Source organism: Taudactylus pleione, unplaced genomic scaffold (genome assembly GCF_031769625.1).
Source record: "Taudactylus pleione unplaced genomic scaffold, aTauple2 ptg000524l, whole genome shotgun sequence".
NCBI lineage: Eukaryota > Metazoa > Chordata > Amphibia > Anura > Myobatrachidae > Taudactylus > Taudactylus pleione.
In genome coordinates this window covers 887,291-959,379 of record NW_028284926.1, presented here as the reverse complement: position 1 = coordinate 959,379, position 72,089 = coordinate 887,291, and the positions used below count along the sequence as shown (strand labels likewise).

General features: G+C 47.4%; 1 protein-coding gene across 1 annotated transcript; it reads right to left on the bottom strand.

Annotated features, from left to right (window-relative positions):
* Nucleotides 1-15,579: 15,579 nt before the first annotated feature.
* TMEM74 (transmembrane protein 74) lies at nt 15,580-66,063 on the bottom strand. Its single transcript, XM_088450782.1, has 2 exons — nt 65,929-66,063; nt 15,580-19,363 (listed from the first exon to the last, which is right to left on the bottom strand). Exon 2 carries the CDS (start codon nt 19,312-19,314, stop codon nt 18,499-18,501), a length of 816 nt encoding a protein of 271 aa, XP_088306908.1. The 5' UTR covers nt 19,315-19,363; nt 65,929-66,063; the 3' UTR covers nt 15,580-18,498.
* Between the last annotated feature and the right edge of the window lie 6,026 nt (nt 66,064-72,089).

The window sequence follows — 72,089 nt, the reverse complement described above, 5'->3', positions numbered from 1 at the left end:
TTCTGCCTCAGTAGTAGATAGTGCCACTGTGTGTTGTTTCCTACTGGCCCAGCATTGGCCACTCTACTTCTTTGAACATTCTTTCAAGATAGTGCTCTGGTGGTTCCATATATATCTCCTTCATCAGTTCACCATTCAGAAAGACTGAATCAAAATTCAGCTGGTACAATAACATATTATGAAAAGCTGATATAGCCATAGCCAACCATAGTGTACTTTTTTTTTTGCTATCAAAGAATAGGTGTCACCATAATCAATTCCCGGCATCTGGGTGTAACCTTTTGCAACAAACCGGTTGCAAAGGTTACATTTCATTTATTTTAAGACCTTGCTTCAATAGGGGTTTTGTCTTTCAAAGCAACGGTGGGAGAGCGATTTTCTGGTAAACTGCTGTGGACATGGCATCCACCCAAAACTGTGTAGTTTGCTCATTCACTTACACTATTTTGTTGGTATAAATGGATCCAGCCAGGACCAGGGACCCGGGGATCCAACTCAGGTAATTTGCAGGGTTGACCACAGGTCATTCCCATGTCACCCTGCAGTGTAACTACCGCAATCTGGGTTACAGTGACCCAGATCGTGCCACAAGCCGCCTGATTGGCCGGCTTCAGTGGTGCTTGGAGATGACATCATCTCCAAGCATCCACTGCAACCAGCGCCGGCTGAGCAGCATACCCCAGCCACCCTCCTTGCCTCTGGACTGCAGCGGAGTGAGGTAAGAGGTTTGGAGAGGGGGAGGGAAGGGAAAAAGTGCTGCTCACCTGCGCCGGAAGATCCGGGACTTTTGCTATAAAAGGGGAATCACAGGTCCTGATTCAGAGGTATATGCACTGCCGATGTTGGACGCAGAGGAATAATTTCAGATGCACACAGGGAGAAGTGTATGACAAATGTAGTGGGCGGTGACACGAAGATGGTCTGTCTTATGGGTGTGTTATGGGAGCATCGCAGGGGTGAAAGTGGTTGTGTAGACAGATGCTCCATTGCTCCCATAGGGGGCCATGCACGCACGGAGAAACAGTGCCTGTCATAAATATGGTGCAAGATTATGGATGCACCCAGGGCAGTTTCTAGGGTCTGAGGCTCCCAGTGCAAGCAGTCAAAATGCGCCCCCCCACCTCCTTCAAGAAGCAGTAATATTGTGGAGTGGGCGTGGCCTCATTGTAAGGGGGTGTGGTACCACAGTAAGGGAGCGTGGTCTAGAAAGACCACAGAATGTCAGCCGCTGTGACTACTGAGCCCAGGGGTGGCTAACCTGTCAGAGGAAAAGCGCTGAAAAATATATGCAGCTAAATCAAAGACAGACAGCATGCGCGCGGCGAAGGCGCGCGCTCAAAAATTGGGTTGTGGCCTAGCTGTCACAAGCCCACGCCGAATTTCTGTGTGCATGCCTATGGTGTGACATTTGCAGAAGTATGACCTTGTATCACACCCGTTTTTAGTCAGGTTGGGGGTCGAGCCCAGCACATTGAAGATACAAGCCATAGCCACATAAAATACACTGAAATAAGCCATAGCCACATGAAATACACTGTAATAAGCCAGGTCCACATAAAATACACTGAAATAAGCCATAGCCACATAAAATACACTGAAAAAAGCCATAGCCACATAAAATACACTGTAATAAGCCAGGTCCACATAAAATACACTGAAATAAGCCATAGCCACATAAAATACACTGAAATAAGCCATAGCCACATGAAATACACTGTAATAAGCCAGGTCCACATAAAATACACTGAAATAAGCCATAGCCACATAAAATACACTGAAATAAGTCATAGCCACATAAAATACACTGAAATAAGCCATAGCCACATAAAATACACTGAAATAAGCCAGGTCCACATAAAATACACTGAAATAAGCCAGGTCCACATAAAATACACTGAAATAAGCCAGGTCCACATAAAATACACTGAAATAAGCCAGGTCCACATAAAATACACTGAAATAAGCCAGGTCCACATAAAATACAATGAAATAAGCCAGGTCCACATAAAATACACTGAAAAAGCCACTGCAGGATTACACTGCAACAAACCACTTCCACATAAAATATATTGGAAAAGCTAGAGGCACATAAACTATGTTTTAAAATCACATCCACCTCAAATACATTATTAAATCCAGAACTACATAAAACCAGGCTTGCCTACCCTCCCGATTTGGCCGGGAGCCTCCCGATTTTCGGGTGCCGCTCCCGGCCCCCCGGAAAGGCAGGCAAGCCTCCCGGAAGTCTCACACCCTCCCCACCTCCCCCCTGAAAAAAAACAAAAATCTCCGCAGCAGGGGGCCCGGTGACGCGATTCGCGCAGAATCGCGTCAATGTGGCCCCGCCCCGTGCTTCACAATGCCGAAAATCACTGCATTGTGAAGAGGGGGCGGAGTCACGATGACGCAATCGTGCGGCTCCGCCCCCAGTGTGACCCAAAATGGCCGCTCCGCCCCCAATGGCTGGCCCCGCCCCCACTATTAGCCGACAATCAGCTCCCTCCCGGAAGGCTGGAGCTGATTGTTGGCAAGTATGCATAAAACACATAGAAAAAACAAGATTCACATAATACACACTTCATTCCAGTCCCCTCCCTTACCATTCAAAGCCCCCTCCCTTACCATTCCAGCCCCCTCCCTTACCATGCCAGCCCCCTCCCTTACCATGCCAGCCCCCTCCCTTACCATTCCAGCCCCCTTCCTTACCATTCCAGCTCCCTCCCTTACCATGCCAGCCCCCTCCCTTGCCATTTCAGCCCGACAGGTCTTAGGCTCCCCCCCACGGGCTCTCAGGCAAAAGTGCCCATTATGCAGTGCCCCTTGTAGTTGTCCCCATATGAAGTGTCCCCTGTATTTATGCCCCTTATGCAGTGCCCACAGACTATACAGATATTACACACACATACTGCACCCTGCACCCCCTCCCCCCTTCGCGGAGGTGCAGTTACCTGGTGAAGCTGCAGCACATGCTTGTCCCAGTCCGGAGCCCGGCAGATGGGAGCGGACAGCCAGGGCCCCTACGTGACTGTGAGAGCAGACGGCTGAGACGGGAGTCTCAAGCGGCATACGGAGGCATAGAGGGCAGAGAAGCGGACCCTCCTTCAGGAGTCCTGCCACATGACACCCGGGGGGAGTGAAGGACGGAGGTCTCACTCTCAGCCGGTGCCCGGAGTGTCAGTGCGGCTGATGTGAGCGCCGAGCGGGTAGAGCGGCATCCTGTCATGTGACACCCATGAGGACAGTAGGGAGGCGGCGATTGGATGCTGACAGCGCGGTGCGTATTTTGTGATCATTGATAGGGTGGAGCGCCCATGCACATTCGGACGCAAGGGAAGGACTTTGTAGTGGCATTTGCATAAAGCTGCAGGCGGGTGACCGCCAATAGACATGGGTGCAGGTGCTTCTGCGTCCGCCTCTGAATCAACCCCACAATGAGCTTCAAGAGTCTAAGTTATCGCCAACAGTCTTGCAAATGTCTTTAAGACCAAGGACCTCATTCAGAGCCGCTCGCAAGCGCTGTGCGCTCATAAGCAGCCCGATGGTTTGCGTACGCTTCGTTCTGAGCGTGCGCGAACTACTCTGTGAGATCGCAGTCTGCTCGCTCACCCAGCAAAGACAGCCCAGTGTCATGAGTGACAGGAGAGGCCATTTGTGGGTGGTAACAGGGACAGGACACTAATAACAGGGGTGTGGAGGTGCGTGCCTGGGTGTTTCAACGCTGTTTTTAAGGCGTGCATAATTAACAGGTAGCATCATAGTACACGTCACATGCCTGTTTTTTACACTAAAGTCCTCGCAGTGCTTGCGGAAGACTAAGGCAACCACAAGCGCTGCGATCGCTACCGATGGTGCTCGATGTACCAATGTCTTAATACACTTCCTGGAGATGACGTGCGCTAGTGGGCGTCTCTACATACACTAGTGGGTGTCTGTATACACAGAGCGATTGCTCGCACAGCCAAAGTGGGTGTCTGCATACACAGAGCGATCGCTCGCACAGCCAAAGTGGGTGTGCTTATGCCTTGGCGAGCGTCGCTTCCCATGACGTCACTTTGACAAATTTGCATACGCTGGATGCGAGTGATGGCATCTAGCTAGTGGCTCTGAATGAGGTCCTAATTGCGGGGCATGGGGGTGGGGCAGAGAGATGCCCTGCACCTAACGTATGATCTGGCTGCATCTGTGCAAACGTGCTGCATTGCTGCCTAGTTAGTTGTTGGAATGATTTAAGGGCCTGATTCAAACCCGCTCGCGAGCGCTGAGCGCTCGCAAGCGGGTCGATGTTGGCCCAGTGCACATGCGCACGACAGACCCGGCTCCGTCGTTCGCATGCGCGAGACCCTGATAGCGACGCTTTGGTGGGCTTGCCAGGGGCGTGGCTGGCCAGACGGAGGCCTACCGTCTGGGGCCGGCTCCACTGACATCACAAGTGTCTCGTCGCAAGCCCGATGGTCGCGATGGTCTTGACCATCGCGACCATCTTCCTGGCCGCTCGCTGTAGCTGTGGGTGGTCGCCCACAGCTATACAAGCGGCTAGGAGGCCGCTCTACAAATGAAGAAGGACGGCCCTGATTCAGAGCGAGTGCTCTGTCAGAGCGTACGGCTCTGAATCAGGGCCTAAGAGAGGAAGGAGCCGATGGGCAAATCCGTATGGGCCCTCTCCTCTCTGCCGTTTACCAGGTGACGTCTGCTTCTGCTGCTGCTACATCGACGTGAGACTCCAGAAAACTGGATATAATTATAATGTAGAATAGATAGGCCAATGGTTTGCTGCTGTCAGATAACCATAAGATTCTCAGATGGAGCTGCATTTGGTGAAATAAATCTCTGGCCGACCAAGCTGGAGACCTCATTTCAGCGAGACGGATGCCGCTCGTGAGTAGCAAAACATTTCTGCAGAAGAATCACCAAATCCACAGCGTTCTATAAGCAGAGAGTACGGCAGCATCGTACAGATGTCAAAATAAATGTTCGTGTTGAACAAAGAGCTGCTCTGCGGTTCTAAGAGCCATCTTATCTCATTACGTGTGGCAATAAGTGATGCTTCTCACTCACACACACTGTGTGGAGAGTCTGCCGTCCGGGTCCTCGGACATCTTTAGAGAGATAAAGGAAGTGAAGATACATCCATTCCTATTACTGCACTTCTCCCACGTACTGAAGGTTTAGACAGCTGGAAGTTACTGTGTGTCTGTGCCAGTGCTATTCTGCGGGGGTAGGAAGCCATTGTCACAGGCTTCACAAGAGAGACAGGAAAGCTCAGAGAGCTGTGTAGATTTTATATAAAACTTTCTCCAATTAGCGTCTTACTAATATCAGGAGCAGGGGTGCACTGCTTGGTCGGCCGTTAATCATAAGTATTAAAATTGTATTTCTATTTTCCTCACAAAATTCTGCAATTTTTTCAGACTTTTATATATTCAGAGACCGCTGTTATAGGTAGAGACTTGCATACAGGGCTGATGCAGGTATCCGTATAACCTGAGATAGCAATAGGGAAAATCTGAAACAGACTTAAGATGAACGGAAGTCGAGCGCCGGTAGCACGACTGAGGGCCTGGTTCAGAGAAGGACGCAGGAGTGATTGCTGCTGCGACATCAGCTGCAGCGGGTATAAGTAGTACATAAATATATATAGGATCTCAGTCCAGCGCTGTCAAAGATGGTATAAAGGAAAGACTCTTACATCAAAAGCTCTGATGGGGTGTTCAAAATGAAGTAATCCCAAATATGGGCCCTGATTCAGAGCCGGACGCTCTGACCAGAGCGCTCGCTCTGAATCAGGGCCCACCTCCATTAATATGGAGCGTCCTCCTGGACGCTCGTATAGCTGTGGGTCACCACCCACAGCATATACGAGCGCGCAGGATGATGGTCGCGATGGTCTTGACCATCGCGACCATTGAAACTGCGAGCAAAAGCCTGCGGTTGGGTTTTTCAACCGCAAGGCCAGGAGTGATTTTGGCTCTATCAGAGCCAAAATCACTCCCACTGACATCACTAGTGATGTCAGTGGGGCCGGCTTCAGACGGTAGGCGTTCCCTTGGGAATGCCTCCGTCTGGCAGGCACGCCCCCGGCACGCCCACCAAAGGGGGCGTGCTGTCAGTCACCATCGACAGCACGCCCCCTTTGATGAGACACTCCGAGCGAAGGAAAGTCCTTCGCTCGTCGGGTCCCGCGCATGCGCACGATGGAGCTCCCTCCGTCGTGCGCATGCGCAGTGGGGACCATCGACCCACTTGCGAGCGGACAGCCGCTCACGAGTGGGTCTGAATGAGGGCCATAGTTCAATCTTTTTTTCCTCTCATCACTTGCAAAATGTCCTTAAACCAGATTCGGTGGATCCTGGATGGAATAGAATGCAGTGTTGAAGGTTACGGATACCAAACACCGCTATACAGGATACACCGCTCTCCCTATGCCAAAGTCCCTGTAGTCACTGTCCCACTTGCTTGCAAGACCATCGGATATCTGCGCAACCCTAAGGTTGCTCAGAATATCCAACAGCCGAGGCCAGTGACGCTGCATACGATGATGCAGTCACTCGCTTCGGCACGCCCCTAAATTGCAGCTGACACGCCTATGTTTTGGGCACCCCTCCCTGTCGCCGCCCCCCAAATAACTGCAGCCTGTCATTCAGGCCGTGCCTTACCCCACACTGCGGCCGGAGTCACAGCATCACTGCGACTCATTCACACTGCGACTCCAGAACAAGCAGAGCCCTGAAAACCTAGGTCAATTGCAACTGAATCATGACTGTATGATGGGCAGGATTGCTGGACTTAGACGCTGCTGCCGGTGGTGCCGGGACAGAGTCTGGGAATCAATTACTGTGCACGCATTAACCCAAATGTCCAATGCCGTCTGCAATTGCGTATGAAATCGCTAACACTTGAGAAGGGGTTTGCGATCCCTGGGGGTATCAGGGTGGAGACTGCGCGGTGACCTAAAGTGATCTAAAAAAGCGGCTGTTTCATGGGCGTGTTATGCGAGTATCATAGGTGTGTCTGGGAACGCTGCTGTGTTCCCGCTCGCAAATCTGCAGCTTCAGAGGCCATGTTTAGTTGGATTAGAGGAGAGTAGTTACAGCAGACCCTCGGCTACCGCAAATATCGATGGTGTGGCCGATGTTGGAGTGTTTACAATCTCCATTGCAAATGCACAGACCACGCAGCCTGAAAAGTCAGCGTTTCGCCGCTCGTACCCTGCATAGCACCGTGGAGCACAGAGAAGGCTGAGATTACCATTTGCATATTCTCGCAACCGCGATTGCGAGAGCGGCTGGAACAGCGGCTGCATTACCAACCCTCTCTGAAACAGAACCAATGTACGTACAGGGATGAATGTCTGTTTAACAGTCATCTCTATACATGAACTACGCCCTGAGGACTGAGCTTGACCTGGGTGGCGAAAATGACAGTCTTTGGAAGTAGGTGCCAGAGCGTGTACCCAAACCATCCCACAGACTGAAAGAGGGGTGCACAATGAATACAGGCTGATCTCAATGACCTGCAAACAAAAAGTATGGGGGTCGCTCACATCAGCTTAATGATATTGCACAGGTGCCTGTAAAGGGCGGGGGTTTATACTGAACCACAGAGAAAAAAAAAGATTCCCTCCAGCACACTGCAGCAATATCACCAAAAATACTTGAATCCTACATGATAATAGAAATTCAGAGGTATTAGTTACATACATTTGCAAACGTATGAATAAGCGCCAGGCCAGCGTCAAGGCTCCTCTATACTGGCGTCCCTAACATTAAGGGGTTCACGTCCGAGGTGCAAGGTCCCCCAAAAAATTCCAGCCATGGACCATCCCCAGGGCGTCACACGAAAAGGGGAAAGAAGGTGATAGTGAAGTGTAAAGGATAGATGTGTAAGGATAAATCAATAAGTGTTAATAAAATGAGAAAGAATTAAAATGACATAAATAATAAACAAACAAATAGAGAGGTGATAAAAAAAGTATCTATGAGGCCTATTCATCAACACTAAAATAAAGTTTTTAAGGACATTTTCCTTCATTAACGTTATTTTAGTATTCATGAAGATACTTAACACAGGAGATATCACTGATATCTCCTGGTTAAGTGCCCCTGCGTTAATTTCCACACTCCCCATACATTAGTACATTAGTACATTAGTATGGGGATATGGAAATTAGGCTATTCATCAAATTCCGAAAATTATGTATTTTTGGAATTTGATGGTGATACCATACGCCACTGTGAGGTGGCGTATAGTAGGTAACACTTACCTGCTTACAGCTGGTGAGGTCCCCCGTTGTCCTCCGCCAGCGCTCTGGACTCTGCTCTGGCTCCGTCTGCTATGCTGTCATGTGTAAAAAAAACGTGGTTTTTTTTTCTAAACTACCGAGTTCTGCTGGGGAGAACACATGACAGCATAGCAGACGGAGCCAGAGGCTGCTGTGCGAGCAGGTAAGTCGGGGACGGGGGGCGGGGTGAGCGGAGGGGGGAGGGGGGGCAGGTGAGTGGAGGGGGGAGGGGACACACACAAAATTACCGCAGCTGTAGGCAGTGCTGTGCATGCGCTGGGTTAATGAATGTAACAGCGCATGCGCAGCACAGATTCCAGCTGCGGCAAGTTAGAGTAGAGAGGGAAAAGTATCTATTTCCTGAAAAGCTGTCATCGCAAAAATGACAGCTTTTCGGAATAGATAGTTATAGGGAGGAGGAATGATGGATTCCTCCAGTAATTAATTAACTAGCGTCTTTTCTCAATACCCCAATACTTACACACTGCACACTTACATAAAAAGGTTCCCTAGCGTTAAGGTTAATATTTAAGGTTTTATTCATTATTAGTAATGTTGTGAAATACATGTTATTTGATATCTAAGGTTTAGTACAAAGCAGACCGTGTTTGGTGTCATTCTAAACCACTGTGTCTTTGCAGATTTCCGGCTTCATCGGTGAGAAGATCGCAACATGTGTCTGCAAATTATGGATCATAGAGAGTTAGGCATTAAAATGTATCCTGTAATGCAGCCAGTCTAGATTTATTATGCAGTGGGAAAATGGACACAAAGAGCTGTTGGAGGCTGGAATGTGACCATACGAATTGACCTATGAACTGTACTGTAACAGAAGAACCAGGAAGAAGAACCAATGGAATCATGCCAAACTGTTCTAATGTATTGCCTATCCCTGTAAGAGTATATATGCAGGCTCTCTGAAACTAGTTGCTAGTCTTCTTGCTTTGATGTTGACGGAGGTTTCATCTTTGATGCCGGGATCTGGATCCAGAGCACGTGCGTATGTAACGACTGTACCTTGTGTCTGTATAATTTTTTTGCGCTAATTATATTTAGATCACAGCGTGTAACTATCTGTTTTTATAGTGTATAATAACTTTTGTGCTTTGGAACCACAATCAAAGTCTGAAAGCAATTATTTCTTGTGCAACTCATTACGCTAAACAGCAACAATTTTAGAGTGTATAGATAGGTAGGAATCGATACTAAGGTGAGTTGGGGCCAGTGCTGGGCGACTGCGGGGTGGCGGCAAAGTGTCGGGAGCATGATGCGGTAAGAAGCCTACTGGCTTCTATAGGGTAACGTCAGGTTTTTATGGCGTTACCCTCCGCACTGAAAATAGGGCGGACAGTACATATGAAAATGCCGTAAAACCCAGATTTCAAAAGGAAAGTGATTACTTACCTGGATATTGCAGGGAATTACCGGATCTCTTCTAGATTCCTTTGCTGTTGAAATGCAGATATCTAAAATCCTTCCAGAAGATACTGTAGCCCCCTGCTATAGTGTCATCTTCCCTGGCTGGTTCATGCTTTTGCTGGTTATTGAAAAATATGAGGGACCCCATGCAGATCTTTACAACTAAATTATTATTTTGCTACTTTTAAAGGTTATTAATAAAAATAAAGCATGCACAGATCATAGATTTGTGCAGAGCTTTAAATCCGCTGCAGATTGATGGCGGATACTTATAGAGGGTCTTACTCAAGTGCACTGCTGAACGTAGATTCTCAATGGTCGGGAATCTGCGCAGGTGCAGTACAGGTCTGGTGTATCAACATGCAAAGCCACAGCAGACTGTCAGTCTGCTGCCGATTGGGGGCAGGGAGGCAGCAATGGCCTCTGTCTCACAAAACGGAGGCTTGCCGCTGCCGTTGGGGGGAAAGAAAGAGGACAGGATCTCCGTTGGCTGACAGATTTCCTGGCCTCTTCCATTCATTTATGATGGCCGGTCTGAGTGACCCCATGGTCACTCAGCCGGCCAGGGATCATGCAGATGTTTTGATGCTGCGTACATGGACGCAGTTCAGGAGACGTGATGCCTCCTGTAGCATTAACATAATGGCAATTCTCTCCACTACTGGATCACCCCCAGAAAGCAATAATCCAACTAGTTTCAGACAGAAAGTGTACGATGGGCATCTACTGACGTTCAAATCAGATGGTTAGTAAATACTGGATTTTCAGACAGCAATCTGACGCCGATGTCCATTGGATTGTAACAGTTGGCAAAAGCGATTCCTTAGTAAATTTATTTCATAGTCTATTACTAGAGCTGGGGCGATGACAGGTAATTAATTCTGCTTTCTGGTGTACTTGGGGCGGGACTGGTAAACCTCCTACAGTGACAAGTTTTGCAGCCAAGGGCCGTATTCAATTAGTTTCGCATTGGCAAGAGTGTTGCGCCTGCCTGACTTTTCACCACCTTCACCTGTTTAGGACGCGAAAAATTTTCGTGCGCCCTCCCGATTTACTCCGTATTCAATTGCCAAACGGGCGAAAACGGGACCCGGCCATTGTGAAACAGGCGAAAGTGCAGGATGAATTGGGGGAATCACTCTGTACCCCAGAAAAAGATGGTCTGACTTCGGAAATCATTATGGTAGTTTAGTATTAGCCCTAATTGAACTAGTTATGGTACTTAAGTGGTGGTAATTGCTTGCTATTAGCTTCTAGGTAAAAGTGGTGAAGAATGGCATAGAGCAGTGTTTTTTTGAGCAAATAAGTTGTCCCATCAAATTTGGGGTGCTTGAAAATGGGTGCTAGCATATTTTAATGTCTGTAAAGTGAAGTTTTCCAAAAAGTTAAATTCCTCCATCATACAAGCACCTGCAAACCCCAAAACACTTGGCCCCTTCTTAGAACACCCCCAGAAGCTTATTTCGCTAGTTTTTGAAGTTGTCCCCCCACTTTTTTAATTTTCACCCCAAATTTCTAAGGCCTTTTTTGGGGTTTTCCTGTAAATTTTTTACTTTTTTGGGGTGAATTGTCCTTTGGGGGGGTGTACAAGGGTTCTGAGAGGTTTCCCAACATCTGCACCCCAAAATATAGGATTGTATACTTTTTTTCTCTTGTTATCCTGTGGAGAAAAAGTTTCACCTATTTCAGTGCACTAACTTTTCGCATAGGCGAAAACGGACAGGAATTGAATACGGAGATACATTTTCAGGCAAAATTTTTGCCAAAAAACGGGCAAAAACTACTTTTCGCACCTAATTGAATACGGCCCCAAATGTTTTTATTTCAGCTCTAATTGCAATAAGGACAGCTTCCGCCAGAGGGAAATGGCAGATGCTAATACACAAAATGACAGCCAGAATAACCGCATGTTTATACATAATGGGCTGGATTCAGAGATAGATTCTATTCCAATTTTCCCACAGTTGAACGATGTTTTACTAGTGCGCATGCAGTAAAAGTCCAGGGATCCCGTACTGCGCAGTGCGCACACATGAACCCAAGTGTCCTATGCCATTTGCAATTGCATATGGAATCGCTAACGCTTGAGAAGGAGTTTGCGATACCTGGGCGTATCAGAGTGGAGACTGGGAGGTGACCTAAAGTGACGGCAAAAAGGGTCCATGTGGGCGTGCTTTGGGAGTGTCTGAGAACACTGCGGAAATACCAATAGCAGATCCATGCTTCAGAGGCCATGTTTAGTTGGATTAGAGGACAGTAGCTATGTCGATGGTGTGACCGATGTTGTGTTGATGTTGGAGTGGTTACAATCTCCATCACAAATGACAAGATCACGGAGCCTGGAAGTGGGCGGCTCACTGCTCGTACGCCCCATCGCACAGTGAAGCACAAAGGGAATGCTGAGATTAGTATTTGCATATTCCCGCAATGGGCTGGGTATAAAATGCCCACGCCGGAAGCCGACAGAGGAGAATCCCGACGGAGCATGTAAGTACCCTAACCCTCCCTTAGGGGTGCCTAACCCTAAAACTCCCAGGTGGGTGTTTAACCCTGTCCCTCCGGGGGTGCCTAAACCTAAACCCCCCCCCCCCCACGGCTAAGTGCTAAGGATGGCCGGATTTACTTTGATCGGTCTGGCGTTCTTCTGGTGTCGGGATTTTGATAGGCGTCTGTATTTCGACACCTATCTTAATTCCCTTGTCGGGCTTCTGCTGTCGGGATATAGACCGGCGGTATTTAGCCTGCGGGTCTATAAACTATATATCCCCGCAATAGCTATTGCGAAACTGGCTGCGAGTGCAACTGCATTGCTAACCATCTCTGAATAAGGCCCAAAGAACGTCTTCCCTTAGATGCTGTACGGTGGCATTACTGGAATGAGGAGGAAACACTTTGTGCCCTGAAATGTTAGGGCGGAAATATCAGGAATTGGATTTGTTTAGTAAAAAAAAAAAGAGTTTTGTGTAACTTACTTGGTTAATTAAATGTTTTATTTAATATAAACATGTATCCATGTAACATGGTGCAAACTACCACGTTTTTTTTATATGCCGTATGTTACTTCATGTTTGTGGTTGTTACTATGGGGTCTAGTTACTAAGCAGTGTTAGGAGATAAAGTGAACTGTGATAAGGTACCAGCCAATCAGCTCCTAACTGCCATGTCACAGGCTCGGATTGAAAAAATAGCAGTAAGCTGATTGGCTGGTACCTTATCACCATTCACTTTATCTCCTAACACAGCTTAGTAAATAGACCCCTAAAGCACCTGTCACCAACTACACTGAAGGCGTACATTCTGCTCTCACAACCACTGCGCTTATTAATGGAGCCTAGCAATTCAGAAGGGACTTGTGCCCAATGCCTCAATGGTATCACTAGTTCATAATGAATTGACAGGTTGACTTTCAAATTCTTCTGCCTCCTCTGTATGTACTGTAGATTAACTTTACATAGTTCTTCATATCATACCTGCTGCCTTTATAGTGCCTAACTCCTGGACAGCTTCCAAAGAGGAGACTCAGCTTATCACTGTAGGGGGCGTTTGCTGGGTGCTTCTCATCATAACCCCCTCGTTGCATATTTATGCATTTCGCAGGTCTACAAAGAGGGGGCATAGCCAAGATGTAAAACTTCCCTGAGGATCATGACATCGCCCCCTCCCCTCCCCCATATCACTAGGAAGTGATCAGGATGAAGGTGTCTGTGAGACTCCCCCAAAAATGAGCGAGTGTCCTGGATGTTCTGGGAGTGTCGGCAAGTGCAGTGTGCTTCATATCACTACAGGTTGAATCTCCCATATCCAAATATTCCGAAATACGGAATAATTTTGGCATGACTGAGATAATGAAACTTTTGATTTTTGGGGGTTCAATGTACACAAACTTTGTCTAAGGCCCAAATTATTACATATATTGTATAAACTTACCTTCAGGCTGTGTGTATAAGGTGTATGTGAAACATAAATTAATTTCATTTCTGTACACAAACATTGCTTGACCCACAAAATTATTGAAAATATTGTATGAAATTACCTGCAGGCTGTGTGTATTAGGTGTATATAACACATACATGCATTCTGTGTGTATATTGGGGTCCCATTTCCAAGATATTTCATTATAATATGCAAATATTCCAAAATACGGAATATTCCGTTATCCAAAATAACCCTCGTCCCAAGCATTTTGGATATGGGAGACTCAACCTGTATATACAGTAGCATGTTTGCCTATCCTCCAGGATGGTCCAGGAGACTTTCAAATTTTAGGGGAGTTATCTCTGATCCCCAGGAAAGTAGGTGACTCTCCTAGATTCCGCCCACTTTCCTAATAAAATGGGGAGTGCCAAGATTATGCGAAACGCGTTCTCGTAGCCCCTGCACTTGCCCATAGGACCTAACATCCATGACTACCTTATATAATAGTAAGGCTTATTTAATAACATAGCACAAGTAATGATATGAAGAAGTAGTAAATGTCACTATTGTAATACTCTGAACAATTAAAATCTTGCAAGTATCATGATAAAGAAGAACTACATGTATCACAGCGGCGCTGAGAGGTGGACGGTACAGATTATTTAGTCATCTGTAGGAGCCCGGGAGTGCGGGGAAAAATTACCATACACCCCGTGATGCCGTGATTATGCCCCCAAGGCACGCACCATACTAGTGTATGCAACAAGGGGGCGTAGCCTCACCAGCTCCAGTGGCCACGCAGCCCCCCTCCCCCAGCACCTGAGCCCGTCTGAAGTCTCGGCAACCCTGTGTTGTACAAGTATATTATAACAAAGCCTACATAACCCAACCAGCTTTACAGCGCATCCAATCAGCTTCCCTGGACTTACACACTGACCGACTCCAGTCTGCAATTTTGTGAAAATTGTGTTTTTGACCGTGCAAAACTGCGGGGAAGCCAACGATTGTTTTCCCTTTGTGTCACACTATTTACACACAGTGCTATTTATTATATGACATTAAAAAAATAATAACAATTGTTATGTATGCACGCCAGCTGAGGAAATTACCTTAGAGGGGGATAGTTATCGAAAAGTTACAAAGAGTATAAATGTGCATTAACCAGTCAGCAGCTAGTTTACAACAATCTACTGTAGCATGTGCCAGCCAATGAATGCACATTTCTGCTTGAATAATGAAAGCATATTTCTGATTGGACAATAAACACATTTTTGATTGCTTGGTCTACGTCACACGGTAGCTGTTGTCTTTTTGAGATCATTGAGAGGCGGTCCCATGCCATGAGCACCAGCAGGGGCATCCCAGCTACAGAATGCAGAGATCTATGGTATTCGCTGCAGAACACGATGCTGGAGGGGTTTCTCCTCTCCCAGGGGGTTTATTTACTAAAGTGAGAGTTTTTAGAAGTGGAGGTGTTGCCCGTAACAACCAATCAAATTCTAGCTATGATCTTCGAGAAGGTGCTAGTTCATACATACCGACTTCGTATTTATCCTCCCCGGGAGAAGCCTGGGGAGGAGAAGCAGGTGGGTGGAGTTGGCGGGGCGGGGCCAGTCGAATTTGCGCCATTAAGCCCCCCGCCCCACGCTGGAATTAGACTCGGTGATGCATATTTTAATTAGGGGGCGGGGCTAAATTACGAGATTCTCATAAAAACTCTCACTTTAGTAAATATACTCCCCAGAATCCAAGGAAAGCTCCCCCAAAACGTCTGAATCCCCTGTATGTTGTAGGTTACTGCACACTTGTACTATGTTAGTAAATTGCTCACAGCAGGTACATTTTGTCTTGTTGCAGGGTCTGAAAATCCACCCTTACCATTGCGCAGATATTGCCCTGTCATAGTATATACACAACAGAATATCTCTTACTAAGATATAAGTCCAAACAAAGATTTATTTTAACCCCTTACTTGCTGGATGTGTGAACGTCTTACAGTAACCCCATCTCCCCACCCACTTTGGATGCTCCACTGATTAGTATAGTAACATAACACATGTACTGTAACAACAGAGTACAAGTTTAAACCGCAACCAATGAGGCACAAAAAGGCTATGGCGCCAATAATACAAGGTATAAATACAATATATACACAGTGTTCATTACATCGCAAATGTATAGAAATCAAATATATACAGGTGTTGTATCAATAGCTACCAACAAATGAATAGAATTCCTGTTACAGTATTATAAAGCTATGCATGTTATGCACTTTTTACAGACATTGGGCACTACCAGTGCCAGATTAAGGTCCACATGGGCCTGGAGCTGAAATTGATGAAGGGCCTATTTACACACATATATACATATATGCAATAGTAGAAAGGAGTCTCACAAAGCAGCGAAAAATGGTGTTCTTTAATCAACATTTTGGGGAGAGACTCCCTTTCCTCTGTGTAAATGTCGATTAAAGTACACCATTTTTTACTGCATTGAGAGACGTGCCAAGGGGAGGGTGGCAGGACTGAGTAAAAGGTGGACGGATGGAGAGTGGGGGGGGGGCATCTAGAAAGAGTGATGGGAGGTCGGAACAGCAAAGAGGGGGCAGGGCGTAACAGAGAATGAATTAAAATCAGTGGCAGTGCACTTACAGAGGGAGGCATTGCACTGATACACTGAGACTCCTGGACGTGTACACTACTTCCTTGATAAGCTCAGTCATGATTGTTCGAGTAGCCTTCACGGAGCTGAGCTAACTTCTTACGTTGGGCCTGATGGTGCGGCCAGCGGCGTGACGTCATGCGGCGCCGATCAACTGTATGTGCATAGCATGCAGGCAGGGTGTGTGTGAAGCCTGAGAGAGCACCACTCACCTGCAGCATGCTGGCGGCTCGGACCTGGCTCCTCTGACCCAGCGGCGTGACGTCGTGCGCCGGGTCAAAGCAGACTATATTGTTCGAGGCTGCCGGCAGCCCGGCCTCCCTCTCCGTCACTGTGCCCCTGCAATGAGGACACATGAACTGGGCAACTGAGATTCCTGGGGGGCCGGGGCCCGGTACATGTGTCCCCTTTTTCCCCCCCTGTCGCCTGCCCAGAACTCAGTTGCCGAGGGAGGCAGGTAGGGGCACTGGGGGATGACCCGGGGACCAGAGCTTCTAGGGAACACACGGGGATGTTTTAGCACTACATGGGGGCGGGGCTTCGTTGGCATGGGTACGGGGTTTCGGATTGCATGCAGAGACTATTTGGCTGGCCATGGAATGGAGCTTCGGAAGGCAGATGTGGGGAGGGGGGACGGTGAATGGTCGGTGCTCCGGATCCTTCAAGTGCAGTGCAGACACTCTTGACAGGTAATTCTTTTTTTTTCCTTTCAACACTGTCTGCACTGCAGGGGATCCTGAGGGCCTATTTTCAAGGTGGGCCTGGAGCTGTAGCTCCATCCGCCCCATTATTAATCCGGCCCTGGGCACTACACCCTCACATCAGGACCTGTACCAATGACATTATTCAGAATTAGGTGTTAGTGTATTATAAGTAATGCCCTCAGTACTCACTTTTGTAGTGGGCAGAATAGAAACAGGGATATGGCCTCTATCTGCGGATATATAGAGCTGAGCATCTGTCCACCAGTTGCCATATTTGTTTTATATGTCCAAATAAGGGCCGGCTCTAAGGGTGTTTGACCTGAGCGGTCGCACAGGGGCGCTACCCATAGAGGGCGCACCCCTCCCCAACACACCCTGACTTCATTACTGTCCCGCTGTTCCACCCGTGGGCCGAAGTGGCCCGCGGGTGGTTAAATCGGGAGGTTGGGGACCCCCCACTGCCGGACCCCGGAGACTCTGAATGGATGCTGCGTGCATACGCGCGGCATCTATGCAGTGACGGGAGAGGGCTGGGGGAAGCCCAGCTAGTGAGGCTCCCCCCAGCCTGACGTTATTTGGAGGCGGACACGCCTCCTAATAACGTCATGAAGGGGACGTGGCCTATGGAAATTAGGCCACGCCCCCATTTTCGGCCGCGCGCTAAGATAGGGCGCTCTATAGGGGGCCGGCACAGGGTGCGCCCACCCCTGGAGCCAGTCCTGGTTCAAGAAACCTAGAGTTAGGCAAATTGTGGCTTTTTAAAATGTTGAAGACTATTATTCCCAGCTTGCCTTGCCAGCCAACAGATGGAGAGACACAGATTGCTTAAGCCTGGGTTATATGTATTTGTAAGGCTAAAATAATTATATCAATACCAAAACCAAATGCATGATACAGTCAGTTGAATGCAAAACTAAATATACAGTATGCCATTATTTTCTTGAGTAATCAGCCATAAGAGATTATTAGGGGTAAATTTACTAAAGTGAGAGTTTTTAGGAGTGAATTTTAGAAGCGATGTTGCCCATAGCAACCAATAAGATTCTACTGAACATTTAACTAGCACCTCCTAGAAGATAATAGCTAGAATCTGACTGGTTGCTATGGGCAAAATTTCTTCTAAAACTCACTTATAAAAACTCTCACTTTAGTAAATTTACCCCCTAGTGTCTGCCTGCAAATGTTGGGACATTTATGAAGAGTGCGTCTGTCCTTTTGGGTTCCGAACATTTTATGACTAATTTCAATGCAAGTTTATGGTATCTGCTCGTGTTACTAGTAGTAAATGTTACATATGAAGGCACAAATATTTAAAGTATAACTTTCCTTCATACAGATTAAGCCTTTTTCCTTTATTACATTTGCTAGGTCTCTAGGATCCTAAAAAATACAAACACCACCTCATTACTTTAAGTAGTCTTTCCGATATTGGCTTCAAGTTCAATTTTATCAACAACAGAGTGCAAATATATCTATCGCTCGCAAAAACAATTGATAGAAATTAAATAAAATTTGGTAGCGTTAATTGACTATGTCAATGGTTTCTTCCTGCACCAATGTATTCTCATTGCCGGCAGACTTTGAATGGTTAAAATTAATTGATCCATATAGTTTGGCAGAGTCTTTAGAGGCAAATGCCTTCCTCCTGTAGAGGTCACCTTTCCACATTGATATCATTAATAAAACTGACAATACAACGCCACCAAGGGTTAGCAGACACAGCCCGGCAATCACACACCTATCCAAGTGTGCTCCAATAATTGCATTCCTCTTCTCGATTTGTTCCATTTCTCTAGCTGTGATGGAATTTGGATCAGACCTGTCTCTGGGGACGAGATATGAAATTATGACGAGAAGAATCCCAGTAATCAAAAATGTCACCGCACTGATGAATCCATAATCTACAGACTTCCCGGAGGCCTCTGATGTAGCCTCATCATCGGACATTATAGAGGCTTCATGAGTGCTGTCTTGTTGGATTTCTCGATCAGAGGGGTGATGTTGGTGCCCATGGCCATTCCTGAATATTGGACGAGTCACATGTTCTATGTTTACGTTTTCATCGACATATGTAAAAGAAGTTTCAACTTCATCAACGCAGCAAGCCTTTCTTCTATCTCTGCCATAATCATCTTGTGATAGCTTAGGACCTGGCACATCATCTGATGTTGCTAAAGAAATAGATTCGTATTGATCTGGTGACAAGGCAGGAGCCAAACAATGATTTTCATAACAGAAGGTCTTTGGGTCTTTGACGTTGTAACCCCAGTCCACGTTGTTGCACTCATCTAGTATTTGTGGCTGTCCGTTTATATGATGAAGCTCCATGCACGCCATAAAATTCTTCTACATAGCACAACACTCTTAGTCCAAGCCTTTCAAGAGTCTAATGAAAGAAAGAAAAATGATAATGATAAGTAAGCATCCACTGTCTCTAAAATAGATGTAATATAATAATACGAGTTTTCCTACTGAACATCTTCACCATTGAAATATTTTTTACAAGTACACACGTCCTCAGTTACCTAATGTTTTGGCACCACATAGTGGGCAGGATGTATCAACCCTAAACATGCAGTCAAACCTCAAATAATTTTCTTTGTGGGAGGTTTGCAACAAACTCCAAATGCATAAAAGTGCTCTGCAGCAGATAACAGAGTCTGCACTGAATGCTAGGGGTCTGCGATGTTCTGGTATGCACCAAGCTATGAAAAGTTAAACCTTCCGGAGCTTGAATTGAACCTGATTGGCAATGCCAGCTCTAGATAGCGTTGCCCCTCTCCCTCCCAGCGGCTTGCGCAGGACTCCTGGGTCATAAACTCGAAAGCTCTCACAAGCAAAGGATAGCTCTTATTGCAGGTGTGGCCAGACTTTTGGACTCTGTGATCTACTGTTAAAGCTAAAAACCTTCCGTGATCTACCGAGTCTCTAAAAGGGGGCGTGGCATGTAAAAAAGGGGTGTGGTCTCACAGCAAGGGACGTGGGATCTGTCCTACCGAAATCAAACATAGGATCCCCAATACAAATTACGCCACACAGCAGCACAATCATTTTCACATTACACCACATACAGTACTAGTGTCCCTTATTCATGTTACGACACACAGTTGTGCCCCTTATACACAATGCTCACTGTAGTAGTTCCCCTAATACAATGCCCCCTGTAGTAGTCCCCCTTATACAATGAACACTGTAGTAGTGCCCCGTATGCAATTCCCCAAGTAATAGTGCCCCTTATGCAATGCCCTCAGTAGTGGTGCTCCTTATTCAATGCCCCCTGTAGTAGTGCCACTTATGCTATGCCCCCTGTAGTAGTGCCCCTTGTGCTATGCCCCCTGTAGTTGTGCCCATTATGCAGCTCCCCTGTAGTTGTGCCCATTATGCAATGCCCCCTGTATTAGAACCCATTATTCAATTCCCCCTGTAGCCGTGCCCATTATGCAGTGACCCCTGTAGTTGTGCCCCTTGTGCAATGCCCCCTGTAGTTGTGCCCATTCTGCAGTGCCCCCTGTAGTAGTGCCCCTTATGCAATGCCCCCTGTATTAGAGCCCCTTATGCAATGCCTCCTGTAGTTGTAACAACAATGGTTGACCACCACTGGCGCTTCTACATTCGGCAGCACTTGACACTGAGGGATAGTCTCACAAATAGTTTCCCTTCCACGAAATATGAATACAAACAAATTAGTGTCTATGCGCCAGAATAATGTTAGGAAAGTTCACCAAAAGTATCCACAACTCTAAGATGTGTTCACCACTCCATAAACGACAACCTCCTGTGGTTGTGCCCATTATACAGCGCCTCCTGTAGTAGTGCCCATTATGCAGTGCCCCCTGTATTAGAGCCCTTGTGCAGTGCACCCTGTATTAGAGCCCCTTATGCAATGCCTCCTGTAGTTGTGCCCATTATGCAGTGCCCCCTGTAGTAATGCCCCTTATGCTGTGCCCCCTATAGTAGTGCCCCCAGTACTGGTGCCCCCTCCCAGTGTAGAACAGCCCCACAGCCCTGTGCAGTACTTACCTGATTTCACGCTGGGCACCGCTCCTGCTTTCACCCTCGCTGCCGCTGACTGCTGGATCTACCTGGATCCAGCAGACGCGCAGGCTCCTCATGACATCACCCACGCAGTGCCTCACTGGGAACGCTGGCTTCTGAAGCGATCAGAGGCTTTCTTAGCCCCTGATCACTTCAGAGGTCAGAGTTCCCGGTTGCTGTAGGCAAGTTAGTCGCGAACTACCGGCAGGAGCTCTGCGAGCTACAGGTAGATCGCGATCAACTCTTTGGACAGGAATAGCATAAAGCTGTAATAAAGACTTATGTATGAGATAAGTGGCTGGATGTATCACATGCAATATACGATGCATGATACATCCAGTCCATTGTGTGATGCTCTGAACAAAACCCTGGCATGGTGCACTATAGCATGCTACAGCATACCGAGACGCAATAAAGAGCAATACTAGTTTTTTAGCGGCAAATGTCTTATTTCTGTAACTGTACTGTGTCTGTGTTAAACATCTACCAAGTTGACAGATCAGGATGTACGAGTACAGCGTACTTTACTGTAAGGGTTTCAAAATACAAAATGAAAAGCCATAAACTACCCAAAGGCTGATATCCATCACAACTCTAAAATTTTATCTAAATCTTCTCTAACACAAATAAATAAATACACCATCTACAGAAGCTGGAATTAATTTAGGTCAAATTTATTTTGACATTATCCAATTGAATTACAAATTCTTGAATGATCAAATATATAATAGAGTTTGAACAAAAATTTAGTATGGTGGCACTCAACAAAGAAAGGACAACTACAACAAGCCATGCATACCAAAAACACTTGTTGGAGTTCAACCCTCTAGAAAAAGTAAACTACCGTACTTTCCGCCAAAGCAAGGCAACTCAAGCTACTGCCCGCCACTGGAAACCTAAACTAAACCAACTCCAAAAGCTTTATGAACAAAGTCTCCACAAACAAAAACAACCCCTCACCCATCAAATACACACAATCAGGCCTAAACAGATGCGTGTCCTTGAATCTGATCATACTATGCACTACCACCACACCACCAATTGACAGCATGAAACGGGCCACTGCAGAATTCACCTTTTGCCTGGCCTCTTCTATCACCATACCTGGTTTGGAGAAACGCCACTTACGGTAAGGTATTCCAAGTGAACAATTCCAGACAAGATGTACTTTAGGCTGATCAAACCTCCGCACAGTATCAAAGAAACCCCCTTCATCTCATCCCAAAAACATGCCCGAAACCCAAGCCAACAAACTTGATGAACTAAAACAAAGTAATTAGTATCATGAGCTGCAAATGATTGGACAGCCATATAAAGAAATGAATGGTCAATTAGTCAAATGGGCCTATCATAGAAAAATCCTGTAAAAGCCAAACAGAAAAATGATTAAACATCGTACCAGAAAACCAGTTACAACAAAACACCTACATCAGCAAACAGACAAAAAAGAAAAACCAACACAAACATGAGGTTAGTGACATACACAAGCATGGTAACCAGACTAGAGGTAAAAATAAAAATCCTACTAGGATCTTTTCTATGAGATTTTGAATTTAAAATAAATGACTTGATGCCTCCATAAGAAAAATAAAATCCCTCACAGACCCCTGCATAGCAGAGAGTAGTCTAAACCTCTGGTCAGCATGCTGAAGAAGTGCTAGGAATCACTTTACCCGGCCGCACATAATGACGAAAAGCAGAAGACTTCCACCGGCCAGGAGCTTGAATCTCTGATCGGGCAAAAACAGATGCAGCTGCAGTCCCAATTTGGAATGAATGGGTACCAAACTCATGCAAAAAGGAGGCCCACAGTTTGAAAACCTGACCAAATTTGAATTTAGTTAAAGGGAATCCGTCTGCAAGAATAATCTAAGCACTTTCCATTAATGACCAAAAGAAACCAAATAACTCCTCGTCGGTTCAGGGCATCCAAGCAGATTCAATAAGAATGTTACACCCGCAAGGCACTTACACATTGCAGATAATGATTGATGCACAACAAATGAGGACCAGATAAAATAGTGCATCAACAGAAGCGATATTGTTCCCATCCATGCCAAGCAGCCTCATAGGAACAGAGGGTCCCTGGGCTCAAGGGTCACAAAATCGGGAAAAGTTCAAGGAGTAAGTTCCTTCCTAGTCAAACCTTCTGTGATCCTCCACATCTATACCACCTCTCTTGGCAAACTAATCAGCTCTTTTGGTTTTCAGTATCATCTGTATGCGGACGATACTCAAATCTACCTATCCTCCCCCGATTTTTCATCATCTGTGGTGGTCCGTGTCACTGAATGTCACAACAAACTTAATATATCCAAAACAGAATTAATTATATTTCCACCAGACAATAGTAGTTACCAACCTGATATCTCTATTACTGTCGACAACTCGAAAATCAACCCCACCTCACAAGCTCGCTGCCTAAGTGTCATCCTTGACTCTGAACTGTCTTTTGTTCCCCACATTCAATTGGTCTCTAAATCCTGTTACATACATCTATAAAACATATCCATATCTTATACAAAAGACACTGCAAAAACTCTAATTCATGCACTCATTATTTCCCGCATTGACTATTGCAATAGTCTCCTAACTGGTCTTCCCAAAAACAGACCCTTGCCACTATAATCCATTTTGAATGCAGCTGTGAGGCTGATCTTCCGCTCCAAACGTTTATTGTATGCTGACCAGCTCTGTCAGTCCCTCCATTGGCTGCCGGTCTTCTACCGTATTCAATATAAAATACTTACACTCACACATAAAGCTATTAACCAAACCACACCAACATACATCTCTTCACTTATCTCAAAATATCTTCCAACACGACATCTCCGCCTTACACATTACTTGTTCCCATGCAAGGTTACAGGACTTTTTTTGGGCTGCACCCACCCTGTGGAATGCCCTCCCACGTACAATAAGACTTTCCGCTAGTCTCCAAACATTCAAGCGTTCTCCGAAAACTCACCTCTTCCGACAAGCTTATCAGATTCCAGAACCGCCCACATAACCTTTATAGCTTCCCAATCTAAATCCCTTCTTATACTTTGCACATATCACATTTTCTCTCTCTTCAATTTCACATCCTCCTGACCCCAGGCCAACTTTCCAGTGTGACTGGATCATACAGCTCACCAAGAACCTCTGCAATCGGGAAGGACCAATTTGCAATATGTAACACCTATCCTTGTGTATCAACACCTAAATCCCTATAGAATGTAAACTTGCAATCAGGACCCTCTTACCCTTATGTCTGTCTTTTAAAACCCAGTCTTGTTCTATTAATGTTGATTCAATTTGTAAAGCGCAACGGAATATGCTGCGCTATATAAGAAACTTAATAAATAAACAAATCTTCTCCAGCACCAGCAGGGCACACACCATTGAAGGAATGTGCTAAATTGATTGAAGAATGAACAGGATGTGAAACATCACATAGGCAAGCACTTGCCTATGAAAAATTCACCCTCTAAATAAAACCCCTTAAAAACGAAAAGAATCCATGTGTAGAGATAAAAGGTGGAAAGCCGATTCAACATCAATGTTTGCAAGCAGAACGGCATTGCCAAAAGATGTGATGGTTCTTATGCATTGTCAAATGACTGGTACTTGACACTAGCTAATTCCGCCAGGATTGTGTCATTGGCGAATCTTCCAATGGGAAAAGAAAGCTTTAGCATCAGCTGATATTTACCTTGGGCTTTCTTAGTGATGGCCCCCAAATGGAGATGGCAAAAGGTCCGCCAATGGAGGGGATAAAATAGGGCTGTCAATCTGCCCAAAAGCTACCTCTTTCATCATGTGCTCCCAAATGATACAGTATATGGCAGATCAAAAGCAGACCATACATTTTGAGGTGTACCTGGAGATACCTGACCTCAAATTGGGAGGTGGTAGCCCTTCAAAATACCCAACAGTAAAATTCCACCTTGCTCCTATCTGGGTACATAGCAAGACAGCTGCACAATGGCCCAAGGTAGATAGGGGATGGCACCATATTTGGAACCACCCCTCTCGGAAGGTGTGGTATCTCCTGCCTTGACACAATCTTTTGATGCTGTTACCCGCTCCAGAGACAAACATGCTGAAAGCACCGAGTCGAAAGACAGATCCATTAAAAGCATAACAACGCCCTTGCAAACCTCCCACAGCAAAATAAGAATCAGCATTGACCTTCCATGGTGTTGTAGAGAGAGTGATCCCCGATTATGGCTGGGTTAAACCGTATTCAGCCAGACCTTGATGTCCTTACACCCAACACCTATGATGGCCAATCCCAATTGCTTCCTACGGAATTCCTTGTCATAAATAAGCCACATAGGAAGTTTCCTCTCAATAAATGACCTATATATCATGTGCCAATATTTCAGCACATAAGGATGTTCCACAGGCTTGGTCCAAAATAGCACTCAGAAATGTATACATTCCCACCAGCCAAGAGAAGACCTAAAATGCTTTTTCACCAATTCCGCCCTTGCGCCAGAAAATCTTTCTTGGATTTAGGAGTGAGTGTAAAAACATCCACAAATGTTCCTTTATCAATATGCTCACGCATGCGCCACAGTAAACCGTGCAATATAACCGTGGTGTCGCAATGTACGAGCCAAACCCCTTGAAGAACAATTAGAGCTTAACAATGATTCTGGTTGTTTGGAGGAAGAGCATAAAAAAGGGCAAAGAAAACTAGTCTTAAAAATAATTAGAGCTTAGTAATTTGATAATATGCAGCTTTTCCATCCTAATAAATATCTGAATTACAGATGTGAGGGTCCGGATTCCCGAAAAGTAAATACACCAGAATTTAGGGGATCCGAGAAGAACAGGGTCAAGGATTCACTTTTGTGACCCGGTTCGAATCTGTTGCCGGTTTGGAACTCGGATTTAAAAACTTTATCGATATTTTTAATAGATTTTTATCCAAATCCAAAACCAAAACACCGCACATCTCTCATAGGAATTTTATACCAGCGTTACATATTCAGTAAGGATCGCTATGAAGTATGCAGCTGCAAATTCGCACGGAATGCAGCTGCGAAAGTATGCTAATGCCCGCCACAGCTCAGGCGGCATAGAGATGCCCACTGCTGCCGTCTCACATCCGTACTACCTGGCATTCCTGCGTACACATCGGCCCCTCACGCATATTTACACCAGGTCTGACCAGCTGCAGACACTGCAAGTCTCATCAGACGCAGTGAGTACTCAAGCTGTGTATCCAATCGCAGTGGCTAATTTATGCACGCCCATGAAATGCCCATGAAATGCTTTGCTCCGACCACTTCCCCGTCACCCCCCCCTGTGATGGATTCCTCTGTGCGTCCGTAGTCGCAGTGCGATCGCAGCGCGGCTTATACGCATGCGCGATGGCAAACAATCGCCTGATCTACGTACGCAGTTGCATTTGTGATCGCTGCTGAATCAGGCAAACGGTCAGCAACCTAGACTGCTAGGAAAGCCATTTTCTTTGAACAATATCTTCCTATCGGTTAATTATATGATAAATCATTATCTCTCTCTGTCAAGTGTTCAGATAATAAAACAGCTGTTTATAGACTATTTCCTAGATTATAAGGTGCTCCCTAACAACTGGCGCTGTTGCGATTGAGACACACGGTATCAGAGAGGTCTTGCCACAGCGCAGGGGGCTTTCCTGGGCGACGGCTAAACCGACGCACGGAGATAGTCCGCCCTATCGGCGTGATATGGGGGTGTGGCGCTGAAGTGTTTGCATGCACAGATGCGTAATTGTTCGAGTTTCGTCTAAAGATGCACCAGGCGGTATTGCATCATCTGCAAATGGGAATCGGTATGACATACTGCCGGACTAAAGCCCGGTGGATGTAATACCGACGCCCGAAGGCAGAAGAATGAGGATCCCGACAGGGTAAGTATTTAAGCTAACCCTCCCCTCCCACCCTAACCCTTCCCCCCCAACCCTAACCTCTCCCCATAGGGCCTAACCCTAACCTCCCCCAAGGGGTGCCTAAACCTAACCCCCCTCCCCACACCCTAAACGAACCCTCCCGGGGGGTGCCTAACCCTAACCCCCTCTTCCCCTAGCCTAACCCTGACCCTCTCGGGGTGGTGCCTCCCGGGAGCCCCAAAACCTAATCTACCCCCCTGCGGCTATCCGCTCCCGACGCCCAGTTTACCTTCGTTCGGTATGCTGTGCGTCAGAATTTCGGCGTGGAGATAATGATAGGCGTCGGGATTTCGACGCCTATCATTAGTCGGAAAGCCGGTGGTCGGCATTTCGACCGCCGGCTTCCTGACCGCATACCCTGCAAATGCTCATAGTGGGCGTCTCAGTCCTGGCACATTCAGCTGCAGGGCTGTACATCAGGGAAGGGATTTGTAGCAGCATTGGCATAAATTTGCAGAGGGGCGGCCGCCAAAAAGACACCCCCTTGGCCGCGTCCACCTGTAGCCGAAAGAACTATAAAATGAACATTAAGGGCCTGATTCAGAGATGGAGGTGGAGCGTCCGGTCTAGCATCTGTTATCGGAATCGCGGGTGTGATAATATGCAAATGAGAGTTTCAGCCTTTACCTTGTGCCTAGCATGTGCAAACCCTGACACGCCCACTGTCAGTGCCCGTGCACGTTGTAACACCACCCCCGTGGTTCTAGACAATCCACCATTGGCGCACCATCTCGCCATGCACCATAGACCTATGGCAGGTGCAGTTTCTCCATCTGAATGTGACCTCTGTGGATGCGGCTCTGTACATACCTGTACCTGCCTACTCTCCCGGAATGGCCCCCCTGGCTCCCAAAAATCGTGTAGATCTCCCGGGCCACCCAAAAATGTAAGCAAGTCTCCTGCATCCTCCTCCACCGCCCGCACCCACCTGCAGTCTCCCCTCCCCCGTCTACACTAACAGAGCACAAGTGGGCGGTACGGGGGAGGGACGATGACGCGATTCGCAGTGAATCAAGTCATCGCAGCCCTGCCCCCGCTATACGATGCCTGTTTTCTCAGCACAGGATAGCAGGGGAGGGGGTCACGATAACAGAATTGTGCCTCCACGCCCCCTTTCACGGCCACCTCGCCCCCACCTTGCTGACCTGGCTGTCTCCTCCTGGAGGAGAGGGCAGCAAGGTCGGAAAGTACGGTTCTGCATCTAGAAACGCAGCAGCTTTCACTGACACTTATGGCTAAAATAAAGTTCCCTTACCTACTGTGAGCACGCCGGCTCGTCTGCAGGGGGAATCTGAGCTGTATCACGTGTATATAAATCCAAGGTAGTCAGCGCTTCCCCTTCCCACCCACGGTTTCTGCTTTATCACTTAAGACTACTCTCAGTTACTTATCACTCCGGAACACAATTACGGTACACGCTGCAGAGAAGCCGGTCATTAATATTATTTATTATGACCATTAGAAAGTGGAAAAAAAAATATTAACAAAGATGTACAAATAGCTTAATTATTAATAGACGGATTTAAAGGGCCCTGTTTATAAAAATTAAATTTGCGGGATATCACCCGATATCACCCGTTTTCTGATCATTACCCACAAATGTAAAGAGTCCTCTGAATGTATATAGGGTCCGATACTAGAGATGATTGCTGCTGCTCCTCATCTCTGATGGCCATAGCAGCCCCTATAGGTGTCTACGGGGCCACTAACTGTAATTATGAGATTTACCAAGCTTGGCCCCGGTAACTAATGCCACCTAAAGCCATTGTAGCCTATGGGCTATATAAAGCAAAGTTTACTGGGAGAGGTGCAGTAACCATAGTATTCCTCCCTGGCAATGGGTCATACTTGCCAATATTATGGATGCCTCCTGCGGGAGGAGACAGTCAGGTCGGCACTGTGGGGTGTGGGGCTAGGTGGAAGTGGAAGGGTCTGGGGATGGAGGAGGTCAGATCTGGGGCATGTTTGCCGACATTCTGGCTGCCCATTCCGGGAGGGAGCAACCAGTTCGGCATAGCAGGGGGCGCATGGCCGGCATAGAGGGGCATGACCGGACATCTTACCCAGCATTTGTGGGTGGAGCACGATCGCGTCATATTGACCCCGCCCCCACTACACAATAACCAGCAGTGTGAAGCAGGGGGCGTGGCCAAAATGACGCTAATCGGGTTACCGCATGGCTGCTCCCGGAGGGGGCAGCTAGGAAGTCTGAAAATATGCATTAGAGGTTTTAAAAAATATTTATCTTAAATTAAGTAATATAATGATAATAATTTAGAATGTCAATGACATCAAATTACTGCTGCTCTGATACATTTTCTACTCATTGTATTTCAGCCATAGGCAACCTCTACCACTCCAGCTTCTGTGGGACTACACATGCCAGCATGCCTTGCCAGAGTATTAACATGCCCTAACAGCAGATCTGCGGCAGGGCATGCTGGGATATGTAGTTTCACAGCAGCTGGAGTGCTGCGCGATGCCCGCCCCTGTTGTATCTGGTACCCTTCCTGCCATAGGCTCAGTGTCAGCGCTGTGGTGTAATGTTCTATTTTTATCTCCCCCTGCGATGTCAGCCAATATAACGTCTACAGGAACACCCGGCCACAGAATAGCTCTCTGTCACAGGATACTTCCCTGCCAACTCACTCTGTGCACAGATCCATTGTAACGAGTCTTGGCTCATTCTCAAAAAATGATAAAAGTGGTCTGTTTACCTCCAGCTAGATGTTCCCTGGCAGATTTAGGACGAGCTTGAGCTGTAATTAGAGTCATAATCTGAAGGAATCAAGGAACAGATGGAAAGAGTAAGCGCTCTGCTAGAATAAAAGTGCACCGACCGCCATGGGTCTACTCACAGGGGTGACCCAATATTCATTAAGCATGACTTCACAGAGGTGCCAGAATAACAGAAAACCCGCACCTGCAGTGTTTTTCCTGCAGGTGCAAGTATTTTACTATTCAATTAATTGCAGGGTTTTTAATTTTTTGAGCGACAGGGGGGGGTTTCATTCTTGTAGCCCCAGAACACGACAAATTTTTCGTAAAAGCCATATTTTTAGGGAAAATGGTCGGGAATGCCCCTTCCGAAGCGATGTCTTTTTCCTCCACTATCTGGTCTTCTGCAGCAGCATGTGTGTAAGTATGTGTGTGTGTGTGTAGTATGTGTGAGTGTGTGTACTATGTGTGAGTGTGTGCAAGTCATACATGCCTACCCTCCTGATTCAGCCGGGAGGCTCCCGAAAATCGGGTGCCACTCCCCGCCCCACAGAAAGGCAGGCAAGCCTCCCCCTGCACTTACAGTATAAATCCCGGCAGCGGAGGGGCCGGTGACGCAATTCACGCTGAATCGCGTCATCACGGCCCCGCCCCCTGCCTCACAATGCCATTAATAACGGCCTTGTGAAGAGGGGATGGAGCCATGATGACGCAATCGCAATGCCACACCCCCATGCACCGCCCCAAATATGTGTCATTGTCTGGCTGCGCCCCCTTTTGCCATGGCCTGCCCCCGACCGAGAAAGCCCGACAGCTCCCTCCCGGAAGGAGGCAGTGAAATGTCGGTAAGTATGGTGCAAGTATGTGTGTGAGTGTGTGTAGTATGTTTCAGTGTGCGTAAGTATAAGTGTGTGACCCCCGGATGTGTGTGATATCTCCCAGCAACCCTCTCGCCTCCCAGCAGCCCCCTCCCCAGTGCAAAAATGGAGGGGAGATGACCGGGAGCTGCAGAGACCACCAGACCGGTAAGTATCTTATTTTTTTTTGTTTTATCTCACCCCGCTGGGTTTTTGAAGCAGACAACCCTAATTTTTTTAAATTGGATACCGCCGGTATCAGGAGCCAGGTAATCCAAAATTGGGCGCTTAGTCTACAAGGTTTTTTTTGCGGTTAAAAACCCTGCGCCCAATTAATACCTCCCTTCGTGTGGCGGAGATAGACCACTAGTGAACTGTTTCGTCTGAAAGGATGACTTAACCTATTTCATAATTGCCAACTCTCCCGGTAGTCTTCTGAATTCTGGGGACTTGTCCCTGAATCTCAGGAAAGCAGATCAGCCTCCCAGATCATGTCTACTTCTCCAGTATAGTGGATGGTCCAGGGGCTTGATGATGTGGCCTTGCTGCCAACCGTGTCATCATAACCCATACCTCTGCTTCAAGATGTGCAAATCGTGGCATTTCACAGCTGGTGGCAGGGCTGGGACGACACAAAAAGAGCAAATCACATCATCATGCCTCCCCATCCTGTGTGGTAAAAGTCTCAGGGGTCTATTTACTAAGCAGTGTTAGGAGAAAGAGTGAAAAGTGATAAGAAAGTGATAAGGTGCCAGCCACTCAGCTCCCAACTGTCATCTCACAGGCTGTGTTTCAAAAATGACAGTTGGGAGCTGATTGACTGGCACCTTATCATTTTTCAGTCTGTCTCCTAATACTGCTTAGTAAATAGACCCCCTCGGACCTCTAGTGTGAGGGGTGTTTCACTGCATCTGCAATGCTAGCGCCATATCGTTTAAAGACAACCAGTAGGTGATGACACATATGTAATTGTATATAAAGAACTAGGGAATAAATCTTTGCCAGCTAATGTAGGAGGAGATGGTTTTTAATTTCTGTGTCCCCTGCAGCCCACTGCAGCCATAACACCAGTAAATGTTCAAAAGAGACTTTTGAGAGCAGGGGGTAATTTTATTAAAGGTCGGTTTTGGTTCTATGCAAAAATCGAAGGACAACGACATCTATCACTGTTGAGCAATGACGTGCAGTGAGGTCAATGGCTGGGGAGGCACACATGGAGATGGGTCTGAGTGCTAGGAGCCTGTCTCACCCCCTACTCACTGTAACTCTCACTACACTAAGCTTCAGTGTCTATTGATTCTCCTACGTGCATCACTGTGTCTTCTCTCGCTGCTGCTGACTGAGCTCCGATCTCTAAACAATGCAGTGCACTTCCCGGTCACATGACACATCCAAGGTGTCCATCAGTGTTCAAGGCACGCCCCCCATACTCAGAGGCATGCCTCTATTAGCTCTCTTTCTGTGCAGCTTACAGCCGGTCGTGTGGCCCCGCCCCCACCTCTGCAAGCAGTGTCTGACTATACAGAATAGAGGCTGAGCTATTGCGGTCTCATCTCTCATCTCCCCGCAGTACCAGGGAGCCCCACAAAGCTGGTGAGTGTTAACTATAAAAGTGATTACAATAAACGAAGAAGATGTTTATAAATTATAAATATCTTCTCTATATTAATCTAATAATTTTTATATTAAATCCCAGGAGTATGACACCTCCCCTGTCCACCCTGACTGCATGTCCCTGCTGTTGAGTTGCTGTAAAAAAAACAACTATTTATCATCTTTCGGGTTTCAGCCTCATTTGAAACCCGCCGTTGATGTCAGTCGGTTTTTGCGGCTCTAAATGCCATTGGTTGTGGTCTTTCAGGTTGATAGCAAATAGAAGTTAAAATATAACGGCAAACTCATCCAAATAGAGGCACTGCAAAGATCACTGGGATCTGTGCAGGCTTCATTAGCTTTAAATGCAAATAAAGAGAAATAAAAAAAATTGTGCCCCCCTAAATCCATAACGAGTCCCGGATCTCTCAGCCTGGGCTGGTATGGGAAACTAGGGGCAATAAACATTGTGGTGTTCAGGGGGTCCAGGGAATAGGTCTAGAATTTTAGTCTAAGGCTGGTAGTTAATCAGTAGGAGGACCCCATCTTATTTTGGGGCCCCCACTTTCTGAGGATTCCAGCCTTGAACTGACCCTAACCCTAACGCCAACTATAACCCTTACTGAAATGTTGATATTTTGAAAATGTTGACATTTCCGTTGTCAACATTCTGTCAAAGTCGACATTTTGCAGGTATCAACATTGACATATTGATTTACAACCGACATACTGCAGTGAACAGAGACATGGTGACTGCATACCCCGTTTGATACAGTAGACTATTCAATAAGATTACCATAACTATGGGGGTCTATTCTTCGAGCAGAGAAGAGCCCGGTTTTGTGGTAAACATGGGGTTTTACTCTGCTTAATGCAATTCACAGAGCAGGTTTTCTCCAGCAAATGAATCGCATTATCCAATACATATGCCGGGTCACCTCCATCTTGACTCCCTGCTGCCGAAGTGTCCCCTCGCTCTGCCCCTACACCAACAGGCCGCCACAGCTACAGTAAGGTGACCCACCTCCGTACTGATTGCCCGCTGCCCCTACCCTATATCCTGTGCAGATATGAGTGCAGCATCTGCAGCTGTGGGCTCCAGGATCCCCCCAACAGCCCCTTTCATCCCAACTTAGGATTCTGGGCCGGGGGAGGGGCTGCATGAAGAGCCCCCTTCAAATCCGTCTCTGCCTGTGAGAAGTCCTGGTGTAATGCTGGGCGGGCAGGGAGGAGGTGGAGAGGAAGTCCCAGATCTCAGCTAGGAGCCCGAAGGAGTCATCTCCAGCTAGCCGAAAGCTGGATTACTGGGGGTACTGCAATTGGTATCCGGTTGATAGATCTACAGTAAAAAGGTCGACAATATCTAGGTAGATACCAGATGTTAGACAGACAATAGGTCGACAGGGACAAACGGTCGACACACTAAAGGTAGACATGTAAGAAGGTTGACACAAAAATGATTGCTGATTGTCATTTGCTTTCATACCTTACCAGATTTTCACTCCAACCAATCAACTAGTTGGCTGGTTGAACAGAAAATCTTTACGTGTGTACCCAGCTTACGTATTCATGAATGACTATATATCGCATTGATATGATGCGATATATAGTTAAATGTAAAGGTGGGTACACACTACATGATATCTTGAGCGATTTGGTTGATTCCGACGCATCAGAACGAGAAATCTTTCAAATCATATAGTGTGTACCAGTGGCAAACGCAGGATTTCTAGAGGGGGGTTTCCAAATGCTCGATTTTAGAGTGAGTGTGGCCAGTCCAGAAAGAGGGCATAATTAGTACTTATCCAGCTTTAATATGTGTCATACAAAGTGTATTATGTGTCATAATCCCAGCTTATACAGGACCAGCGATCACAGTAACCCATTAGATGTGGCAGTAGGTCCATTCTGTCTGAGCTGAATGCTTTTATTTTAGATGTGGGCACCATTCCAAGAACATGCAGCACTAGTAAAATTCTATCATATTACTATTTCTATTGTGGTAATGATGTGGGCTGGGAAGGGGGGTTTCCAGGCAGACGGAAACCCCCCCTGCGTTTGCCTATGTGTACCCATTATAACGATGCGCGCTACTGCCAGTCGACCTTCGCATCCTCATGTCTTAGATCTGAGGATATCGCTAGTGATGCCATGGTACCAAATGCAGCATGGCCCCCGCTAAGCCCCCTGCCGTCGCTCCCAGCATCAGCAAATGTGTATGCACTTGCTGATGCTGGCATCTCCGCCGGATCCATCACACACGATAGAACAGCTGGGTACATATCATCTAATGTGCTTAACACTCTCCACACTGGAATCTCTATGAATCGACCCCATAGTTACTGTAGGTCTGAAATGAAAGTTTAGTAAAGGTGACATATACCTACCTATAAGCTTCTCCCACCCATTTGATCGCTTCGGAATAAACTGCCCTGACAGCAGCTTCAGTGTATGCCCCAGTAGACATTACCAATTTACAAATCTTTGTTTTATTTAGTTTTGAACTCATCTCAGAACTCACAATTACACTAACTGAAAGTGGGAACATTGACAGCTCCCACCCACCAACACTGAGAGACTGTATCAACTTTTTCTGGCAACGATGCATTTTAAGTGAGGCATATGTATGTAGACCAGTGTTGGCTAACCTTGACCATAGTTGCCTACCTTTCAGTTGCTCTTCCCGGGAGAAGCCCGGGTAAGAGAAGCAGCAGGGGGGGTGACGGGGGCGGGGCCTGACAAATCGCGTCATTAAGCCCCGCCCCCTCGCGGTAAAATTGCCACGATTGGTTAAAATTTACATAGGGGGCGGGGCCAAACAACGTGATTCATGTAGAATCACGTCTTAAGCCCCGCCCCCTACACGGAGACCCGCGATTGCCGCCAGAATTCTCCTCATTCGGCCCCCTTCACTAGGAAGTGGGCAGAATGCGGGAGAAATGCCTACCCTTCCGGGGGTGCGGGGGGTTACCCGAAAAATCGGGAGCCTCCCGCGAAAACCGGGAGGGTAGGCATGTATGACCTTGACACTCCAGCTGTTATGGAACTACATAACCCAGCATGCACTGCTACAGTTTTGCTATTAGGGCATGCTAAAACTGTGGTAGGGCATGCTGGGATATATAGTTCCACAACAGCTGGAGTGTCAAGGTTAGCCAACACTGATGTAGACTGATCTGAATTGGTGAGGTTGTTATGTGACGGGACAGGAGAAGGACTCATTCCATGAATCTTGCAAAGATAACAAACATAACAACTTGGAGGTAGAATAAAAAGGACGCGATTATGAAATCGAGACTAAAAAAGATTACACGGACCGTAAAGGCAACACAATTAGAAGGGCAGTGTATAAATAGTATTCAGATAACTGCGCGTGTTTCTATGTGTGCTCCAGCAGTGATCCGATGCTCCCACTGAGCGCACATCACACCTCGGCTTGTTAGCACGTTCCTGTAAGTGCTAATATCTCACATCTCTGCTGCACCGCATCTCACTCTCCAGGACGCTGGTAGGAATGAGCTGTATTACTATGCAGATCCTAGTTCTCTTGGAAAGTGGATTATTTTTCCTTCAATTATACAGAATTTTTTTTTACAAACAGATAGCCCCAATGTAACTTGCACTATGTTAGTCAAGCCGTATCTTATGTTGTTTTGTTGTGAACCTGTCAGCCTTAAATAACCACCTTTTGCCGACTAGTTGGAGTCCCTTATTTCAACAACTACACTAGGAAAGCATAACATGCATACAATTCTGCTGGTATTAGCATCCCGATGGCTCTGATTTTGGCAGGACAGTCCAGATTTCAGGGGACCTTTCTGCCATCCCACGATCGGCACATTCATACCATTTTATTATGTGACAATGAAATAGGGGTTTAGGTGAAAGCCGGACCGGACTCGATTCCGGAACGCCGGACTGGGACAGTTCCCGGCAGCGACCTCTGCTGCTGAGCGGCTGTCAGCTATATAATGCGCGTCCCCTGACACCCCGTCCGGGGCGTGTGTCAGTGACAGGAAGGCATTGATCATTACAGTGGCTCCCTGCCGGACCAGATGCCGGGGCGCCGGAACGGAACAGCTCTGCTGTAATGCGCTGTCTGTCCAAGGGAGCCGGCTGTAATCTCTCCCTCCCCCCCGGTGACAGGCTGTCACTACACAACCCCCGGACACAGCTTCTTAGCAGCAGAGCTGGTCCGTACCGGGATTTGGTCCGGCAGGGAGCCACTATAATGAACGCTCCCTGCCTGTCACTGACACACCCTCGGGGATGCGCATTATACAGCTGACAGCTCCTCAGCAGCAGAGGTCGCTGCAGGAAGCTTTCCCAGTCCGGCGTTCCGGAACCTTGTCCGGTCCGGCTTTTATCGATACCCATGAAATTGTGTTTTTCTGTTTTGCACACCCACCGTGGAGTGCCCATGCCCACTATACAGCGGTCCCCTGAATCTATAAATGTGGAGGGTATGCATTATTGAGGCTTTGGAAGAAGGAAGGGTTTCTTGGTATGACATGTACACGTGGTTATACAGTTTGGCATCAAGGTGGCTAGTACATTATATGATGGACCCTGGTAATTATGCTAATCAGGTGTAGATGGAGTCAGGGGCGGTTTAAGAGAATCTCCAGGCGCCCCCCTCCCTCTCTGTCGCCGGACCAATTGCAGCGTAGACTCTAGCATTGTGCCAGTCTACTGTGCATGCTCAGGTCTCCAGGAACATGGCGCCCATGTCATGTTCCTAGTCATTTCCCTACTGTGCATGCTCAGGTCTCCAGGAACATGGCGCCCATGTCATGTTCCTAGTCATTTCCCTACTGTGCATGCTCAGGTCTCCGGAAAAATGGCGCCCATGTCATGTTCCTAGTCATTTCCCTACTGTGCATGCTCAGGTCTCCGGGAACATGGCGCCCATGTCATGTTCCTAGTCATTTCCCTACTGTGCATGCTCACGTCTCTGGGAACATGGCGCCCATGTCATGTTCCTAGTCATTTCCCTACTGTGCATGCTCGGGTCTCCGGAAACATGGCGTCCATGTCATGTTCCTAGTCATTTCCCTACTGTGCATGCTCAGGTCTCCAGGAACATGGCGCCCATGCAATGTTCCTAGTCATTTCCCTACAGTGCATGCTCAGGTCTCTGGGAAGATGGCGCCCATGTCATGTTCCTAGTCATTTCCCTACTGTGCATGCTCAGGTCTCTGGGAAGATGGCGCCCATGTCATGTTCCTAGTCATTTCCCTACTGTGCATGCTCAGGTCTCCAGGAACATGGCGCCCATGTCATGTTCCTAGTCATTTCCCTACTGTGCATGCTCAGGTCTCCGGGAACATGGCGCCCATGTCATGTTCCTAGTCATTTCCCTACTGTGATGCTCGGGTCTCCGGGAACATGGCGCCTATGTCATGTTCCTAGTCATTTCCCTACTGTGATGCTCGGGTCTCCGGGTACATGGCGCCCATGTCATGTTCCTAGTCATTTCCCTACTGTGCATGCTCAGGTCTCCGGAAACATGGCGCCCATGTCATATTCCTAGTCATTTCCCTACTGTGCATGCTCAGGTCTCCGGGTCAGCCGCGACACTTTTTCTGCAAAAAGGTGTTGGATGCTGGAGAGGTAAGTATACTTTATGGGTGTAGGCCCCCCTAGACCCGGAGCCCCATGTGCACCGCACAACCCTGCACCCATTATAGATACACCCATGGATGGAGTTTCTTTTATGAATAAAGGGTAGATTTCTCCTTTACTGTAGTCACACAAGAACATCGAGTTCTCCGTGACTGATAAACATGTCCAGAAAACAATAGTTCAAACTCTGCGTACACTATAGAGTGTCAGTTGATACATAGAGGTCTATGTATTATTATAGGGCGGACCACCACACTTTGTTGCTCGGCATCGCACAGCCGATGCTGTGGACTGGGGCTGTGAGGAGAACATTGAAGCCATAGCAGAAAAGATGGCATGTAGAAATCTAGCTTTACAAAATGAGGCAATAAAGACGGATTATGTTTTTTTCTTGCATGATATAAAGTCACTTATTGCCTCAATTAGGAAAATATTGCGATGGAACTGAGGGGCACTCAGATGCCGCAGCTATACTGGTTTGGAGCAGTAATCGTTAGCATACTATTTTGCCTCATTCTGAGTTGAACGCACTTGAGCCTTAGTTGGACCTCTTTTCGTCTTTGACACCGTCTTCTGCTGTGTACCTTTCAGACCATGGGTCTGAAAGGTTTCTTGGTTCACCTCCTACCTCACCATCTGCACCTTATCTGTCTCTACCTCTGGTTCCACCTTCCCCCATCTATCCATCCCAGGGTTCTGTCCTTGGTTGTCTGCTCTTTTTTCTGTAAACCTCCTAACTGGGTGAACTCATCAGTTCCTTTGGCCTCTAGTATCACCGCTATGGTGATGACACTCAACTGCATCTCTCCTCTCCTGATGTCTCCCCTTCCCCACTCTCACGGGTTTCCAGTTGCCTCTCTACAACCTTCTCCTGGATGTCCGAGTGCTTTTTCAAACTCAACATGGCCAAAACTGAACTCATTGTCTTCCCTCCATCTAGAGTGCAGAGATGCTGAAAGTGGGCGTTTCAGTCCTTGCGCAGGCTTCTACACCAGGGGAAGGTTTAATCTAGCATTTGCATATTACCCCGGCAACAGGCGCAAGAGCGGATCAGTAGCGTTCACCTCTGAGTCACTCCCACAATGTCCTCTGCACTTCTATGATTAATAACCATACTTGCCTACTCTCCTGAAAATCGAGTGGCACTCCCGGACCCCGGGAAAAGAAGACAGGCCCGACCCCTCTAGACCCCTCCCCCCGCAATTACAACACAAATCCCCACAGCAAGGGGGTCAATGACGCAATTCGCGCTTTATTGCATCATCATGCCCGCCCAGTGCTTCACAATGCCGGTAATCTCGGAATTGTGCAGAGGGGGCGGGGCCAAAATGACGTGATCACGTGGCCACGCCCCCACTCCGCCCCTAGTGCTGTGCAATATGCCCAGCAGCACCTCCTTATGCCGGCCACGCCCACCTCCCCCCTCACTATGCTGACCTGGCTGCTCTCTTATAACACTTGCCATTAAAACTTTACGATCTACTCATTCCTTGACAAGGTTAAAAACACAAAACAGGTCATCTTTTTATTACAAGCCTTGGGATAAACATAGCAATAAAAAAAAAAAGAGAACGATTTAATCACTGAGAGCGCAGGCTGCTTTAATCAATGTTTTTATGGGTTTAATTAACTAAAGTGTTCGTTCTCTACATAAAGTATGCATCTGACACTTGCAGGCTTCGGTAACGAGAGAAAGTACCTATTTCAATTAATCTTGTGCCGGGAATTTACAATATATCATTAGGCATTTAAATAGGAAGATAGGTTAATGAAGACACAGGGAAAGGATATTTTATTTTTTTTTAGTCTCCAACTTTTTCAATAGAGAAAATCACTTTGATAAGAAAATGAAATGCAATCTGGTTTTCAATTGTTGCCAAAAAAGAATGACTATGGGCACAGCTAGATCAGTCTGCCAGAGACGATCATAAATTCACATTCTGGAATTATCTATTTATTTGAAAAAAGAAAAAAAAAAATGTACAATCGAATCCCAACATTCTTATTTATTTGAAGAACGCTACATTAAGAAAATTAACTTTTTGCGCACAAGGATTTTATAGCTTTATGCCAGAGCTCAAAAACGTCCCTCGTAACAGGCCAGAGCGTGAAATGAAATGCAAATATTATTGGCTGGAAGCACATAAGCCTTCTCAGGTTGCTAGGCGGATGGCTTAATTATTTATTCATTGCACTGTATTCAGAGCCCTCGATGATATCCTGCAAGACGTCTAAAGAGTTGGGACATGGCTCTTGGCAGACAGATGAGCCAGAGTTTATTTTTGGCTCGTAGAAGAGAAAAAGATAGATGTACTGCCAGTGGACATCAGATGTGTATTAATTACTCTAATTAGATTATTGCTTTAAAGAGTTTATTCGTATTTGCGAAACCTGACATGGTTAGAGACTAGTTTGTGCTGGACAAACCTCAAAAGAGTAGCTGAGCTGTACTGAATGGGTTGTGCGGAACAGGTGGCACACGCAACGGCCAGTGGTGGTGGCAGCAGTGAATGTGTGTTTGGAGAGGGAGCGGGTTCAAAGCTGCCTAACACTTCAAAAGTGGGAGCATATGTGTGCGAAATGCTACGTTACAGTGTCAGCGGGTGTAACACTGTAACGTAGCATTTTGCATGCAGATATACCCGCACAGAGGTCCTGATTCAGACCCGCTCGCGAGCACTGAGCACTCGCAAGCGGGTCGATGGTGCCCAAGTGCGCATGCGCACGACAGAGGCGGCTCCGTTGTGCGCATGCGCGAGACCTGAATAACGACATCCAAGCTGTCGTTATGGGTCTTGCACCAAAGGGGGCGTGCTGTCGATGTTGATTGACAGCACGCCCCCTTTGGTGGGCATGCCAGGGGCGTGGCCGCCCAGACGGAGGGTCCGGCCCCACTGACATCACTAGTGATGTCAGTGGGAGTGATTTTTGCTCTGATAGAACCAAAAGCACTCCAGGGCTTGCGGCAGCGAGACCCTACCGCAGGGTCTCGTCACAAGCCCGATGGTCGCGATGGTCTTGACCATCGCGACCATCTTTTTGGCCACTCGCTATAGCTGTGGGTGGTCACCCACAGCTATGCGAGCGGCCAGGAGGTCGCTCCAAAAAGGAGTAGGGACGGCCCTGATTCAGAGCGAGCATCCGGCTCTGAATCAGGCCCAGAGAACATAGGCATGCTGCATATCATTTTAATCAGCAGATTTTGCATCTCTGTGAGAATAAGACGTATTTGAAGGGAAAAAAGTCGCACAAAAAGACGCTCAGCGCTACCAAACATCGCCGCGGCATGGCCCGACTAGAAGGGCTGTTTAACGCGCAAGGAGGCTAGATGTGTGAGGACACGTCTGTAACACACACCTGTGGACATGATCCTTGTTATGTATGTAGACAATAAAGCAAATTAATTGCCTCATTTATCAACGAGTTTATCACTCAAAACTAGTGATAAATATCACTATTTATGATAAATGGTGCTCAGCCAATCAGCTCCCAACTGTCCAAATCTCTTAGGGGTCTATTTACTAAGCAGTGTTAGGAGACAGAGTGAAAAGTGATAAGAAAGTGATAAGGTGCCAGCCAATCAGCTCGCAACTGTCATTTTTCAAACACAGCCTGTGAGATGGCAGTTGGGAGCTGATTGGCTGGTACCTTATCATTTCCTTATCACTTTTCACTCTGTCTCCTAACACTGCTTAGTAACTAGACCCCTATATCCATCCACAGAGGTATTGTACAGATAGGATTGTTGTTAAATTCTGCTCTTGCGACGCACTGCGGCTAATGTGTCCTGATCACCGACTGAAATCCCAAATCTAATATTTCTGCTTCCTGAGGTCATATTACTGACCCCTGTCCTCCTTCTCTATGGCCAAAGTGCTCTCCAGCCCCAACCTCTGCCACACACTATTTGTGCAGGATAAACGTATTTCACCACAAGTGAAGCATTGTATTTGATGGTGTTATCCTGGCCGCCTCACACATAAGAACACAAAGGCAGATTTTTTGGCATTTAGGATGCAGTTCCTATGCTCCGTTCATATTATCTATGCTTTACAAGTCAAAATATACAGTATATTGAAAAAGAGCCTTTAAAATGCAAAAAAAAAAAAAGGACACTATTATCACTCCCGGAAAACATGGCATGATGGGATTGCAATGTGAAGAAGGAGCAAAATCTCAAAATTCTCCTGTCTGGGGGACCAGCTGCTGTTAAGGGGGAGTAATTCAGAAGGGTTGGGTCCGGCGCCAGAATTTTGAGCACCAGCATCCCCTACAGCTGGGGTAATGACCACCTTCCTTTCCGAATACCGCTCAACTATTCCATAGGTGGGACAGTCCCAAATTAAGTGTCTCAAAAGGAATGGGGCTTAAACAAAAAAAAGGTGGCATTTCACCCAAAAATGGATGGGGTATGAGTTTCTGTCTAGGTGTGTTGCCAGGTTCACAGGCCCCTCCCACCATGTATTGTTGCATTTGCGCCAAACAGCTCTTCCTAGCACGCCAGGTCCTGTGCAACTCAGCTTGGCCGGCTGCCTCGTCACAGCAGGGGGCGCGGCACCACTAGGTGGGCGGTGCATGGGGGCATGTCAGCTCAATTGCATCCTTGTGGCCCCCACCCCTATATAGTACGATATTACAGGCACTGTAAAGTGGGGAGAGGGGCTACGATGACACAATTCAGCGCAGCTGCAGATGGGGTTCCGGGAAGGTGCCAGCCCGCTCCGGCAGACTTGCCTACTCTACCAGGCGGCCGCACCATCCAGTTTCCCAGAGCCTTCTAGCTGTTCCGTGAGATTAGGCAAGTATGGTTTGCATCTTGAACGGCCGCCTCCTTGTCGATCGCTAAGCTGTGGGTTACCACCCACAGCTTAACGACCAACCAGATTGATGGTCACGATGGTGAACACCATCGGGGCTTACGACCAGACCCTAAGTCGCTGAAAGAGCAGGAAACTCCCCACTGACATCACTGATGATGTCAGTGCGGCCTCCCACAAAACGGCAGGTGTTCGTAAACGAACGCCTCCGTTTCGGAAACCCCCCCCCCGGTCCGCCTACAAAACGGGGCGAGCTATCGGTCAACATTGACAGCCGCCCCTTTTGTAGAGAGCTCCGGAGCTACAGAATTTCTCTGTCGCTCCGGGGCTTGCGCGGGCGCAGGACTAACTATCGACCCAGTTACGAGCACATCGGTGCTTGCGACCGGGTCTGAATGAGACCCTCTGTGCTCCTCTCCTGGGGAGGCGACATTTACATGTTCCTTCCTTATGAAGGAACAAGGGAAATGTCTGTCAGTCGGGCGTGGCTGGGCATACTGTACACTGCCCGATGCGGCTGACATTTAACTTACAAAATATCCCATCGTACGCGCATACTGGACGATCCGGCATGCATGACCAGTCAATATTTTACCCTCGGTCGGCAGCACACATATCAGGGCGATATAATTGTATAGTAATGTATGGCCAACATTAGTCGCACTTGGATGTGAAAAAAAAGAAACTGCACTGATTAATTTGATATGTGACAACTGTATATCTGTGTGCGACTGAGTCTGAATCAGTATACAAAGTGCTACAATGCAATAACACACTCAAGTATTGCATATAAATTATTCCGAGCCGTCTCCTGACGCGGACATCTTCCAATGATATTCCTCCCACTACGGGGTTTATCGAACATTTCTACACTGCAGTTACCACCACAATAATTTATTTTTCACAAAACATTAAATTTGGTCAGCAAAAAAACTAATTCTGAAGTTTGTGAATAAAATAAATTAAATAATAAATAAATAAATACAAATGCCGCCTTTCAGCCTGTTCACGGGGATAGACCTACTGCTGCGTCCAACCTTTAAATAATATCCACTATCAAATTTAAGAAACCACTGAATGATAAATTACGCCCTTTATTAGAATCTCTAGTGGAGAGAAGCCTGAGCCAGAGAGACTCTTTGATCTCCTATAAGCGTTTCCCTAGGGAATGGAGATCTATGCTATGACCTTTGACCTTGGCTGTGTTCCTCGCCCTTCCAGTCTCCCCTTAGTATTGATTATCCTAATACGCGTGTCTTCCTGAGCTCACATTGCTGCTAGGATATGACTAAATGCTGATCCGGAGTTTCCTGCTGAATGATCCGCGTATCGCCTAGCACCATTTCTCGGTGTGAAGTAATATATTTACGTTAAGATCCAATATAAAGTGGGTCACCAGGTGGTATTTAAGATAACATTAGTCCGTGGAATTGGATTTTTGGATAAACAAAAGGGTATGTACAGTAAGTGTATATTCAAACCACTATGTGATCTGAGTAACATTGATACATACATACACATTAATGATACTGAGGGGCCAGATTGGTGTGATAAGCATAGGAGAGGGATAATCACTGGCTCATTTTATCACCGTGATTCTCAGCAAAAATGAGGATGGTGCAAAGTATACTAGCCTACCCTCCTGATTTGTCCGAGAGCCTCCTGAAAAATCGGGTGCCGCTCCCAGTCCGGTGCGCCTGCTGCCTACGTATGCCTGGTGCCAACCACTTCCCGAGTGAAGTCGGTGGTCCAGGCAGCCAATGACACGAAATGCATCATTGTAGCCCCCTCCTTCGCATTAAAATGCCGGTAATCTCAACACTGCATACCGGATGGGGGGGGGCTCATGTTGATGCGATCGTGCCACCGAGCCGCAGCACAGTCCAACTATGCAGTACCAGGCTGCCCCCTTCCCCTGTACAATGGCACTCTGGGCAACTTCCTAGGCTTGCCAAATAGCAGCTCTTCCCCAGAATGTGACGCACCATGGTTAAAGGGTCTATTGCCTACAAACATCCGCTAACTACAAATCTTCATTGTGGCAATATAGATTTTAGTTGCATCGCAATTCACCAATCCTTTCAGCGCCCCGGCGATAACCTTGCTACTATGCGGATTTTCTTCTCATCGCCAGCTTACCCCAGCCAGTGGCGAGTTCCCGCAGTATGCTCGCTGAGCTTTGGCTCAGAGGCGGTCTGGTGAAGCCTCTTCGATTTCTCGAGTCCCCCATTGAAGAGCATGGGTTTGCATCATGTTAAGATAGCATGAAGAAGGGGAGAAAAGCTCAGCTATTCTGTACTTGTTAAATGAAGATACTTCATTCATACACCCTGTGACCCTTTCCAATGGGTTACGGCGGTTTCATCAAAGCCACATGTCATGACTATGTATTTTGTGTGCCCTAGGTAAAGGGTGCGTATTATTACAATTCCCCTTAAGTATATATTTCACGAATGTCTGCTTGCTATGAATTGGAACCGTATGTCACAACTGCATTGCATCACACAACTGAGAACCAAATGGCCAAGTGCTACCTAGCCTTTGAAGACAAAGGTTCGTGAAAGGAGCATTTGCTCTTCACCCTAGGGGGCCCCTGTTCCTGTCAGGATCCGGCCTGGGATCGGCCTTTACTCATCGCTGGACTGGTGTCTTTAGGCTCAGACGTCAATGGCAGTGGTGGGTTATGGCTGAGGACTCTCCCCGGGGTCAGGTAGGACTTTTATGCGTGAGTCCTGACTCCTGTGTTAGCAGGCATGGGTGCAGCCATGTTGGTTCATCTCAAAACAAATAGATCCAGGCGCTGCAGAGTTCTAATCACTTACCAATCTCTAAGTGGTTGTATGAGGGGAGTCAACCTCATTAACAGCAAAACATAGGTAATGATAAATAGCAACCATAGAGAGAGAAAGTGTTTTGAAAAATCAGTGAGGTGTATATATAAAAATAATCAATTTATTCTAAAAAAAAAATCAACATTACCACATAGCAAACATATTATGCACAAATCAATAATACATGAAAGAAGAAGCCCAGAGGTCACTGTAAAGTGTGGAGAAGGAGAGAATTTTGTTACTTGTATCCAATTAATATGACACACAGTCAGTGTTTTTTTGCAATAGTAAAAGAAAGTTCTCTTAAAAATTCCATACCATTCCATAAGTAATATAGTAAGCGTTCCTTGAGCCAAATTGTAGCTCAACCCGACCAGCGGGGAGTTTTGACAGGTGAGGCTGCCGGAGGGAGCTTTCATGTAATGCGGTGACTCTTGTGCAACCGCTCATTAAGGCAGTCCCGTTCTCACCTCGGATTGTGGCCTCCAAAGTCGCGGTGATGTGATGAGAGCCGCGGTCACGGTGGCTGGCAGGTCGAGCTCTACCCACTTGCTTGGGAGCTAATAAAGAGCCGCTCGATGTTCCGTGTGACATGGAGTAGACGAGCTGGTGAGATGGGACGTTCCTGAGGCGTGAAGAAAGTGTACAGTCGGGCTCCTTATTGAAATAGGCTGACCGAAGGCAAGCACCTACACGTTTCAACTTCTTACTGAAGTCTTTTTCCAAGGTGGAATGTTGGTTCATCTCACCGAATTAGTCTCCTCCAATGGCAGTCCGGCAGTCTCCCAGCTGATCCCAGTATCCAATGATCAGCTGCCTGAGGGTATTTAGGACCGATTCTTGCAACAGGTAGTTGCTGTTCAACATCGCTGCATGACTGCACGTACTTTAGTCATTCCCTGTGACAGCCGTATCCTGTTCCAGTGGCCGTATTACTTTCTCGGTGTTCCTGGCTTCCAGTGTTATTTCTGTGACCTCCATATATCCAAGTCCCCGTGTTACGTACTATCCATTCCGTGTGCCTCAAGTCACACCTTTGTGCCTTCAGTCCCTGTGTTCTGTACTACCTCCAAGTTCATCCTGTTGTGTCTCTAGTTGCATCTTTGTGTACCTTCCCGTAGTCATCTGCCAGTGCGTCTGGAGCTGCACCTGTGCGTTCAAAATACTCATCCTTGTGCACCGTATGCCTGTGCTTCAGTGCAAAACCCGTCTACACCCCCTGTGCGTCCCCTGTGCGTCCCAAGTTCCCTGTGAAAGTTGTCTTCAGTATATTGGCCCAGATACAGAGCCGGACGCTCTGACAGAGCGCTCGCTCTGAATCAGGGCCGTCCCGGTAGGGTCTCGTCTGCCGCAAGCCCTGGAGTGCTTTTGGCTCTATCAGAGCCAAAAGCACTCCCACTGACATCACTAGTGATGTCAGTGGTGCCGGGCCCAGACGGTAGGCGTTCCCAAGGGAACGCCTCCGTCTGGGTAGCCATGCCCCCGGCACGCCCAACAAAGGGGGCGTGCTGTCAATCACCATCGACAGCACGCCCCCTTTGGTGCAAGACCCATGACGGCTTGGCCGTCGTTATTCGGGTCTCGCGCATGCGCACAACGGAGCCGCCTCAGTCGTGTGCATGCGCACTTGGGCAACATCGACCCCCTTGCGAGCGCTCAGCACTCGCGAGCGGGTGTGAATCAGGCCCATTATTCCTAGTCTTCCATCTCTCCCAGGTACCTGGCCATATCCCAATTGGAGGGGTCACTGGAGAAATCCACCAAGTGGGTTAAACTCTGCGCCTCTGAGCAGGTCTCATCAAACCTGGGTTTGACCGCAATTGGAAGACTTAGTCTGTCACCCCCGTCATATCCATACAACTATCCTAAAACCCTCCGGTTCTTAACCTCATCAAAGGTAGTTCCTGTGCCGATTGCGACAGTTCCAGGCTTATGCACCGACAGCCCGGCTCAGTTTGTAGTTTTCCTGCCATAAACAGACTTTTCCAAGTCAGGGAGATATATGACACTTAAGTCCTGGTTTACATCTACACAGATCTGTGTAGAACAAAGGACAGGGGGCCTGATTCAGAGCTGAACGCTCTGACCAGAGCGCCCGCTCTGAATCAGGGCCCTCCTACCTGTGTTTGGAGCGGCCTCATGGACGCTCGTATAGCTGTGGGTTACCACCCACAGCTATAGCGAGCGTCCATGATGATGGTTGCGATGGTCTTGACCGTCGCGACCATCGGGCTTGCGACGGAGCCAAAATCACTCCCACTGACATCACTAGTGATGTCAGTGGGGCCGGCTTCAGACAGTAGGCGTTCCCATGGGAACGCCTCCGTCTGGCAGGCACGCCCACCAAAGGGGACGTGCTGTCAATCAACATCGACAGCACGCCCCCTTTGGTGCGAGGCCCGGAGCGATGGAGAGCCCGTCGTTCGCTGGGTCTCACGCATGCGCAGTGGGGGAACATTGACCCGCTTGCGAGCGTCCTGCGCTCGCGAGCGGGTCTGAATGACCCCCAGTGCCTTTTGAGCCCAGGAAGGGTGGGGACTGCTGGGGGGAAAGGGTGTTTGGGGAACCATAATAGCCAGCCACCCCTGTTTCACTGGGTTCACTCAAGGGAGTAGCTGAGAGCTAGGAGAGCTCCCCTTATCAGTCTAATGGTGGTCTCCCTCCACACAAATCCCCTAAGATTCAGCATAAGATAACTTAGGATTCTGACTGTTTATCATTTTCTTTTACTTCATTCAATCATTCTGTATATTTATATCTGTATGTCTTGTTTATTCACCTGTTTTTCCTTGTAATTTAACCCTGGAGATATTTTCTCAATAAATCTTAAAACTTTATCAGTGTTATCGCTGTGCTCTAATGAATTCACAGCCAGGAGAGGCCTATGCTACATTTGTGTAACAATTGTGAATGTAAATGTGATTTAAGTGTCTGGCGAACACAAGAGCGCTATTCTTTCTAACACACTTCGTGGTGGCAGCTTTAGTAAAACCCACGTCACGGCCGCCCTTCTGCGGGCAGTTGGCGTATCTGAGCGCAGGCTGGGGTGCGGTGTCGTGACACACCCGATTAGCAGGCTATGGGTAGTGTGATCTAAAGCTGGGTACACGCCTGACAGATATATCTACAGATGATGGTTGCTCATACCCACTGAATAACCCTACCTGCGGTCTCTGGATGCCTGAAGGGTGGGTTAGGGGGTGAAGGGGGGTGGGTTCGGATACTTACTTAGGGGTCTATTTACTAAGCAGTGTTAGGAGACAGAGTGAAAAGTGATAAGAAAGTGATAAAGGTGCCAGCCACTCGGCTCCCAACTGTCATTTTTCAAACACAGCCTGTGAGATGACAGTTGGGAGCTGATTGGCTGGCACCTTATCACTTTCTTATCACTTTTTACTCTGTCTCCTAACACTGCTTAGTAAATAGACCCCTTAGCCCCTGTCGGGATTCTGAGCATCGGGATGCCGCTGTCTGTGTTTTGACGGCCCGCATCCCGACTGCTGGTCTCCCATACCCAACCCCACAGGTAACAGCGGTATCATTCGGTAAGCAGTATTGCAGATGTGAACAGCGGTATTCAGGTGTCTGACCTCAGGAGCTAAGTACTGAGCATCCGCACTGCACTGTGACACTCTGCACAGTAACGATGGTGCCAGCTGCACATGAACAGTAGCCCTGTGGTGATGTCATCAGGTCGGAGGTTATGCCTCCCTCTGACTCTGGGTCCTAGTACCGGAGTGCCTCTGACCATTACCATTACAGTCATGGAGGAACAGATAATTGCAGCAATTACAAATGTGTCCTTATACATCTATCATCCACAAGCTATGTAGTGTGTCAGTCTTGCCGCATCTAATACACGGTGCCTGGAAGCATCGTAGCGTATTCAGGCCCAGATTTATTCTGGTCATCACTCGTTACTAAACTTAAATGGTACTCCAGCCAATCAGCTCCTAACTGTCATGTTGCAGGCTGTGGGCATGATGTACTAAGCATCGCTTCCGCAATGCGGTACATGCCCCCCTGACTTCGGGTACATACCGCGGTGCATGTACCAAGAATATCATAAAAGATAGCTCTCCAGATGGAATCGGTATGATTTACCGCCGGACCCATGCCCGGCGGTTGGAATCCTGACAGCGGCATCCCGGCAGAGGAGGAAATCCCGATTGTCAAAGGTAAGAATATACTAACCTATTTCTACCCCCTAATCCTCCTTATGGGTGCCTAACCCTAACCTTCCCCCACAGTGCCTAACCCTAATCCCCCCTCTAAGTGACTAAACCTAAACCCCCCCTTCCCCACCACCTAACCCTAAGTCCCCCGGGGGGTGCCTAACCCTAAGTCCCCACAGGGGGTGCCTAACGCTAACTCCCCCTTCCCCTAGCCTAACCCTAACGTCCCGGGGGGGTGCCTAACCCTAACTCTCCACCGGGAACTCTAAACCTAGCCCTCCCCCCCGCAGCCAGGGCCGGCGCCAGGCTGTGCTGCGCCCAGCGCTGTATGGATTTGCCGTCCCTTCCCTCCTCCGCTCCTTCCCCCTGAGCTTAAATATTTCCTCTATCTCCGGGTGGGAGGTGGGAGTTTCCTGTGCCCTCCGGATACAGCGGCGCTCCAGGTGATGGACTGGCTTGCCCGTGCCTGGAGCCGATACTGCCCGCGGCTATCCGCGCTCAGCGTCCCTTCGATCGGGATGCCGGACGTCAGACTCCCGGCGTATGTCTAATGACAGGCGTCGGCATATCGACGCCTGTCTTTAGACACTTGCCGGAATATGACAGTCGGGAAGCCGGCTGTCAGGATTAGGTCCACCGACTTCCCGACAGCATACCCTCCCAATAAGAGCTGTCCTTTGCGATGGCTCCGGGCAAAGAGACTTCCGGGTTTAACATCCAGATGTCCCTCCCAAGGGGGAGTATCCCGTTAACAATTCCGTAGGCTTCTATTGGCGTTACCCATTGGGACGAAGCACCGAAATGCATCGCATAAATATGGGAAATGTGGTTTTACTGCATTTTTACTGTTAATACATCCCGCCCTGTGTTTGAAAAATGACAGCTAGGAGCTGATTGGTTGGAGCACCATTTAAGATTAGTAATGAGTAATAACAAGAATATATCACTCGTTGATAAATCTGGGCCTCAGTCGCAGCATAATATACTGAGATACTGGGGAGTGTAATACTTCTATTAGTCCACCGGATGTCGCTTTTCCTAAACCACACAGCGCTTTCCGCAATTCGCCAATGTCATAGAAATGACACGCACAGAAATGAACAGGTACATTCTAACTGGTCAGTGTGCCGCCGGGGTGTGGTATGAAAAGTCGACATTCAGCATGTCGACATTCCTTTGTACTAGGTATCGCTGAAAAATATTTCCTTTGGACTGAATCCTCTTGGGCAATAATGTGTACACTTTTGCGCTGTCCGTCTGTTTTTCAGCCTCTGCGCTTACCTACTTGGCGTACTTCTAAGAGTGGGGCACAGGCATGTTCCTCCATATGCGCTGGGCGCTCTACCTAAGCGCAGAGGAAGAAATCCAGGGTGGGCATTTCGGGGTGCGCATCCACTGCGCTTCGTAAATTGCCTCCATTACTTTTTAAACACATTAAATCAGCGCATATTTCACCACATCAGTTCAGTCCACGTTTTCCTCATGAAGTGAAGTTTAATTAGACAACGCAGTGAGAATATATTATTACACCTCATGTCAGAGGACGCTGTAATAATAACACATTGCAGAACACTGTATGATATCACCCCCGGGCAATCCAGCAGCTAGGAAACGCTGGGCTTATTATAGCATGTGATAAGAATAACCAGTAATAAACAGATGAGTGTCAGAGACCTTTTCTTTTATTAAATTAAATAAAAATATCTGTAAATCAGATATTTTTCTATCATTTTTTTCTACAATTCATAAAGAGCACAAAATCTTAAACTCACCGACATTAGTCCTTATGCAGAGGTTCCCAAACTCTGTCTTCAAAGCACCCTAATGGTCCAGGTTTTAAGGATATCCGTGGTTGAGCACAGATGGATAAATCAAACGACTGAGGTACTAATTAAGGGGTCTATTTAGTAAGCCTTAGATGCAGATAAAGTGAAATGAGATAAAGTACCAGCCAATCAGCTCCTAACTGCCATGTCACAGGCTGTATTTGAAAAATGACAGTTAGGAGCTGGTTGGCTGTTACTTTATATCCGTCCACTTTATCTCCATCCAAGGCTTAGTAAATAGGCCCCTGAGTTTGGGAACCTCTGGATTAGTGTCTATTACCATCCTCTTATTATCTCCATCTCAGGATGATGAGAGCGGAGACGTTGGAGGGGAAAAAAATGTTACTAATATAAATAATTTTATTTGTTGGTAAATTATTTTGTTCATCACCTGACAAATCTGATTTATTTTTTTCTCCATTTTTTGGGGGGGCAGAATCTGTTTCTGGAATAAGGGACCAGGACTGGGCGGCAAAGACCTAAGCGTCATTCTACCGCTGCCGGCAATTATCACCCGGGAGCATCATGCCGCTGTGTTGTCATTTTCATTTCGACCATTATGTATGTTTTAATAATATTGAAAGAAATATATATATATATATATATATATATACACACATACACATACATACATACACACACACACACACACACACACACACACACACACACACACACACACACACACACACACACACACACACACACACACACACACACACACACACACACACACACACACACACACACACACACACACACACACACCACAGGGCAAAACAAATTATATACCTGCAATATTCTAACTAGTAATATGGACCCGGTATATGATGAGGCTCCTCATGCTGCTCCTGTGCTACTTACCCCTGCCCATACTTACCCGATTTTCTGGGTAGCCCCCGCATCCCCGGAGGAATAGGCACTTATCCCGCATCCTGCCCACTTCACTAGGAAGTGGGCAGGAATGGGGAGAATCTAACTGCCAATCCAACGTCCGGTTGTAGTGGGCGGGGCCTAATTAAACAATTTTATGATAATTGCGCCATTTGGCACCGCCCCCTATTTAAATATGTGCAATTCACGGGATTTCCCCACGAGGTGGGCAGTGCCTAATGACGCGAATACTCCGGCCCCGCCCCGCTCATGTCAAATAGGAAGACCTTTCTAGGCCACTCCCGGAAAGGTAAACGCAAATGCCCCTGCCACGACCATCACCATCTCTTTTGGCGGAAGCCATTCAATTGGAGGGCGGGGGAGGCGCGACGTACCCCCACTCAGATTGCGTGGGTCCGTCTGAGAACATTCCATTCTGCCTTATTATACAGACAAAAGCATGCTATCACATGACTTGTTGTCACTATTGTATAGTATTAAGGCTTTTCGGGGTCTATTCACTAAGCCTTGGAGAGAGAGAAAGCACCAACCAATCAGCTCCTAACTGTCATTTTTCAAACACAGCCTGTAAAGTGATAGGGGTCTATTTGCTAAGGCTTGGATAAATATAAAGTGAACGGAGGTAAAGTACCAGCCAACCAGCTCCTGTCATTTTTCAAACACAACCTGTGACATGGCAGTTAGGAGCTGATCGGCTGGTACTTTCTCCGTTCACGTTATCTCAATCCAAGGCTTAGTAAATAGACCCCATAGTTAGGGGCCGATCGGTTGGTACTTTATCTCTCTCCAAGGCTTTAGTACATCTAACCCTTTGTAACTCAAAACTTAAATATGTGTTTTTATATCGCACTCTCAGCACGCCAGATCCCGTGCGCCTCAGCCACGCTGAGCGTCTCCTTTACTCAAATTGTGCGTCCTATTAGCACAAATAAAACAACTGGAAGCGACAAAACTGTATTGCTAGTGACCACTGGGGCACAGAAGGTACTGTACACTGCCAGGGGCTCTTCGCTGCACCTAAAATGTAACTGTTACACAAAATGTAAAAGGAAAAGACGGTACGCTGCTTATCTCGGAGTGTCTCATTCGCGCCGGGTGTCTTGCGCCGTTTGGCGTAACGATGCACAGTGACTGAGGACACATCTGTAAATGCTTAAATCAACTTGGGACACAAAGTTTTCTGAAAGTGGCTATATGGCTTTCACCGAGCAATCGGTATCCTAAAATTTATTGTGTCAAGTATGAAAATGCTGAGAAGTCCGAACTGGAGAATATTTCAGCTCTTTATGGCCAGTGGGAGAGACCGCAGTGATTCCAGAGAGAGAATATTATGAAGCACATTTGGAAGGAGCTACAGAGGATAATACCCAGTGTGCAGATATTTAATGAGGAAAGTGACTCAGATTATGCTGGTACAGTATGGACGGAGGCAAAGGGATAGGGGCAGCCGTGGAGGAGAGACCATTTTCCTCAACCGTAATGTCCATTTGTTCCGCGTGTATCTCCCGCTGCAGTCGTCCATCCTAGGCCATAAGGTACTGAGACAGAACTTCACACAGGACCGTGGTCGGGTTTCAGTGCATTTTGGACCCGTTGCAGCGAGGATCGCAACTGCGATTACACACGCAATCGGCCAATTGTTGAGTTCTGCGCATGCATCGCAGTGCACGTGCGCGAATCAGCAATCAGGACCGCGATCGCAGTGACTACGCAGACCCATCGCAGAGTGATTGACAGGAAGTGCCTTTCGTGGGTGGTGAAAGGAGGGGTTGGTCGGGGAATCGCTGGCGTGCCAGTGCCTCTGGACACTGTTGCAGGGGCGTGCATAAATTATCCACTGCGATATGCCATACGCAGCCTGAAGAGTCATAGCGTGCGTTGAGGTTAGCGATTTCTGAGTAAGGTCAGAGCTTGTGTAAGTGTGCGCGAGGCTGCGATGGTACTCCATGGTACCGATGGTTTCGCAGTCTTCCTAAGTATTACGGATGTGTGTAAGGTAAAGTGGGCGTCCTTACATGCTTACGTTGTGCTGCGGCGGCATAGCGATCGCAGAGGATTAGCATACTATCGCAGCGAGACTGCATGCGTAATCGCTATTGCATTCGCAGTTGCGATCCTTGCTCAATCAGGCTCTTTATGTTTATACTTGGGGGAGTAAAGTGGTTTGGGGTTACCACCTTTCCATTTCCAAATTTCCAGACAGGGAATGTGACGAGGAGCATGGTCAACCCTGCAGTAGGGTGACAACCATTTTATTGATCACACATGCTCTATATACACCTTGTATGCCTCAGAGCCCCCTCGTGATGCCTTATATGCCTCAGAGCCCCCTCATGATACCTTATATGCCTCAGAGCCCCCCTCATGATACCTTATATGTCTCAGAGCCCCCACTGCACTTACTGGGATGCAGTCAGGAAGCCAACGGTCGAAATGCCGACCGCCGGCTTCCCGACTGTCAAATCCCGGCAGGGTACTAATGACAGGCATCGAAATCCTGACGCCTGTCATTAGTCCTACGCCGGGAGCCAGACGCCCAGCATACCGAACGAAGGTAAGCCGGGTGCAGACAGCCGCGGGGGGGGAGGGTTAGGTTTTAGGACTCCCGAGGGGACTTAGAGTTAGGCCCCCCCCGGGAGACTTAGGTTTAGGCTGCGAGGACGAGGGGGGTTAGGTTTAGGCACGTAGAGGGCGGGGGGGGAGGGGGGTTTAGGGTTAGGCACTAGGGAAGGGGAAGGTTAGGCACCCGTAAGGGAGGGTTAGGGTTAGGGGGGGGTTGGATTAGGGTTACTTACCTTAATCCGCTGTCGGGATCTTCACCCCTGCCGGGCTTCCACTGTCGGGATTTCATACTGATTCCCACTTACTCCTCTCACTACATCACTGATCCCTCTACACCCTATAGTACACTGCACTATATATCCCCCCCATACAATACAATATGCAGCATGTCTACAGTATATTCTGTGCGTGACGGGTGGCAACCCTAAGTTGTGCACAGAATACAGGCAGCGAGTATGTGGTCACCAGATGTGGTCACTTCTTTGTAAGGTAGAGGAAGTGTTTTGACAGCATGGTGGCGCAGTGGCTAGCAGTGCTACCTCACAATACTAGTGTCATGGGCTCCTTTCTACCCAGGGCCTTATCTGTGTGTCTTTTTTATGTTCTCCACGTGTTTGCGTGTGTTTACTTCAAGTCCTCTTGTTTCTTCCCACACTCCAAAGACACACTGGTAGGCTAATTGTCATTATCATAGATTGGAAAGGTGTCACATGGCGGGATGTATCAAGTGGCGCACATACTGTACTTTGTGATACATCTCACCCCCTATCAAATGCATTTATTAATGTCGGTATGCATTATTATTATTATTATTATTTTATTTCCAGTTATTTATATAGCGCACACATACTCCACAGCGCTGTACAGAGCATATTTGGCCACTCACATCAGTCGGTAAGCGTGATTCATTACCTCTCACCACAGCGCATCTGATTTCCGGCTTTATGACTCAGCCGGTACATGCGCAAATCACGGGATCCCTCTCCAGAGACTCGCTGTGGTAATAAGCCCATATGCTTCTATAGGAAACACCATCTATAGATGACGTTGCCTATCGGACACAAGCTCCAAGAGTCTTTCTTTCCAGAGCTTGCTGCGTACGGGAACATCGCAGGCCCATAGAATTCAATGGGGTCAGCTGGGTCGGCGGTCTGCAGTGTACAGTATATCTCCGATATCTGCTGTGGACCTTTTTAATACATACGGGGAACCATATTTATTGCTCTAAACCTCAGAAAAATGCCAGACTCCAGAATTTCAGGGGGGGGGGGGGGCATCACAGATTCCCACGTGAGCATACCTCCCAAACATCCCGACTTTAGCGGAGCAGTTCTGCTTTTCGGGCACTGTCTCACCAACCCACCCGTTGGCTGCAGTTTGATGGTGGTGGGGAGATTGGGAGGCTCCTGTTACCCGGTGTCAAGCGGTGAACATCTCCCAACATCTTGGCTCCTCAAGTCGAGACCCGCTAGGCCACACCCCTTAAAGTATGGGGGCGTGGCTGCATGTCACGCCATTTTTTTTACGTCATGCTGGGGGTGAGCCCAGCACTCCGTCAGCTGCTGGTCTGCCCCCCAATTTCCACGCTGCTTTGAATGAACACCGTGCGCATGTGAGTGGCATCCATTCAGCTTCACCAGTACCACTGCTCTGCATGGCAGAGCAGAGGCAGTGCCAGTGATCCCCCAACCTCCTCACCGTCCGCAGGACACTGTGGCTGACGGGTGGGACAGCGGGACAGTGACTGAAAAACTAGACTGCCCTGCTGAAATCGGGACGCTTGGTATGGTACGTGTGTGTATTAAACGCAACGTCTACTCACAGGACTGAGGGGCTGGGGCCATAACCAGAGGCCCTCACAGCATTTCCTGCAAGGCACCATAACCTGCTTACCGCTGCAACCAATCACAGCATACCGGATTCAGGGGCAGCAAAGACACTTGGGGGTAAATTTACTAAAGTGAGAGTTTTTAGAAGTGAGTTTTAGAAGAGATGTTGCCCATAGCCACCAATCAGATTCGACTTAACATTTAACTAGCACCTTCTAGAAGATAATAGCTAGAATCTGATTGGTTGCTATGGGCAACATCTCTTCTAAAACCTCTCACTTTAGTAAATTTACCCCTTGGTCCTCTTCTATGAGATCTCCCAGAGGACAGATCCATCCTGCAGGCAAACATTACATATTAGTTCTGCTGCTGCAAATAGCACCCAGAAGATGTCGGTAATGGGGACGGGGACAGTACTAGTTCTCTACTTAACAAAAACAAAACACAGCACTTTGCTTGCAAATAGACTCCCATAACGGAAGGTGCGCTGTGTATAAATTAGTACATGTACTGCTGATACTTTACAGTGCAGTGAACTTGGGACCTCATTCAGAGCCGGACGCTATTTGCGCTCGCTCGTTCAGGAAAAAGGGGTGGCTATTCAAATGAACCATTCGCTCTTTGCGGTCTGTTCACGGCTCTAGGTCTGAACGAGCGAACAAAACATGCGGTCGTTTTTTGGAAAACTACGCCCCCTGGCCGCTCGCATCCTACGTCATGTCCGCTATTTATTAGATTAATCGAGTACATCGACCAGCGTATGAACTGCTCGCTATTCTTGTGGTTGGTTTTTGCTACCGCAATCTTGCGAGCAGTTCTGACTATAAAACAACCCAGTGACGTGGTCAATGACGCTGCTGTATTAATTATGCACACCCTTAAAACGCCCGTTTTGACCTTTAAGCACGCCTGCGTTCGGATCTCCACTCCCCGTTTTCAGGCACCTTCCCCCGTTACCACCCACATACGCCTCCTCCTGTCACTCAAAATAGCAGGCATTCGCTATTTAGCGAACAAACGATTTTCGGCCGCACTGACTGGTTCGCGCATGCGTATTACGATCCGTACGCATGCGCAGTTGTGCAAACATCGCTCGGAACGAATGAGCGGCCGCTTACGAGCTGCTCTGAATCAGGCCCTTGGTTCAATCCCTTGTCTTGATAACGTAGTATATACCTATAGATTTGCCTAATATTCTATCCCTGCAGTAACCATGGTTACGTGACCTTGCATTTGGCAATGAATGCACACCCTTTTCACCCCGCAGGCACTTACTCTTTCAATGACTTCTACAATATCTACAGAACAAAGCTTATACTCCCCGGCAGAGAGTCTTCCGGCTCCTCATTTCTGACACAGAAACATTGAAGCTACAGTAACAACAGGTAAAAGCAACCTGCCATCGCACTACACTGTTACATACCTGCCATCGCACTACGCTGTTACATACCTGCCATCGCACTACGCTGTTACATACCTGCCGTCGCACTACGCTGTTACATACCTGCCGTCGCACTACGCTGTTACATACCTGCCATCGCACTACGCTGTTACACACCTGCCATCGCACTACGCTCGCCCACAGCTATGCGAGTGGCCAGGAGGCTGCTCCAAAGGGTACGAGGGACAGCCCTGATTCAGAGCGAGCGCTCTGTCAGAGCGTCCGGCTTTGAATCAGGGCCTATGTCCCGCAGACCTGGTATACAGGATGACAGGTTGTACAGGTGTATAGTTCAGCGGCTCCTGTATACACTGCACCTGTATGTAGTAAACCGTCCAGATGCTGCACAAGCAAGGGTTAGCCACTGATCTCAAACCTGTGTCCCTGAGCGGCCGTTCTCACCAGGCTCTCCTGTTGGCCGATGTATGTTGGTCCCTCTCTCCCGCTCAGATGGCGGAGGTCCGTTATTATGGACATAATGCTACCCAGAGTTCACAGACCAGCTGGGGGTATTAGACAGCCGCAGTCAACCAAGCAGTGTGGAAGCAAGAGAGAGCAAAAAGAGTCTGAGTGGTCACTGGATCCTTTACGCGTTTCTCCGGGCAATAACTCCTGGTTTCTTCAGAAGGCATAATTTTACGGTATTGCCCGGAGAAACGCGTAAAGGATCCAGTGACCACTCAGACTCTTTTTGCTCTCTATTGCCTCCACACTGCTTGGTTGACTGCGGCTGTCTAATACCCCCAGCTGGTCTGTGAACTCTGGGGAGCATTACATCCATAATATCGGACCTCCGCTATCTAAGCAGGAGAAAGGGGCCAACATACATCGGCCAACAGGAGAGCCTGGTGAGAACTGCCGCTCAGGGACACAGGTTTGAGATCAGCGGCTAACCCTTGCTTGTGCCTGGACAGCTTACTACTGTACATACAGGTCCGGAGGGAGCCGCTGCCGTAAATCCATTAATGGACTTCTGTTGGATTGCATTGCTATACTCACTGATACATTGTTATTTAGTCTGAGCGTTTCTATGCACCTTATTGATATATTTATGTGTGTACTATACTTTTATTCTGATATATTAAATAATTAATTGTCTTTTACATTTGTGGTATACTTTTTCAAACAAGCGCTCCACTTGTATTGTACCGTTCGTTTTTGGCAGGTATCAGGTCCTGCGGTTGGGGCGGCTGGATTTGAATTAGTTACATCTGCTGATTAAAGGGAAAGGCGCACCTCATTGTCTTTGTCCATTTATGTAGCGCACACATATTCCGCAGCGCTTTACAAAGAATATCTGGCCATTGTGGAGGAAACTCAGAGTACCCAGAGGAAACCCAAGCAACACAAGGAAAACATGCAAACTCCACACAGATCTGAACTCATGTCAACTGTGTTGCGTGAAAACACCCATTTTCACATTATTTGAGTTAAAAAATTTTTTTTTACAAATGAATAAATAGAGCCCTAGGCCATAAGCTTGTGATGGAGGACTGATGGCATTTTTACCTACCCTCCCGGAATGGCCGGGAAAAGTGGGCAAGTCTTCCGCACCACCCTCCAGGCATGTGGGGGTGGACTGATGGGCATATGAGGGAGGACTGATAAGCATATGGTGGTGAATTGATTGACATGTGGGGTGGTCTTTTGGTCAATAGTCATGTTAGGGAGAACTAATGGGCATGTGTGTGTGAACTGAGGGGCATATGGGGGTGACCTGATGGGCATGTGGAGTAGAACTGATGAGCATTTGGAGAACTAATGGGCATGTGTGGAAGGACTGAGGGGCATGTGGGGGATCATAAGGGCATGTGCGGAGTTCTTAGTTGCGTGTGGCTAGGTATAAGGGGATTATGGGGTGGCTTGAGGGACATGTGGGGGAGGTCTGATAGTCATTTGGGGTAGACTCATGAGCATATGTGGAGGTCTGAGGGGCATGTGGAGGAGGTCAGATGGGAATGTTGGGGAACTTAAGGGCATGTGTGGAGGTCTGAGGGGCGTGTGGCTAGGTATAGGGGCTTGTGGGTGGTTTGAGGGTCATTTGGGGAGGTCTGAGTGTCATTTGGGGGAGTTTTGTATTGGATATGAAGGATTGTGGCTGTCTGAGTGCATGTAAGTCTGAGGGCATGTGAGGCTATATTGGAGCAAGTGGCAGGTGGTGGAATTTTGGAGCAACTGAGCGGCATATGGGACAATCTAGGATGAATGGTGTGGTTGTGCTAGGGCGGGAGGTGTGGTTGTGCTAGGACGGGAGGTGTGGGAGTGCCGTAAGCTCCTCAGCTGGGGTAAATCCAGAGGGTACAATCAGTGTGATCGCTTCCTCCCAGCACAGGCAGGGGAGACTGCTGTTTCTGCTCAGTGGCAGCAGCCTTCCTTGTCCAACTGCCGCCCAGCATCCAGCAGTATGTGCTGGGATTGGGAGAGAGGCGGCTGCTGCTGACAGGTAAGAGGGTGGTGGGCTGGCAGTGGACGCGGGGCCCTACTGGGCCCTCCAACAAGCCTAGGCCTGGGTACTTAGTACCCGCTTTTCCCCTACTCGGCAACCCTTCCCATCATTGGTCTACATGGTCTGTCCAGTAAATATCGAGATGTGTCGATAATCTACACTGTCCTGTGTCACTTTTCTGTGTTTTAGACTTTTATACTTTCTTTATAGTAGTTAAATTACATGTAGAAATGTGTACATGCAACCTGAAAGCCAAAAAATTCATCCACAAAAGTACATGATGAGATTGGTTTAAGTCCTTTTACTTTTGCCCCATATGGCGCGAGAAGCCTTATGCGACTTAGACGCTCTGCAAGGGTAGCGATTTTCGGACATTAAGTACTATTCCCGTCGCAGCCTCTTACAGATTCGCTTATAGTGTACCAGGCGCTTAGGATTAGTATTATTGTCACAAAGCAATTGGTATAAAGTCGCAGATTAAGCACAACAACGCGTGTCGCCAGGCATGGCGCGGGCCCCTCGTATCATATCACCATCTTTTGCCTTTCTCCTGAGATTAACAACGAGCCGCACACAGAACTACATACATGAAATGCCATCGTCAGTAGTCAGGGTACCCTTGTAATGTACTTTTGTCGCATTAGTGATGCGAATGAGATACATATATTGTGAAAAAGTCTCCGGTGGCGCGGCTAAGTCTAAAAGTAAGTGGCACGCCTAATGGGGTTATTTGGTATAATTTGAGGATAGGCGTTTGGGGACAAATCTGTGTTCTACTAATGTTGTATCTCTAAGGATTACGATTATGGCCCGTATTCAATTAGTTTCGCACCCACGATACTTTTCGCATTCCATACTTTTTGCCGACTTCACGTGTTTTGGCCGCGGAAATTTTTCGCCACACCCCTGCTATTCGCTGTATTCAATTCCAAAAGACGCAAAAACGCAGACCGGCGAATGTGAACCAGGCGAAAAGTGCTGTTGGAATTGGGGAAATCAGCCTGACACCCCCAAAAGATGCACTAACATTGGGCATCAATATAGATGTCCCTGAATAGCCCTACTGAAGCTATTTGGGGTACTTAAGTGCTGTCAATTGCTTCTAATTAGCGTATTTGCACAAGTGGTGAAGAATAGCATTAAGCAGTATTTTTGGAGAAAATAAGAAGTCCTGTCAAATTTGGGGTACTTGAAAATGGGTGCAAGCATGGTTTAAAATCGCAAAAGTGAAGTTTTAAAAAACTTTAAAAAAAAACGCACCTGCAATCAAAAAAACACCTCACCCATATTTGCAGACCCTTCAAAAGGCTATTTCTCTAGTTTTTAAGTTTCAAACGCCACTTTGCACTTTTTCGGCCCCATTTGCAAAGTGCTTTTTTGGGGTGTTCCTCTATTATATCCTTTGGGCCGCTGTCCCAAGGGTGCATAGTGGTTTCCCCACCTTTGCACCCCGAAATAGCGATTTTGTACTTTTTTTCGACACCTATTTATAGGCGAATCTTTTTTGCCTATTGCATTGCGTTTTGGCTTATATGAAAACTGTTTGCAATTGAATATGGAGAAGTTTTCGACAGGCGAAATGACGTCACCTATGATACTTTTTCGCGGATTCCAACTTTCGCCGCTAATTGAATACGGGCCTATATTTGTAAGCCGTTCTAATAGAGCAGGAAGCTCAACTACTGACATCACTCGTGATATCAGTGGGGCCGCCCCCAAACGGCAGGCATTTGGCCAGCCACCCCCCCTGCTCGCCTCCAAAACGGGGCAAGCTGTCAATCACAATCGACAGCTGCCCCGCTTTGGTGAGAGACCCGTAGCGACGGAGCGCCCGTCGCTGGCCGGGTCTCGCACACGCCGGAGCCGGCTCTGGCGTGCGCATGCACAGTGGGGGCCATCGACCCGCTTGCGAGCACGGACAGGTCTCCGGGAAAATGGTGTCTGTGCTATTTTCCCAGTGACTTTGGAACTATGCATATGCAATTCTCTGGAAAAATGGACGCCCCCACTTTTATGGTGATTATTGCCCCGATGCGGGAATATGGATAGATAAGTATAATCATATGAATGCAGGGTGTGCGGTGTCGGACCTCCATGTGCACCGCACACCCTGCACCCATTATAGATACGCCAAAGGACGAGACTATTACCGGCCAGTGGCAAACGCAGGATTTCCAGAGGGGGGTTTCCAAATGCTTGATTTTAGAGCGAGTGTCACCAGTCCATGAAGAGGGCAGAATTAGCACTTAACCAGCTTTAATATGCGTCATACAAAGTATATTGTGTCATAATTCCAGTATATAGAGGACCAGCAATCACAGTATGCCATTAGATGCGGCAGTAAGGCCATCCTGCCTGAGCTGAATGTTTTTATTTTAGATGTGTGCACCATTCCAGAGTATTAGAGCAAGTCCGGGAGTCTGGGAGAGCAGCAGAAGAACCTAGCACTGCACTGGACATATACTGTATGTACATATTGGGCTCTATAGCAGCACATCCCTAACAGTGCATGTTTTCCAGTGAATGTTAGGAAGTTGGTGCACAGGTGTACTTATTACTGACTGATACATGTTAAAAGATCCACAGGTGATGCTAATTATTTCATTTCTGATACTGTGAAGAACATGCAGCACTACTAAAATTCTATTACATTACTATTTCTATTGTGGTCATGGTGTGGGTTGGGGAGGGGGGTTTCCAGGCAGATGGAAACCCCCCCTACGTTTGCCTATGCCGGCGATGGGTGGCACATCTTGTTCTGGCACGCACATCGCAAATCGCCAACTTCGCCAATTTTGCCATCGAGGTGCACAGAAAAATGGTGATGTTGTGGTTGCCGTAACTGGCAGATATGTGCGTAGCCAAACATCGCAGAAATCCTCGTCAGGACATTGACTGTAATTGAAATGACCCCTATGAGCTGTATGTGTGTCTTCTTACTCTCTACCAGACCTGGTAATTAGACTGTTAAATGCCAGTTTGTCTCCTCTTCAGAGATTTCATGATAACGCATGATAACATGATCCCATTCCAACAATCTGTTTACGTTCTCTGCGCCACAGAACTAAGAGCTGTCTACAAGATAATAACGAGGGAAACCAGTCCTTTCTACCAGTCCCACTGGCCTGTGCCAATGTCTGTCCCCTTGGCAAACACCACCAACTTGCTCTGCCAAATCAGGGGGATTGGTGAAAACTTCAGCTGTGTTGAGCTTTGGAAAGGAAGGCTGGTTAGGGTGCCAATCACAAATGCAGCAACTTTCCCAATAAATGGGAGCATCCACTAGCAGACTGTGAAACGGCTGTACGAATACGACATTGTAATCGTGCTGCCGTTTCGTAGTCTGTGCTGTGCCTGCACTGAACGATCGGTCATTCAGTGTAGGCACCCTCCCTCATCCCTGAACATGGGCAATCTGTCCTTATCGGCAGATCGACCAGCATGTTCAGGCGATGATAGATGTCAAAAACGACCAGCGGAAGTGCACATCGCTGGTCGTTTTCAACATTTTCATGGCCGATTTGTGAACGAGTAAACAATATCGCTATCGTTCAATCGCTCATTTTAATCGGGTAGTGGATACCTGCCTTAAGTTACACAGTTTTGCACTGTTGGTAGAATTTTAAAGTGAAAAAAAGGAAATATGGATTTCCCTCAGCAATGTGGGAGCACAATGGGTGGGATGTACTAAAGGAAAAATGCAGTAAAAACCCCGTTTTCCATATGTACTATTATCAGTGTGGAGGGTAACGCCAGAAAAACCTGGCGCTACCCTATAGAAGCCTATGAGCTTCTTATCGCATCCCGCACCCGACGCTTCGCCGCCCCGCAGTTGCCCAGCACTGACCCCCACTCACCTTAAGTGTCCTGGTCGCCGGCCCGTGCTCCTCCAGGGTCCTCCGCCTCCTCCTAATCTTCGGGTGCAGGAAGGAGGAGCCCGGTACTTCCTGCACAGGTCACCAGCAGGAAGTTCCTGGGGCTCGGAAGGGGCGGGGTCCCACGGAGACCCCCTCACCCAGCGTTGGTTGCTTCGCAAAGGGCAGCTCTGCTTAGCACATATGCGATTAGTAAGTGGAAAAGGTTCCTAGGAAAAAAGTCGACTGACCCAGCATTTCTTCCCTGTTCTCGAGCAGGGTTTTACGTGGGTTAGACCTGGGTAAGGCTCAGAGGAAATGGGTATCACGGGTCCCTATCACAGCAAGGGTAGAGCCGCATTTCCTGGCGCCTGGATATGATGTAATCTGCAAGCACCGGCAGAGGTTTGCCCCAGCAATTTCCCGGTTCCAGATTGCGGTGCAAACAGGGTTCAAGCCGCTGTGACAAAGATTGAAACCCGTGTTCAGTGTCCCATGATATTGGTTTAAAAGTGGTATAACTTAATATTAATAATAAACCATTCAATCTTAAACCTTGTTCACCATCATTCATGCAATGCTTTCCCATATTTAATCCAAGCATGGCTTTCTTCTATACACTCTACAGACGTAGGGGACGCAGATTAATCATACAGCACTTCCCGATCCATAACCTAGATGGAAACTCAAAGCAGGCCGGCCAGGAAAAGCGGAATCACAAACTCAGGATGCATTTAACCGTCATAAATCAGATCAATGGCAGCAGTTTAAAAGCCGTCACTTAAAAAAAATAAAAAACTGTCTACATAAAAAAAAAACATATATAAAAAAAAAAATAATATCAAAGTCATCAATGTAAGCAGAAAAAAAAAATATCTAGCCACGTTCCCAGAGGTAACAATGAAGAATAAGCATTATCCAGAACACGGCAAGTTGTGTGCAGATGATAAACAGAAATATATACTATATAGCAGGTTAGTGTATATACTGTACCCAGAGATGTTCAGGATGCGCTGAGGAAATTTGATAATCCCAGAAGACACATCGGTGCCTCAGCAGCAGAAATAAACCATGATTAGGAGCCGTCTCTAATTAAATCTGCACCCAAAAACGTTTCACTGAGCCCTTACACTCCGTTAGTTTTATTTAAAAAAATAAAAAATAAAAAAAAAATACATATAATATATTTAAGCCATTAAACGACAAAAGTAGCAGGTGATATTAATCCTGTTAATTATAGACGTATTATTAAAGCTAATCGATGATAGAATTCTAATTAGAAAGTCTTAATAAACCGCATATTTAAAACAAAAACATTCAGCACTTAATGCAAATAAAGGTAGGTAATGGGGGGGGGACAAAATCTGTAATAAAATAAAAGAGGATACATTAATAGAACTGATCTCAGCAGCAACTGTACAATGCTGATGTCCTGTGATCACTGTATATGAGAGGACACAGTGTAGCATGCAGGGCAGTGATACATTACATGCAGGCATTAGGTTAGGGAGACCCCAATACTTACTAATTGCTGAGGCTGCTGAGCTGGTCCCCTGTCCTGTGTGTGCAGACAGCACAGGCACTTGTAGCCCCAGCTGCCTGTGTGTGCTCTGCTCTCCTCTCATCTCTAACAACGGGGATGATGAGCTTAGCTGGGGAGTGGTTGTGTGCAAAGCCTGCTGGGAGTTGTAGTTTTACTGGGGAGCCTCTTATCCTGGGATTTGCTGATGATTAACCAGCAGGGTGTAAATGCTGAGAGCAAGCCAAAGTTTAATCATTCCAGCATTTACTTTGCAGAAGGCATATCTGTATGTGATAGGCATAGGGGTCTACTCATCAGCACTTCACTTCTACAAAAGCAGGTGAAAATTAACATTATCTCCTACTGTTGAATAAATTATGGTCCGGGGCTATTCAATATAAAGGTAACGCAGGGGATATCTCATCACGGCATGCATGCCTACCCTCCCAGAAGTCGCGGGAGGCTCACGATTTTTCGGGTAACCCCCTGCACCCCTGGAACTACCCTTCTGCACTTCTCCCTCAGAATAAGGAGAATTTTCTTGCGGACCTAATGACGCGATTCTCACTTGGCCCCACCCTTATTTAAATATGCGCCGTTCAAGGCAAATTGACGCGGGGCTTAATGCCGCGACACGTCCGGCCCCAGCCCCAACACCTAATCACCTGGTTCTCCTCCCCGGGAAACTCCAATGTCGGCAAGTATGCATCACGGATATCTCCTGCTTACCTTTCAGCCACAATCTGTCCTTAAATTCATCAATAATATTAATATTTTCGGGGCTTGACTGCAGGAGCATTCGGCATTTTCAGTTCTGGGTCGCAAAGTTCTGGGTCGCAAAGAGGGATCCATTTTGGCCCCGCCCCCGCTACACAATGCAGATAATACAGGCATTGTGAGGCAGGGGGCGAGGCCAAAATGACGCGAATCGCGTCACTGGCTGCCCTCGCAGCGGGGGCTACTACTAAATTGCGGTGGATGTTGGGGGGATCGGTGGCCGCCGGGAGGCTTGCCTGCCTTTCCGGGGGGGCGGGAGCTGCACCAAATCGGGAGGGTAGGCAACCCTGGATCAGCTGTCTCCGCACGGGAGCAATGTTGAATTGCGGTGACCTTGCATTCACCGCTGCTACTCACAGCGAGTTGAATACTTAATTATCAGGCTGATTATAGGCCACCCGGCCCCTGATAATTAGCATAATGAATGGACCCCATAGTCATAAGTTATGCGCACATGAGTCGTGAATCTGTATACGAAGAGCTATGACGCAGCGGCCGTGAATTTTGTATGGGTTTAAAACGAATTCCTCTGCGGTTAAAGTCACAACCCAGTGCCTGTAGTGCACTATGCGTGGTGTTTGTGTGTGCGCGTCTGGTATGCGAATAAGCCAATAACAGTTTTATGTATTAAGCAGTGAAAAGCATGAAGAATTAGACCAGTAGAGAAGTTGCCCTTAGCAACCAATCAGCTCCTACCTATTATTTTATAGACTTTACTTGATAAATGCTACTTCAAAGCTGATTGGTTGCTATGGGCACCTTCTAGACTGGTCCACCTCTCTACACGTTTCACTGCTTGATACATAAACCCCTAAATTTAAAGAAAAATAAGTTACGCTACACCTCACGGAGTTACGCTGGGTATCTTGCGCCATATGGCGTATTGAGGCTTGGCGTATGAGGACACATCTGTATATATATATATATGAGAGACGTGCGCAGACCCCCGTGTTATGGTTCTAAATCATCGTCATGTTTTGGTTTTGGATTTCTTAAAAAATTGGTAAAAACAGCTAAAATCATGTAACTTGGACCTAATTTTGGCCCTCATTCAGAGCCGCTCGTTAACAACAGTACGCTCGTTCCGAGCGATGTTTGCACATCTGCGCATGCGTACGCTTTTTAGTACGCATGCGCGAACCAGTCAGTGCGGCCGAAAATCCTTTGTACGCTATATAGCGAGTGCCTGCTATTTTGAGTGACAGAATGAGGCGTATGTGGGTGGTAACAGGGGAAGGTGCTTGAAAATGGGGAGTGGAGATCCGAACGCAGGCGTGCTTAAAGGTCAAAACGGGCGTTTTATGGGTGTGTATATTTAAAACAGCAGCGTCATTGACCACGTCACTGGGTTATTTTATAGCCAGAACTGCACGCAAATTTGTGGTAGCAAACACCAACCACAAGAATAGCGAGCAGTTCATACGCTGGTCGATGTACTCGATTAATCTAATAAATAGCGGACATGACGTAGGATGCGTGCGGCCAGGGGGCGTTTTTAACAAATAAACGAGCGTATGTTTTGCTCGTTCGTTCAGACTTAGAGGTGTGAACACACTGCAATGTGCGTACGGATCATTTAAATAGCCACCCCTTGATTTTAAACGAACGACCGCAAATAGCGTGCGGCTCTGAATGAGGGCCTTTGTTCCTATTGTACAATTAACATCAATAACGTTAATTTCCATTCTTTTCCAATCAATTTTGACCGCCTCACAGCACTGGAAATCACGAGGGAGGGACTTACCTGCAAAGCAATATACGAGAGATGCTGTATTTTACATCTGAGTTCTCAACCAGAGTCAGATACACTTATGAGCATACATAAATACATAACATGTCACGGGTCCCAACCCTTGTAACAAAGGGGGTCATTTAGACCCACTCGTGAGCGGCAGTACGCTCGCAAGTGGTTCGATGTTTCCCACTGCGCATGCGCACGACGGAGGGAGCTCCGTCGTGCGCATGCGCGAGACCCGGCGAGCGAAGGACTTTCCATCGCTCCGGGTCTCGCACCAAAGGGGGCGTGCTGTCGATGTTGATTGACAGCACACCCCCTTTGGTGGGCGTGCCGGGGGCGTGCCTGCCAGACGGAGGCGTTCCTATGGGAACGCCTACCGTCTGAAGCCGGCCCCACTGACATCACTAGTGATGTCAGTGGGAGTGATTTTGGCTCTGATAGAGCCAAAATCACTCCAGGGCTTGCGGTTGAGAAACCCGACCACAGGGTTTCACTCGCAAGTCCGATGGTCGCGATGGTCAAGACCATCGCGACCATCTTGTTGGACGCTCGTATATGCTGTGGGTGGTGACCGACAGCTATACGAGCGTCCAGGAGGACTCCATTTTAATGGAGGTGGGCCCTGATTCAGAGCGAGCGCTCTGGTCAGAGCGTCCGGCTCTGAATCAGGGCCAAAGTTATTGATGGTTTCTCAGCGCAGCCGACATTTTTAGTGCCAAAGTTATTCTGCTGAATCAAACTGTCTCAGGAATGAGAGTAGATGAAGCATTTACAACAACAGACTCACCTATTGTTAATCCTATAAAAGAGTATAAACCCATTCGTGTGATACCTCTGTGTGTATTATTGCAGTGTCTGGGGGGGGGAGTGAGTTTTTCTTACGAGCAGGAGACTCTCTAACCTCACTTTTGCATGCCATTGGAAAACCTGACACCCTCTGTGGGTGAAAGATCTGCAAATAGGAGTATTGATATGTTCATGTGAATTAATTACCTATAATAATTAGAGATGTGCGTCGACCCCCGTGTTTTGGTTTTGGATCTGGATCTACCCTGGTTTTGGATCTGGATTGGTTTTGCCAAAACCTCACCTCCGTGTTTTGTTTTCGTGTTTTGGATCTGGATTTCTTCTTTAAAAAAATCATAAAAACAGCTAAAATCACATAAAATGGGCCTGTTTTTGTTTCTACAGTATAATTAACCTCAATAACATTTATTTCCAGTAATTTCCAATCAATTTTGACCACCTCACAAAATTATTTGCTTCATCTAGTTAAGGCCAAAAGGTTGCATCCAGCTAGCTGGCTGACTAAGCTAAGTGACACAGTGGGCGGCACTAACATGTGGCAGTTCAGCTTCCAATTTCCAAAACGGATGCAGTGTGGGTTGGACACACCAATAGTGCACTTACTGTGACAGCAGTATCGGCAGTGCTGCGGTGCTGGCAGTGTCCTCAGTAAAGGGTACCGGTGATGTTGGCAGTGCGAGGGTGCCAGCGGTGTCTTTAGTGCAGGTTCGCTGGCTGTGTCAGCAGTGCGGGGGTGCAGCGGTGTGTTAGTGAACCGGACCCGCTCATCTCTAATAATAATGCAGAATGGTTGTCATGTGACCAGAGGTGTAGCCATGGCACCCGGAGCATTTGTGTACAAACCCCCCCCCCAGCCAAAGTGTGTCGGATAAGGGGCGTGTCCAGCATGGAGGGCACATTGAAGGGAAATAAATATAACCATTAGGGGCTGCATCAAACTGAGGCATGTATATTTCAACCGACTGAATTAGTTCCACTAATAAAATATATACATCGGTAATATGACATTAATATAATCAATGTTACATTTTATGTACTGTAATATAATGTCCTCAATTCACATTAAACCACATATAGGGCGGGATGTACTAAGCATCGCATCCGCCATGCAGTACATCCCGCCTCTCTTTGGGTACATACAGCAGTATGTACCTAGAATATCGCATAGGACAGCTCTCCCGATAAGAACTGTCCTTTACGATCCCCCAGCTAGAGGGACCTCCGGGTTTAAGACACAGAAGCTCCTCTGGCATCCTTTTGCGCAGGCGCAGAAGGACGCCGGCCGCGGGGGGTGATGGGAGGGATCCGATTGGATCCCTCTCAGTAGGAGCGGCCCGGAAAGAAGCCCACCTGAAGGGGGCGTACACTTCGGGATGAAACTTTGTACATATGGAGTATGCAGTAAAACCCCCGAAAATGCCAGGTATTTTTTACCGCATTTCCCCCATAGTGCCCCTTATTATTTTTCACATTACACCGCACAGTAAAGCCCCTTATTCAAATTACACCGTACAGTAGAGCCCCTTATTCACATTACACCACACAGTAGAGCCCCTTATTCACATTATACCCCACAGTAGAGCCCCTTATTCACGCAATCTCACACAGTAGTGCCCCTTATTCATGTTACATCACACAGTAGTACTCCTTATTCACGTTACACAACACAGTAGTGACCCTTATTCATGTTACATCACACAGTAGTATCCCTTATTCACATAACATCACACAGTAGAGCCCCTTATTCACATTATGTCACACAGTAGAGCCGCTTATTCACGTTATGCCACTGTCATGACTAGGGTTTCTTGGCATACCGGCCGGCATTACCTGTGAGGACGCTATGGCGAGGGGAGTCTGGCGGCGGCACTGGTATCTGGCGGGGTGCATTGGCTGCACGTAGTCCTGTGCGGACATACTGTCACTCTGGTCTGGTTAGGCCTGGTGGTGCTTCCGTTCCGCTCTGGCATGGACACCGCCATCTTGCCTCCGGTCATGTGACCTAGTCGCCCTGACCTGGTGTGTCACATGCTTTCTCTGGCCTGTCACAGTGCAGTACTGGGTATTTAAGGGAGTGCCGAGCTTCCTCTCATTGCCAGTGCAACGTGTTTCTCAGCGAGAGCTGAGAGAGAGAGTTCATGTGCTCATTCACCTGTCTGTTGGGATCATTACCTAGCCTACTTCACCCTGTCTGTTCCAGCCCCGCTGACTCCTGCCTCCTCCTTTGCCTCTCTCTTGCCTGAGTACCAGTGTCAGCTGTTACCCTGCACCTTGCCTCCACTTGCAGTTTCCCTGGACATTATTTCTCAGCCTGCAATTCACTTCAGCCTGCAATTCTTTTCAGCCTCACAAACCCTGGAATACTGGACTACCTTCTGTTATCACTACCTGGACTTTTTCCCATTGCTTCACTACAGTTTCCCAAGTGCACTTTAGTGCTATACCTGGACTTTTTGTTTTTCCACATTCATGTCTGTTAAGCCACTCATTAAAAACTCCACATTTATTTTTAAATCTACTTCAGTGTCTGCTCCTTTTACCACCCCGGGCCCACAACAAAACCAGAACCTCACAGCCACACAGTAGTAATGACCCTTATACACATAACACCACATTGTAGTAGTGCCACTTATATACATAAAGCCACACATTAGTAGTGTCCCTATACACATTATGACACACAGTAATGCCCCTTACACATTATGCCACAAATTAGTAGTGCCCTAATACACATTATGCCACATGATGGTGACATATAAATAAAAGATTATAACAATGGGCTTTAGTGCAACCAGGACAGAATTATAGCGTTATAGTGCAGTGAGGACATGGTTGGTATACT

Coding starts and splice junctions, on each gene's coding strand:
- TMEM74 (XM_088450782.1), bottom strand. CDS start 19,314: ATGGCGTGCATGGAGCTTCATCATATAAACGGACAGCCACAAATACTA.